Consider the following 72,089-nt stretch of genomic DNA (forward strand, 5'->3'; position numbering starts at 1 on the left):
CAGATGATGATGATGATCAGATCCCATTTTCTGACCAATTTGTGCAGAAATCCATATCATTCCAAAGGGTTCACATACTTTTTCTTGCAGCTGTAGATAGATAGATAGATAGATAGATAGATAGATAGATAGATAGATAGATAGATAGATAGATAGATAGATAGATAGATAGATAGATAGATAGATAGATAGATAGATAGATAGATAGATAGATAGATAGATAGATAGATAGATAGATAGATAGATAGATAGATAGATAGATAGATAGATAGATAGATAGATAGATAGATAGATAGATAGATAGATAGATAGATAGATAGATAGATACTCACTATCAAGGAAACACCCAACAACAGCCATTTTAAAGGATCAGTTCACGTTTTGAACATGTTCCATGTTACACCTGTATTTAGGGTGTAATGTTCCAGCAGATCCCCTCACCTCCTGAACCACTGTCACATTTAAAATCAACACAGCTTTGTGGGCAGATCTGCAAATTAATGAACTACAAGTCCTGTCTGCCACCACACCAACTGGCTTGTAGTTCTCAATAGAATATGAGTGCATTTATCAGATTGCTCGTAGTCCTTTCACACTTTCTCCAGCTTTCTAAATGAAGGCAGAAAGAGAATGTGCAGTAGCCTGACATTGTACCCACAATGCATTTGCTCCAGAGCTTAGTAAATGAGGTAAAGCTTCACTTTACAACCAACCACATGCAAGGAAAATAAAAAAAGCAATTTTGCTTGCACATGATTGGATTAAGGAAGTCTGCGGAGCTCTCCCTCATAAGCTCTGTAACAACTGTACTTGCAGAGTGCAAATTAACTTTCAAAAGGGAAGACGAGCAGGCTGTGTGTGCAGGTGTGCACTGCCCTTATAATCAAGTTTCTAGCAGTGATTCAGGGTACCCCCCTGGAGACAGGAGGTCCCCAGCCCAAAGGCCAGGGTGTGGGCCAGAGCAGCAGGGAGCTGCAAAAGAGAGACAAGGGAGCTGAGAGAGTTAAGAAAGAGGTGCAGAATATCACAGTAGTGTTGAGAGACGGTCTGAGGGACCAGACCAAAGGACTAGGCTTGAGCCCTTAGCAGCAGAATTGGGAGAGGAGGCCAGGACGCTTCTTGTAATTTTGTAATTTTTAGTTGTGTTTGCCCTGTAAGGGCAACCATTTTTCTGGAACTTTTTTTTTTTTCTTTAAATACGCTTATTTAACATTTTGCATTAAATTTACAAAACAGTTGCCATCCTAAACAAGGGTAAAGTTGGCTATGCAGAGCCTAAATAAACTACCCACAACTTGGGAAGGCGTTTATCACCAAATGACCAAGATCAGTGGCAGATTAGATATGGGCAATCCCAGCCAGCCAACAAAAAAAAGGAAAAATAACAGTAAACAACTTAAATTACTTTTTTTTTATGAAAAGTGGGCCAACAAACCCTAAAACAGTATTCCCTGGCTGGACTGAACCCACTGGAAAGCACTACACTTGAGTGAAAAATCAGAAAAATAAATAAAGACTGGTAGAGAAAAAATACTCCTCAGTGCAAGCCCTGTGCACAAGAAGTCATTCAACAGTACCTAACGACTAGTTTACAGCCGGGAACCCTCAGCAACCAAAGAGACCAATGTACAAAAAAGAAGAGGTAGAGGTGGTAAGAACCCATCTCAGAATAGGGGCTCACAATAGGTTGCCGTGCAAAGCTCAATTTTATTAGTGGTGGTGGATATACAAAATTTTTTTTTTTAAATTCCATAGAAAAAACACTACAAAATACAAAATGTTCACCTTGAAAACCCAGGTGGGTATCAAGTTGCAACAAGATGGTATTGCACACGCTACAGTCCCGCCCCCACCAAAAACCCAGACACAGCACAGAATCCCAGATGTAGGGAGTGACCAGTCACCAAGTAACTAATGGTCACTACTACCTACTCTAGGGATAGGTGCTAGGCATGCCAAAATGTGTTCACATAAGGAACAATGTAACCAAATGGTTATCCATGTTCAACAGCTATAGGCTATATAGCATAACTGTTAGGTGGCCACAGTCCATAGGTTCCTTAAAATATGCTGAGTTAATGATACAAACATAGGGCTGTGAAATAGATCACTATCCATGTAGTAATGTCTTTGTCTCATAGCACATGTCAAAATTCATCATGGTCACCCTTATGTTAGGGGGATAGAGATCAACAGTCCACTCTTGATGGAATCAAACTCATGCATACATCAAAAGGGCACAGTGAAGGTGCAGTTGTCCAATCAAGTTGTCTCATATGATCCAGACTAAAGTAATGTCCGGTATAGAGAGTGGGTGGCTGGGGAGAAAAACAAAACAGGCTTGATATAATGAATGTGCTGCAGGGCACGTAATCCAGGCTCACAAGGTGGCTGGTACATGAAGACTATCCATGTCACGGACATTCATCTTAATGGTAAGTCCATCATAGCTTATCTGCAGCTCATAAACAGTATTGAAGGCAACGTAGCTAATTGGCAGCTTATTGGTAATGAAGAAGTTTCCAAATGGAAAATATAGGAACCGTCTTACCAGTTCTCAGCGCCGCTACAAACCAGCCAGCTAGCTTCACAGACTTGTGTCCATATCCGTTTTTTGCTCAGATGAAGATGCAGATGGTATCCAACAGGGTATAGATCGTACCCACCACAATGCTTCAAACTGCCTGCTCCTAAGAGGCCCCTATTCCGCAGGGTAAGGGATCGACTCCCGATGTAAGCCACACCACATTGCCCTCCATAACCCGGAAGTAAGTCCTCACATGTAGCGTGTCTCATAGCACATGTCAAAATTCATCATGGTCACCCTTATGTTAGGGGGATAGAGATCAACAGTCCACTCTTGATGGAATCAAACTCATGCATACATCAAAAGGGCACAGTGAAGGTGCAGTTGTCCAATCAAGTTGTCTCATATGATCCAGACTAAAGTAATGTCCGGTATAGAGAGTGGGTGGCTGGGGAGAAAAACAAAACAGGCTTGATATAATGAATGTGCTGCAGGGCACGTAATCCAGGCTCACAAGGTGGCTGGTACATGAAGACTATCCATGTCACGGACATTCATCTTAATGGTAAGTCCATCATAGCTTATCTGCAGCTCATAAACAGTATTGAAGGCAACGTAGCTAATTGGCAGCTTATTGGTAATGAAGAAGTTTCCAAATGGAAAATATAGGAACCGTCTTACCAGTTCTCAGCGCCGCTACAAACCAGCCAGCTAGCTTCACAGACTTGTGTCCATATCCGTTTTTTGCTCAGATGAAGATGCAGATGGTATCCAACAGGGTATAGATCGTACCCACCACAATGCTTCAAACTGCCTGCTCCTAAGAGGCCCCTATTCCGCAGGGTAAGGGATCGACTCCCGATGTAAGCCACACCACATTGCCCTCCATAACCCGGAAGTAAGTCCTCACATGTAGCGTATAGACATCAGCTGCATCAGCTGCAGTGCTTGGCTGTGACCACGGTGCCGTGATAGGGCAAAGGTAGAAGGGTGTGATGTCAGACGCGTGACGTCAACGCGTTTCACGTGAGTGACGCGCGCTTCCTCAGGACGGGCAATTGGAGGGCAATGTGGTGTGGCTTACATCGGGAGTCGATCCCTATGTAAGCATATTTTAAGGAACCTATGGACTGTGGCCACCTTGCAGTTATGCTATATAGCCTATAGCTGTTGAACATGGATAACCGTTTGGTTACATTGTTCCTTATGTGAACACATTTTGGCATGCCTAGCACCTATCCCTAGAGTAGGTAGTAGTGACCATTAGTCACTTGGTGACTGGTCACTCCCTACATCTGGGATTCTGTGCTGTGTCTGGGTGTTTGGTGGGGGCGGGACTGTAGCGTGTGCAATACCATCTTTTTGCAACTTGATACCCACCTGGGTTTTCAAGGTCAACATTTTGTATCCTAGTGTTTTTTCTATGGAATTTTAAAATTTTTGTATATCCACCACCACTAATAAAATTGAGCTTTGCACAGTATTCTATTGTGACTGCCTATGTATGCAGCCTTTCTGAGGTGGGTTCTTACCACCTCTACCTCTTCTTTTTTGTACATTACACTTGAGTGAAACCCCACGAATATCACAATATTTCTGTAATGTATGCAAGCAGTTTCCTGTTCTTGTATGTAAATATTGGAAACAGATTATCGTTTGGTTATTTCTGCTGGCTAGTTTTTTATTGATAATTGCAAAAGGATTGTTATTAACTGTAAAAAAAAAGTTTCAGTTTATATTAAAAAAAAAAAAACTTTGCTCCAGTTGTTCAATTATTGACCCTTGAACAAAATGAGCACTGTACATGGTTTCAAATCTTCGTCTAGGATTTAAGAAAACAAAATACCAGGTTTGGAAAATGGGAGCTGCAAATCTTGACTTTACTTTAAAGGTGCAGGTTCAGAGCTGGCAATCTTATCCTTTCCTTACTGGGTGATTAAACGACTATGAGCAAGCATTTGTATCAAGTGACTCACAATTTGCCATGTACATGAGATTATTATTATTATTATTTCAGGTACTTATATAGCACTGTCAATTTAAGTAGCGCATTACATATACATTGTGCATTCACATCAGTCCCTGCCCTCAAGGAGCTTACAATCTATGGTCCCTAACTCACATACACAGTAGGGCCAATTTTTTTTATACAGGATCCAATTAACCTACCAGCATGTCTTTGGAGTGTGGGAGGAAACCGGAGTACCCGGAGGAAACCCACGCAGGCACAGGGAGAACATGCAAACTGCAGGCAGGTAGTGTCGTGGTTGGGATTCGAACCAGTGACCCTCTTGCTGCTAGGTGAAAGTGCTAACCACTACACCACTGTACCATACAGTATATGCAAAGTATGAGTATGATTGCAAACCATGTCACTGGTACAACTCTCTGTTTATGCATGAAAGTGCATAATCCTCCTAAGAGGTGCTGTGACCAGATTTACTAAGCAGCAATTTGCTTTCTCAAATGGTTGTCAAAAATGTGTAAAGCTGAAGTTGGGCATGGGCTTTAGAGAATGCTAATGGCCCGATAATAGTTTACTATTCTGGAATAAGAATACAGCTCAGGATTTCAGACTTTTCCCTGACTTTAATTTGCTGCATACTTGCTCCAGGCTTGTGACTGTGGTACTGAACTTAGCCAAAGTCAGGCAAGTAGAAACTTGTAACGAAACGCATCGAGGAAGTGACGTCAGACACTGGACTGGAATCAGAAGTGAGGTATCCACCATATTTGTTGTTACCAATCTCACATGCTATTAAGACTGTCGCACCTTATCTTCATGTAAGCAGATTTCATATTAATAGACTGATTTTAGGGCTTCTAAAATATGGGCTTGGCATCCTGGTTTTCCCTATAATATCTCTTGAAGGGATTCAGGGAACTGATGGAGACTTAAGGCCCGTACACACGTACCGATCGTCAGCGAACGATCGGCCGTCTTTTGTCCCTGGGCTGTCGGTGTCTGTTGAAAAGTGCAAAGACAGCACAAGAATTTTGTCCGCCGACTACAGCCGACTGCAGAAGTGATGTCATGTAATGGTTAACTTTCCCTGTGTTTTTTCTTTTCTGAGCATGCCCAGTCTTGCAAATCTGCGGTCTGTCGTCCGAATTCTGTACTGACTGGCGAACAATCGGCCGCTCTGGTGTCGGCATACAAAAATTTTAATGCTTGCAAGACAGACTCTTGTCGGCAGAATGTGCGCTGACGGCTGTCGGAGGCACCATACTAACAAGCGTACAATCGGCAGATCTTTCGTCCGCCGACGTTTGTATGACGACGATCGGTACGTGTGTACGGGCCTTTAGAGAGCGGAGCAGATGGGAGGACGACAGAGACACCTGGTGGCCATGTTTTCATTGTATCGTGACTTATATGACCCATGGGTATCTGAGGGCTTCATTATCTGGGAAGAGTTCACTTTATATGTAGGTTCCTGCATAGTGGTGAATCACACTGGTTGTTAAGTTTGATGTATTTTAGATTTATGTAATCATAAATTTATTATTTGGTTGTAATACCTACTACAACTATAGCCACTGTCTTTTGGTTTTTCCTTTAATATTTGGCATAATACAGGACTTAGATAGATGCCTGAGACCTGAGAAAAGGAGAGAGACAACCAGAGGCTAATTTTTCATATATTACCAATTACATCTCTCAAATCACTATGAACAGGTAAAAACTCCCAACATAGCTAGGTACATTTTCTTAACTTTGATAGTCCAGGTTTATCTGTTATGATGGCTTGTGTCCAAACAAGGGAGACCGCTCTAGGTGAGGCTGGGATCAGGTGCTGGTCGGATCCGCAATCCAAGGTAGCTTCAAACAAAAAGAATGACCGCACTTCCGATAACTTCAAAGAAAAGGAGTGTCTTTATTCCACATCAATCGAGTTGGCAAATACAAATACACACTGTGAGTGCAGGACAATCGGTGGACGCGTTTCACGACTGGATATGTCGCTTATTCATCACCAAATTCACTCTGGATGTGCATCGGCCATATATACACCCCATACATACAGCTGGCAACAATTGGAGTCATCAAGCTAGTTGTTCCTCCCTTTGGTCAGCTGTTGGGAATCTACGGCTAGATTGCACAGACAGAGTGACCCCAACAAAATCCAAACTTAAAAACACTTGTGAAAAAACATTTTACATATATATAGATATCAATCAAATGAATATCCTTAGTGGTAAGTGCTAAAGTGAAAAAATAATCAAGAATAAAAACATATATTCAGTGTATATAATACATTAATTATATATATAAGAAAAATATATGCATGTATAAAATATAAATAAAAAGAATATGTGTTGAAAAAACCTTTGTGAGTGACTTGAAAATGATATTGATATACTATAAAATATTGATTGGTCATGTGCCATGTCACAAAAAATTCTTGATGTCTAAAAGAGCCGTTTAACCGGCCGCAAAACCGATGTATTGTATTCAGAAAAGGAGCAGTTTAAATATCCAATATGCAAAAATGTGGAAAAAGTAAAAAGCTCTAATCTGTGAATTTCTGCCCAACAATCATGTGCAAAATAATGCGGTGGTATATTTTTGAAAAAATAAGAAGAAAAAGTGAAAAAATAAAAAAATGAAAAATGAATAAAAAATTCACAGTGTATATGAATTACCGCATCGATGTCTCAAGGATATGTTTCCATGAAACATTTACAGATGGTGAAACACTAGTAAAATTATATAAGAGATAGTCACTAGGGTTGAGCGAACACCTAGATGTCCGTGTTCGACGGGTTCGGCCGAACTTTAAAAAAAAGTCCGGGTCCGTGTCCCGGACTTTTACCGAACTTTTCCCGGACACCGAACCCCATTGAAGTCAATGGGGACCCGAACTTTAAGGCACTAAAATGGCTCTAAAACACCAAAGGAAAGGGCTAGAGTGCTGCAAATGGCAGCAAAACGTAATTAAGAGCATGGCAAGTGCTCTGCAAACAAATGTGGATAGGGAAATAACTTAAAACAACAAAAAAAAACAGAAAAATAAAACAATGTTCTTCTTCATCTCTGAAGGACGAGGCCCATATGGAGTAGGAGGGAGGTTGAGGTGGTGGTGGATGTGGCGGTGACTAGACATATGCCGGTTTTCGGTAATTCGATATATCGCGGTATTGCATAGCCACGGTATTGTTATTGTGGCATTTTTAAAATACCGAGTTTCTCTGTCAAGTCTGCCTGACTTGTGAATTGATACATTTCAGTGAGCTGGATGACTCATTCACTCACTCAGCTAACACCTTTCAGCATTAAGTCTCCTAACTATAAACAAAAATGATTACATTTGTATCTTTTCCTTCCCTCTGCCAGGGAGAAAGGAAGTTTAACCTCTTAAAGACTGGATCTTTTTCTGACACTTGCTGTTTGCAAGTTAAAATCAGTTTTTTTTTTGCTAGAAAAGTACTTAGAACCCCCAAACATTTTATATATTTTTTTAGCAGAGACCCTACAGAATAAAATGGCGATTGTTGTAATATTTTATGTCACACTGTATTTGCGCAGCAGTCTTTCAAACGCAATGATTAGACTTTAATGAATAAAAAAAAAAAAAAAAACGTAACAGTAAAGTTATCCCAATTTTTTTTTTTTTTGTTACACAGAGAATCGTGAGAGAATCGTGATCTTTATTCCAAGCTAAAAAATCGTGATTCTCATTTTGGCCAGAATCGTGCAGCTCTAATAAATATATATATACACACACACACGCCTAGCAGCCCACATTACATTATTATATAGCCATCAAGCAGTGTCTGGCCTACCTGGTGATGACTGGTCCTGGCGCTCTGATCCGATGGCCTGGTCTTTAAAGGGGCAAATCCTTGCGATCCAGAAGTGGTTAAACCTGCAGGAGGACCGGTGTTTTTATCTATTAATGACTTTACTATTGCTTTAGGCCTGGTTCACATGTATGCGGGTTGGTGGTTCACATGTATGCGGGTTGGCGGTTCACATGTATGCGGGTTGGCGGCCCACATTTGCACAGGCATAGCAGCCCATTGATTTGAACGGGCTGCTATGCCCTCATTTTCCGCAGAAAAAAGGTGCATGCAGCATTTTTTTTAAATTCAGTGGCCTTGAAATCCATCCTGCTTTTGCACCATGCGACTAACCTGCAGTTCCTGCTCTGGCAAGCTTTCTGCATTTTTTGTATACGTGGGCACGGCATTTAAAAATAAACAGTTTGCGTGTGCAGCAACGGCAGGTAAGTCGCATGGTGCAAAAGAAGGATGGATTTCATGGCCACTGCATTTTTTTAAATTCTGCATGCACCTTTTTTCAGCTGAAAACGCAGGCATAGCAGCTCAAGCCCATTCACATCAATGGGCTGCTATGCCTGTGCAAATGTGGGCCCCCAACCCGCATACATGTGAACCAGGCCTAAAGCAATAGTAAAGTCATTAATAGATAAAAACACCGGTCCTCCTGCAGGTTTAACCAATTAATGACTTTACTATTGCTTTAGGCCTGGTTCACATGTATGCGGGTTGGGGGCCCACATTTGCACAGGCATAGCAGCCCATTGATGTGAATGGGCTTGAGCTGCTATGCCTGCGTTTTCAGCTGAAAAAAGGTGCATGCAGAATTTAAAAAAATGCAGTGGCCATGAAATCCATCCTTCTTTTGCACCATGCGACTTACCTGCCGTTGCTGCACACGCAAACTGTTTATTTTTAAATGCCGTGCCCACGTATACAAAAAATGCAGAAAGCTTGCCAGAGCAGGAACTGCAGGTTAGTCGCATGGTGCAAAAGCAGGATGGATTTCAAGGCCACTGAATTTTAAAAAAATGCTGCATGCACCTTTTTTCTGCGGAAAATGAGGGCATAGCAGCCCATTCAAATCAATGGGCTGCTATGCCTGTGCAAATGTGAACCACCAACCCGCATACATGTGAACCAGGCCTAAAGCAATAGTAAAGTAATTTATAAACAACACCTCCTTCAGGTTTAACCACTTCTTGACCACAAGGATTTGCCCTCTTAATGACCAGGCCATCGGATCGGAGCCGAGCGCCAGAACCAGTTATCACCAGTTAGGCCAGACACTGCTTGATGACCTATTTTAGGCCTGGTTCACAGAGTCTGTACTGACTGACTATATAATAATGTGCATAAGTGAACCAAAGCCCCTAAATTCAGCAATGAAATTGAAGTGAGGTGGAAATTTAATAATTTAAATTTAATAATAGAATACCGTGATAATACCGTATACCGTGGCAAAACCTTAATCAATTAATCGCAGCATGAAAATCTGATACCGTCACAAGCCTAGCGGTGACATAGGCGTGCGCACAGGGTGTGCTGGGTGTGCCTGGGCACACCCTAATCACCTAGGGCACATAGCATTGCCAGTGAGGAGATGGGAAAGATCTCCCTGGGACCTGCTCTGCTCTATTTCTCCTTGCCTACAGGTACATGGCCCCGATACATTACTCTCCCTGCTGGCAAACACATGCATGTGTATTTCAACTTTGGGGTGCACACCTTAATGCAATAGGCTGCGCACACCTATGGGCGGTGTAGGTGGAAGCGGCGGTGGAGGAGGACCAGGGCCGGATTAACAGCATCATGGGCTTGGTGCTGAGGATTTTGAAGGGCCTTAAGGGCCGTGCCTTGCCATGCACCCAGAGGAGGAAGGGTGCAGCCATGCATGCCTAATTCAACATGGGATGCTGTCTCTGAAGCCCATAAACACATCCATGCATCGCCAACTGTCCCTCCTTGTCCGGCCTTCACGCTGTGTGGGGAGGTTCTGAGGGTGCTGCCTGGGGAAGCGAGCATAGAAGCCAGACTTCTGTGTTTACAAGTGACAGAAGAGCGGTAACAGTGAATATGGCCAACCCGGGGCCTATATAAAAGGTAGGGGCCTGGAGCTGCAGCTCCAATAGCCCCTACATTAATCTGGCCCTGAGGAGGAGGACGAGGTAGCCAACACTGCTTCTTTTCAAAAATTTTAAATGAGGGTACACCCCAAAAGAGTGAGAAAGAGCAAAAATGGAACAATGGGTGGGTAAGGTCGGTATCCATTGCTATTCTGCATAAGGTACGGAAAAGTCCCGTGGGATCCATGCCTGGTTCATTTTAATGAACGTGAGCTTGTCCACATTGTCTCTGGACAGGCGGCTGCGCTTGTCTGTTATAACGCCCCCAGCCGTGCTAAATACCCGTTCAGATAATACACTGGCTGCAGGGCACGCCAGCACCTCCAAGGCGTAAAGGGCAAGCTCAAGCCATGTGCCCAATTTGGAGACCCAGAAGTTGAAGGGGGCAGACCCGTCATTCACTACATGTAGGCGTGTGCACACATACTGCTCCACCATGTTGGTAAAATGCTGCCTCCTGCTAAGACGTTCCATCTGAGCTGCTGGTGCTGCTGTTTGTTGTGGCGTGCTGACAAAGCTTTTCCACATTTCGGCCATGCTAACCCTGCCTTCTGAGGTGCTGGCGGTGCCCTGGTTGCGTTGGCGACCTCCTCCTCCTCCTCCTCTGCCTTGTGCTTCCACTGTGGCCCCGCTGTCAGATGGGAATGCCAGCAGCATGGCGTCTACCAGCGTGCGCTTGTACTCGCGCATCTTGCGATCGCGCTCCAGTGAGTGAATTAAGGACGGTACGTTGTCCTTGTAACGGGGATCCAGCAGCGTGGCCACCCAGTAATCAGCACAAGTTAGAATGTGGGCAACTCGGCGGTCGTTGTGGAGACACTGCAGCATGTAATCGCTCATGTGTGCCAGGCTGCCCAGAGGCAACGAAAGGCTGTCCTCTGTGGGAGGTGTATCGTCCGTGTCCTCTGTATCCCCCCAGCCACGCACCAGTGATGGCCATGAGCTGGCCTGGGTGCCACCCTGCTGTGAACATGGTTCCATCTCCTCCTCCAGCTCCTCCTCCTCCTCATCCTCCTCATCCTCCAGAACTGTGCCCCTGCTGGACAATTGCGTCCCTGGCGTTTGCGTGTGCAGGAACCCACCCTCGGAGCCCCTTGCGAATGACTGCCCTGAAAGCCTTGGAAATGTTACCTCTTCATCCTCCTCCTCCTCCTCATCCTGTGCCACATCCTCTTCCATCATCGCCCGAATTGTTTTTTCAAGGAGGCATGGAAGTGGGATAGTTAAGCTGAGAACGGCGTCATTGCCACTGGCCATGTTGGTGGAGTACTCAAAACAGCGCAACAAGGCACACAGGTCTCGCATGGAGGCCCAGTTAAATTAAATAGCGGAATAGAAAATATGATCCAAAAAAAGTGTATGTATATCACACGTACACAACCACACTGGGCCCCAATTACTATTGTTTGTACCCCTAAAAGGCTAGATGAGGAGTAGGGGGAGTATGGAACAGGCAGCACCCTCAAACCTTCAGAAGTATGAGATGAACCCCAACAACTTGGAAAGGTGGATCTCTCTCACACGTACCGACACAGACTATCCCGCAATTCAATTGATCCTCAAAGGTTTTTATTGAATAGCGGAATAGGAAATATGATCAAAAAAAGTGTATGTATCTCGCACGTACACAACCACACTAGGCCCCAATTACTATTGTTTGTACCCCTAAAAGGCTAGATGAGGAGTAGGGGGGGTATGGAACAGGCAGCACCCTCAAACCTTCAGAAGTATGAGATGAACCCCAACAACTTGGAAAGGTGGATCTCTCTCACACGTACCGACACAGACTATCCCCCAATTTAACTGATCCCCAAAGGTTTTTGATTAAATAGCGGAATAGAAAATATGATCCCAAAAAAGTGTATGTATATCACACGTACACAACCACACTGGGCCCCAATTACTATTGTTTGTACCCCTAAAAGGCTAGATGAGGAGTAGGGGGAGTATGGAACAGGCAGCACCCTCAAACCTTAAGAAGTATGAGATGAACCCCAACAACTTGGAAAGGTGGATCTCTCTCACACGTACCGACACAGACTATCCCGCAATTCAATTGATCCTCAAAGGTTTTTATTGAATAGCGGAGTAGGAAATATGATCAAAAAAAGTGTATGTATCTCGCACGTACACAACCACACTAGGCCCCAATTACTATTGTTTGTACCCCTAAAAGGCTAGATGAGGAGTAGGGGGGGTATGGAACAGGCAGCACCCTCAAACCTTCAGAAGTATGAGATGAACCCCAACAACTTGGAAAGGTGGATCTCTCTCACACGTACCGACACAGACTATCCCCCAATTTAACTGATCCCCAAAGGTTTTTGATTAAATAGCGGAATAGAAAATATGATCCCAAAAAAGTGTATGTATATCACACGTACACAACCACACTGGGCCCCAATTACTATTGTTTGTACCCCTAAAAGGCTAGATGAGGAGTAGGGGGAGTATGGAACAGGCAGCACCCTCAAACCTTCAGAAGTATGAGATGAACCCCAACAACTTGGAAAGGTGGATCTCTCTCACACGTACCAACACAGACTATCCCCCAATTTAACTGATCCCCAAAGGTTTTTGATTAAATAGCGGAATAGAAAATATGATCCCAAAAAAGTGTATGTATATCACACGTACACAACCACACTAGGCCCCAATTACTATTGTTTGTACCCCTAAAAGGCTAGGAGTAGGGGGAGTATGGAACAGGCAGCACCCTCAAACCTTCAGAAGTATGAGATGAACCCCAACAACTTGGAAAGGTGGATCTCTCTCACACGTACCAACACAGACTATCCCCCAATTTAACTGATCCCCAGAGGTTTTTGATTAAATAGAGGAATAGAAAATATGATCCCAAAAAAGTGTATGTATATCACACGTACACAACCACACTAGGCCCCAATTACTATTGTTTGTACCCCTAAAAGGCTAGGAGTAGGGGGAGTATGGAACAGGCAGCACCCTCAAACCTTCAGAAGTATGAGATGAACCTCAACAACTTGGAAAGGTGGATCTCTCTCACACGTACCAACACAGACTATCCCCCAATTTAACTGATCCCCAAAGGTTTTTGATTAAATAGCGGAATAGAAAATATGATCCCAAAAAAGTGTATGTATATCACACGTACACAACCACACTAGGCCCCAATTACTATTGTTTGTACCCCTAAAAGGCTAGGAGTAGGGGGAGTATGGAACAGGCAGCACCCTCAAACCTTCAGAAGTATGAGATGAACCCCAACAACTTGGAAAGGTGGATCTCTCTCACACGTACCAACACAGACTATCCCCCAATTTAACTGATCCCCAAAGGTTTTTGATTAAATAGCGGAATAGAAAATATGATCCCAAAAAAGTGTATGTATATCACACGTACACAACCACACTAGGCCCCAATTACTATTGTTTGTACCCCTAAAAGGCTAGATGAGGAGTAGGGGGGGTATGGAACAGGCAGCACCCTCAAACCTTCAGAAGTATGAGATGAACCCCAACAACTTGGAAAGGTGGATCTCTCTCACACGTACCGACACAGACTATCCCCCAATTTAACTGATCCCCAAAGGTTTTTGATTAAATAGCGGAGTAGGAAATATGATCAAAAAAAGTGTATGTATCTCGCACGTACACAACCACACTAGGCCCCAATTACTATTGTTTGTACCCCTAAAAGGCTAGATGAGGAGTAGGGGGGGTATGGAACAGGCAGCACCCTCAAACCTTCAGAAGTATGAGATGAACCCCAACAACTTGGAAAGGTGGATCTCTCTCACACGTACCGACACAGACTATCCCCCAATTTAACTGATCCCCAAAGGTTTTTGATTAAATAGCGGAATAGAAAATATGATCCCAAAAAAGTGTATGTATATCACACGTACACAACCACACTAGGCCCCAATTACTATTGTTTGTACCCCTAAAAGGCTAGGAGTAGGGGGAGTATGGAACAGGCAGCACCCTCAAACCTTCAGAAGTATGAGATGAACCTCAACAACTTGGAAAGGTGGATCTCTCTCACACGTACCAACACAGACTATCCCCCAATTTAACTGATCCCCAAAGGTTTTTGATTAAATAGCGGAATAGAAAATATGATCCCAAAAAAGTGTATGTATATCACACGTACACAACCACACTAGGCCCCAATTACTATTGTTTGTACCCCTAAAAGGCTAGGAGTAGGGGGAGTATGGAACAGGCAGCACCCTCAAACCTTCAGAAGTATGAGATGAACCCCAACAACTTGGAAAGGTGGATCTCTCTCACACGTACCAACACAGACTATCCCCCAATTTAACTGATCCCCAAAGGTTTTTGATTAAATAGCGGAATAGAAAATATGATCCCAAAAAAGTGTATGTATATCACACGTACACAACCACACTAGGCCCCAATTACTATTGTTTGTACCCCTAAAAGGCTAGATGAGGAGTAGGGGGAGTATGGAACAGGCAGCACCCTCAAACCTTCAGTATGAGATTGTGTTCACTGTACCCCACAAAGATTGAGTTCACTGCACCCCACAATGATTGTGTTCACTGCACCCCACAAAGATTGTGTTCACTGCACCTCACAAAGATTGTGTTCACTGTACCCCCCAAAGATTGTGTTCACTGCACCCCACAAAGATTCTGTTCACTGTACCCCACAAAGATTGTGTTCACTGCACCCCAAAAAGATTGTGTTCACTGCACCCCAAAAAGGATGTTGTTCACTGCACCCCAAAAAGGATGTTGTTCACTCCACCCCAAAAAGATTGTGTTCACTGCACCCCACAAAGATTGTGTTCACTGCACCCCAAAAAGATTGTGTTCACTGCACCCCAAAAATGATTTTGTTCACTGCACCCCAAAAAGGATTTTGTTCACTGCACCCCAAAAAGGATGTTGTTCACTCCACCCCAAAAAGATTGTGTTCACTGCACCCCAAAAAGATTGTGTTCACTGCACCCCACAAAGGATTTTGTTCACTGCACCCCAAAAAGATTGTGTTCACTGCACCCCAAAAAGGATGTTGTTCACTGCACCCCAAAAAGGATTTTGTTCACTGCACCCCAAAAAGATTGTGTTCACTGCACCCCACAAAGGATTTTGTTCACTGCACCCCACAAAGATTGTGTTCACTGCACACCAAAAAGGATTGTGTTCACTGCACCCCAAAAAGATTTTGTTCACTGCACCCCAAAAAGATTGTGTTCACTGCAGCCCAAAAAGATTGTGTTCACTGCAGCCCAAAAAGATTGTGTTCACTGCAGCCCAAAAAGATTGTGTTCACTGCAGCCCAAAAAGATTGTGTTCACTGCAGCCCAAAAAGATTGTGTTCACTGCAGCTCACACACAGAAAAATGGATGTGGATCACTGACACCTGCCTATCTCCAATCCCACACCACACAGCAATATCGATTGTAGTTTGTAGAACACAGTTTCCCTAAAATTCAGCAGACTCTGTCCCTAACAGGATTGAGAAGAGATCGTAGATCAGGATTGAGTGCAGACCCCACCCCCCACACAGCAATATCGATTGTAGTTTGTAGAAGACACTGACCCTATATAATTCAGCAGACTCTATCCCTAAAATGCCTACAACTCGCCCTGCCTAAACACTCCGACCTGTCCCTCAATTCTATCCGGACACAAATGGTTTTTTCCTGCCTATCTTTCCCTAATCAGCAGCCAGCACGTTGATGTGTGCTCTGTCCCTGAATCTAAGCAGCATAATGACGCCGCTGCGGCTGCCTCGAACTTATAAAGACTTGGTCACATGCTTCAGACGGCCAATCACAGCTACTGAGACATTTGCAGGCATGGCTGGGATGGCTTAAGGCACACCAGTTAAACGATTGTTGATTGGCTGTTGAAAGCCCGCCATGAAAAGAGCGCCAAAGCATGCAAAACCCGGAAATAAAACGACCGAACACGGATTTTTACCCGAACATACAGTAAAGTGTCCGTGTCCGTGTTCGGGTACAAAAAATCCAATTATTCGGTACGAACACGAATAATACAGTCCGTGTTCGCTCAACACTAATAGTCACATGTGTGTGAATCGTATGTATAAAAAAATTATTATTATTATTATCTCCATATATTAATGGATATACCCGATTCAACATAATCAAATGTGACTAATCCAAAAATGCAATGCACAGTGACATAGTTTATATTTATCTTATTTTTCTTAGGTTGTATAAACAGCGATGGGTGCTAATCAATGTGGACACATTGTAGCAACCCATTGCTATATTGAAACATGTTACTAATGTCAGTGTGCAACTCCTTTTTCATGGCTGAATTTCTCATATAGTGTTAAAACCACAAAACCTCTTTTTAGAAGAAAAGCCTTACAAAGAAAAGGCCGTCCAAAAAGAGGGGGAGAGGGGATTGTTTGGGAAGAAAAAGAATTACAAAAACAAGGAAGAATCGGGTACAGATCACTATATATTAATAGGGTAAATTTGGCCAAAATTAGCTCACGATTTAAATTAGTTAAACATGCTAATAGGGTACCCGATGTGTTAAAATCGGCCAGTCTATGGGTATACATGGAAGTTTATCTTATCTAAATCAATCTAAACAATCTAAGATTTGATTATTGTATTGTTTTATTTTATTATAATCTATTTTATCACTATGAATACTGACATCTTCCATGAATCCCAGAGGCAGGGGAGAAAAAATTGGGAATGAACCTCCAATATGTTGTTATAATTATGTATTTTAATATTGAAAATCTATGGTACTACAGATGACTCCAGGACTCTAACTAGAATGCATCCAATATTTTATCACATATATATGTACATCCTATACGAGCATGTGGAGTCCGGAGTCATCTCTATGATTCTCACAGATCTTGAGAAAAACTTAATAGGTGCCATTAAAGTGCTTATATATATACATTCTAGCTAGGATAAAATGGTCTCTGATATTCCTATATGAAAAATTATCACTGGATATCTTGTATGAATTTTATCAAAGCAGGGGAATGTTGGTAATGATCATTATTCTGGACAGATGTTGAACTGGTATGAATACTAGTGTAACTAGTGGACGTTAGGTATAAAAATGTGTCACGTCCCACTCAAAATTCATACCTTCAGGTATTCTTGTACGGAGTTTGAATATCCAGAAAACTTCACGTTTGCAAAGTATCTGAAAAATATCTCCTCCTCTTTTAGGTTTTGAGATTTTTTCAATGACCTGAACCATGACCAGGGAAATATCACCTTCATGTAGGCCGTTGAAATGACGAGCGACATTAGTTGATTTGAAACAACGAATGTCGCTTAAGTGTTCTCTAAATCTATCCTTGAGTCTCCTCGTTGTTCTGCCCACATATTGGGTTGAACACTTTTTGCAGGTGATCAAATATACGATATAATCAGAGTTGCAGTTAAAAAACTTGTCTATTTTGTAGGTCCTGCCACTAATAGTGGATTGAAAATGAGGACTTTTTAAAATATGGGGACAAGTGACACAGTTTTGTGCCCCACATCTGTAGTTTCCTCTACAGTGTAGCCATGTTAACGATGGGGGAACCTTCTTAGTTTGATACATACTAGGGGACAATACATTTCCCAAAGTAACCGCCCTTTTTGCCACAATATTTAGTCCCTTTCCCAGAATTTCATTACATGCATGGTCTAGATATAAAATAGGTAGATGTTTATTTATTATAGATTTTATATGGTTAAATTCTAGACTATATGGTAATGCCAACGTGACCGAAGGTGTCGATTTATCTTTTTTAAATTTTCTTTTTTTTCTACTTATATTCTTGTCACTGGAGGGACCCTTTGTCCTTTGTATAACATTGGGGTCAAATTCCTGGTTTGTGGATGCAGTTTGATTGGATGCAGTGAGTTGCAGAAGATCAGTGCGATTTCTCTCAAGGGCTAATCGATAGGCTCTGTCCAACATCCACTTGGGATAGCCTCTCTGGAGAAAGCGTTGGTATAGGGAATATGATTCCTCTTTAAAAGTATCACTGTTACTGCAAATCCTTCTGAGCCTCAAAAACTGCCCCACAGGGATCCCTTTTATTGTGTGGAGAGGGTGTCCGGTTAAACGGCTCTTTTAGACATCAAGAATTTTTTGTGACATGGCACATGACCAATCAATATTTTATAGTATATCAATATCATTTTCAAGTCACTCACAAAGGTTTTTTCAACACATATTCTTTTTATTTATATTTTATACATGCATATATTTTTCTTATATATATATATAATTAATGTATTATATACACTGAATATATGTTTTTATTCTTGATTATTTTTTCACTTTAGCACTTACCACTAAGGATATTCATTTGATTGATATCTATATATATGTAAAATGTTTTTTCACAAGTGTTTTTAAGTTTGGATTTTGTTGGGGTCACTCTGTCTGTGCAATCTAGCCGTAGATTCCCAACAGCTGACCAAAGGGAGGAACAACTAGCTTGATGACTCCAATTGTTGCCAGCTGTATGTATGGGGTGTATATATGGCCGATGCACATCCAGAGTGAATTTGGTGATGAATAAGCGACATATCCAGTCGTGAAACGCGTCCACCGATTGTCCTGCACTCACAGTGTGTATTTGTATTTGCCAACTCGATTGATGTGGAATAAAGACACTCCTTTTCTTTGAAGTTATCGGAAGTGCGGTCATTCTTTTTGTTTGATGATGGCTTGTGCCCCATAAACATCAAGAAGCTTGAACTAAAATACTATAATTGTATTTTCTCAGGGAACAAATACCTTATGTCTATTTCCATGCTACTGTCACATACCTGGTTGAGGCCGAGCTGAAGAGAGAGAGCTTCCCAATACACCTCCTGTCCTGTTTCTCCCTTAGGTGATGAAATGATTTAACAGGGCATGGAGTGGCACAGGTTTCTTGCAGGAGATCCTGGCCCAAAGAACCTTGCAGCAGGTGCTGAGCAGTAGGTGGATTGATGAGCTGGCTGAAGCGGAGAAACAGCAGCAGTTGCAGAACATCAGGCAGCAAGCAGGTTTGCAAGCAGGTGGATGCAGGATCTCGGGTGGTCAGGCAGGCAAGAGTAGGTATCAGCCATGCAGCAGAGGTGCAGAATGAGGAACCAAAGAAGAGTCAGGGCCAGGCCAGGGTCAATATCGAGCGAACAGAGAAGGTACCAAAACAGTAGGCAGAAATCAGGGTCAGGTAACAAGCCAGAATCAGCAACAGGGTATAAGGAACAATCAGGGTTAAGATAAGCTGGGGAGTACAGGATCAGGTCACAAACAGAAGAAGCTGACAACCACTCAGCAATCCTCTGGTCTCTGGAGCCACTTTAAATAGGGAAGGGAGCTCCAAGTAATCAGGCACACTCACGCTAACACACGTGCGAGTTAGGGCACGTCTAATTGTCACTCATGAATTATTATGCGCATGGGTATGAGTTGGGGAATGTCTGGTTGTCACTCAAGAATTGTTATTAGCATATGCACATCTTCATTCACATCTTCATGCATGTCTTCATGTATGAATGTGCATACAATTTCCCTGAATGCTACATTACAAATACAAAATTACAGCTGAATACTACTTCCAGGAACTAAATACAGAAAACTAGATGTTCGCCAATGGTCAGACATGATGACTGCCATTGCTAAAATCTCCTTCAAAACCTAGTTGCCTGGCAGTTAAGCTGATCCAATGGCTTAGAAACATAGAATGTGTCGGCAGATAAGAACCATTTGGCCCATCTAGTCTGCCCAATATATCTGAATCCTATGAATAGTCCCTGGCCCTATCTTATATGAAGGATAGCCTTATGCCTATCCCATGCATGCTTAAACTCCTTCACTGTATTTGCAGCTACCACTTCTGCAGGAAGGTTATTCCATGCATCTACTACTCTCTCAGTAAAGTAATACTTCCTCATATTACTTTTAAACCTTTGCCCCTCTAATTTAAAACTGTGTCCTCTTGTGGTAGTTTTTCTTCTTTTAAATATGCTCTCCTCCTTTACCGAGTTGATTCCCTTTATGTATTTAAAAGTTTCTATCATATCCCCTCTGTCTCTTCTTTCTTCCAAGCTATACATGTTAAGGTCCTTTAACCTTTCCTGGTAAGTTTTTTACTGCAATCCATGCACTAGTTTAGTAGCTCTTCTCTGAACTCTCTCTAGAGTATCTATATCCTTCTGGAGATATGGCCTCCAGTACTGCGCACAATACTCCAAGTGAGGTCTCACCAGTGTTCTGTACAGCGGCATAAGCACTTCTCTCTTTCTACTGCTTATACCTCTCCCTATACATCCAAGCATTCTGCTGGCATTTCGTGCTGCTCTATTACATTGTCTTCCCACCTTTAAGTCTTCTGAAATAATTATTCCTGAATCCCTTTCCTCAGATACTGAGGTCAGGACTGTGTCCAATATTCTATATTCTGCCCTTGGGTTTTTACGCCCCAGGTGCATTATCTTGCACTTATCCACATTAAATTTCAGTTGCCAGAGTTCTGACCATTCTTCTAGTTTTCCTAAATCCTTTTCCATTTGGCGTTTCCCTCCAGGAACATCAACCCTGTTACATATCTTTGTGTCATCAGCAAAAAGACAAACCTTACCATCGAGGCCTTTTGCAATATCACTTATGAAGATATTAAACAAAATTGGGCTTCATTACTTTGAGTCACTGACTTGGACAAGTACACTTTTATGTGATCTGCATATTTGTCTTAAGCCAGTGACTCAGCTGAGGAGGTAACTCAGAGGGTCAACATAACTGCCAGTCAACTAGAATTTCCAGAAATAGGTCAACAATGGCAGCCTCCATATCTTCGTCATAACTGGTTTCCTTTAAGTTCAACAAAGTCAGCACATCCGAAAACATACATTTCAAATCTTAGTCAAGTAAAGATAACCTTGTCACACAACTCTCCTTTCTTTGAGAGTTTGTTGCTGCCTTAATGGACATCACTAACAGGAAGTGTAACACAATTCAAACAAGAAGGGGACCATCTAAACCTTTCAGGTTTTACCTTGAATACTGAAGACCCTGGAGGGTAATAATTTGTGCTCTACAGGTACCAAGTATATGACAAGGGCTTGCTAACTTTTCAATTTGCATGTGAGTTGACTCAAATGATGTACCTGCGAATAAGAAAAGAAACAATGTCCCTTTATGCAATGCAGGTCCTGTATTGTTCCCCAAATAGCCTGTTGATGAACGTGAGATGGCAAAGCCATCTTCATTAGGCGGAATTTAATAGCAAATCAAAGTTCTTGTGGAGAATAGACTGATCTAAACTTTAGCCTCCCCTGGGTTCTGCTGAAAGATTAGAGGGAGAAAGAGCATTGCTTGGGTAAGTTGAATGTATCGTATTATTTTTCACTAATAGGTATTTTTGTTATAACCTCTGAGAATGATTTAACCCTATGTAACACTGTGAAGCGTGGCAGAGAGTTGTCTTTTGTGTCCATGTTTTTTTCTTTTCTTTTACAAGCATCCGGTGACAAAACATTACTTTTCACGGGCCCTAAAGTAAACAAGAGACATACAGACAGATATGAATGACCATATTTTCTTTCTGCCATTCATACAAAAGGGAGGACAGATCTTAGTATAGTGTTACTTTTTGTTATCGGGCGGATAAGGGTCTATCAGTAATAATAAGACAAAATAAATAATATTAATATTTTACTACTTGAAACTCACTTTTTAAATATTTATTTTTATATTGAAGCAAAAATCTTATATGAATAAATTCCTTTTTTTTTATTAACCTGCAATTCCCAACTAATTATTCATTTAGCTGTAGTTCCCTCCTGTCCCTCATTTGGAATGATTTTGAAGCATTTAAAAAAAAAAAAAATTACAAATGCATAGAGATAAATCTAGACAAATATGAATGACCATATTTTCTATCTGCTTCCCATGCAAAAGGAAGGATAGATTTCAGTATTGTGTTACAATTTATTTTTGCTATCTGGAGATAAACGTCTATCAGCAATAATAATAAAGGGATTGTAAAAGCAGAAGAGTTTTTTTTATCTTAATGTATTCTATGCATTAAGATAAAAAAAAAACTTCTATGTGCAGCAGCCCCCCCCCCCCCCAATATTTACCTGAGCCCCATCTCTATCCAACAATGTTGCAGGAGTGTCTCAGCTGCCCTGCACTCCCCTCTTCATTGACTGAGACAGCAGCACGGTGCAATTGGCTCCCACTGCTGTCAACCAAAGTCAGTCAGCCAATCAGGAAAGAGAGTCTGAATGATGGACACAGGGAGCTGTGACTCGGCTCAGTTGCCCCCATAGCAAGCTGCTTGCTCTGGGGGCCCTTAACAGGAGGGAGGGGCCAGGAGAGCAGAAGAGGGACCTAAGAAGAGGAGTATCCGGGCCACTCTGTGCAAAACCAACTGCACAGAGCAGGTAAGTATGACATCTTTGTTTTTTTTTGTTTTGTTTTTAATTGAGACGTTACAATCACTTTAGTGTAAAATAAATAATAATAATATTAATATTTTACTACTTGAACCGCACTACTTTTTAGGCTCCATTCACACTAACGCGACTTGTCAGGCGACTTGTCAGCCTGACAAGTCGCGGTCCCTCGCGGTCCATGCAGTGCTACAGGACCCATTCTAATAGGAGCGACACAAGTCGCTCCGACTTAGAAAAAGGGTCCTGTACTACTTTGGGGCGACCTGGAGGCGACTTGCATTGACTTCCATTATGTGAAGTCCGTGCAAGTTGCGCCAAAGTCGCGGTGCACGGGACTTCACAGGTCGCCCCCGAAGTCGTGCAGAAGTCGTGCCGCTGCAGTGTGAATGCGGTCTTAAATATGTGTTTTTATAAGAAAGCCCTAATCTTATATGAATATATATATATATATATATATATATATATATTTTTTTTTTAAAACCTGGAATTGCAGACTAACTAAAAATGCAGTCTTAGCTTCCACCTGTCCCTCATTCGGAAGGATTGCTCCTTTTTTGGAAAAAAAATCTCTCTGTCTCTTTCCTGTTTTGGTGTCCCCTTTTCTGTCTGATGCATAGATCTCTATTAAAAAAGGACAATTTAATCACCAAAGTTGTTATAAAAAACGAAACCTTGCATACAGCCTCTAAATGATTGCATTTTCTAGTTTGGAACTCCAGTATAAAGTAAGAGTACTGTTAAAAAAGCAGTTGCAGTTATGAATTTATTTTGCATTTACATTATTCGTGGTCCACATAAGGTATCCTTTGCCTACTTACTTTGTGCTTAAATTTGTCCCTCTTTGTCATCTCAGAAAGTTGGGAGTTATGATATAGCTACTAGTGGTCACCACTAGGGATGAGCTTGAGCTCACTGACCTATTATGTAACCAGAACAAGAGGTGAGGGTAAATCCTTTATTGTGGACACCTGTTTCGATGATAACTGTCTAATAGGGGCATTCATTAACTTTCAAAATTGGGGAGGGGTTGGCAGGAAAGACCATGCACTGTATGCAAGCTGCAGATCAGTGGTGTCCAACTAGAGCAATGAGGCCTCCCTTCTATAAGCCAACGCCTGCTCCGACTTTTGCTATCACACCCCTACACCCTCACCCCAATCACCCACAGCTGGCAGATAAACACACAAAGCAAATGCATCAATCCACACCCAGCTGCTAGAAAGCAAGCAAATGGCCATACATGCACAGTGCACCTTCCATGTCAACTATAGACAGCTGGAGCACAGGGGAGAGAAGGCGCACCACACGATACATCATGCAATGTAGCAGTGGCAGAAGGGTGTGCAGTTCAGCATCCTTGCCCTGGGCAAGCCTGTCCCAGCACTGCCAGTGGAACACAAACAGACAAAAACAACAAGGGTTTTAACCCTTTTCTACTCTATCCATAAAAAGTTGTAGCTTTACGCAGGGCCATCTTACCGAATGGGCATGCTGGGCAGTTGCCCGGGGGCCCCACTGTCCAAGGGGGCCCAACCTGCCCAGCGACCCAGCCCCAGCCAAGCATTAGTTCAGATTCCTGTGTGCATACTGCCACCGAACTTAGCAAGCGCCTGTTGGTCCTGCGCTGCTGTCAGGCCACTCGGGTCATGGAGGGGGAGCCCACAACTGCAGGAATGCCTGTCCGCCTCCAAGGGAACAGGCACACGCAGGACAGTTGAGACTGACTCCCGTTCGTGTGTGTGTCCACGGGACCCAGTCGCCGAACTTAGAAGCTGTCATTAGCCTGGCACTGTTCTGCCAATAAATATCGCCTTATCAATAATTTGTATTTTTATTAACGTGGGTGATTGTGTAGGTAGGGCCCAGTGCATTGCATTGCCCAGGGCCCTTTAATGCTCTTAAGATGACACTGGCTTTACGTACACTTACACATTGTGGAAAATTCTCAAAATTGGCAATTCAGTCTATTGGGTCCACTGCAGGTGTAAAATGTCACCTGGGCAATGTACAAAAAAATTTCAGTAGTCATCTAATCTTTAATAGACCTACTGGATAGGATTTTTCAGATCTAATCTCACCTATGCTAGTGTTTGGGCTTGATGTAGAAGGTAAACATATACCTATTAGCTGGATAAATAACAGCCACACACACATTATTTACAATCACACGTGCCTGCCTATTCTTATTCACATACTGACACAGTAACTATTCTTCCATATGCAGGTGGTAAAAGCAACTGTGCAAACAAGGTGTAAGTGGTACTATATCAAATATTTGAGCACCGTAGTGATAGACATAGAATGCTTAGTGCTAACTATTATATCCGATTAATGATTTATAGCTGTGATAGAATTTGTGGCGGTCAGGGATTGGATACCCATAATAAGAGAAGGGAGGGGTAAGGTGTACGCCATAGTACACAGCAGCACCTGTCTACAGGGATCAAACAAACAAAGAAAGGGAAAGGAAAGAAATGTGTTAACTGATCTTCCATGCCTATAGAAGGTCCCAGTAGTGCCAATAGGCATCCGCTACATGCTTTTTTATTTCGACTTCCTTTTGAAACAATTCATCAAGTTAAAAGAAAACCTATTATGGCCGAGTACATCAAAGCGAGGGCGGCTGCATTATTGTTAACAGCACACTTGCTCTTTTATTGCTAGCTCGCAATGTTATATGATAGCAAGAGGAAACCCCAATGTCATAAATAAGAGAAACTGTATTCAATTCTTATTATGCTTTATTCAATTGTTTCCTTTTTCATTCAAAGGGATATTCCACATTTGCGTTGTTGATAGGTAAGAGCTGTCACTAGAGTCAAGAAATTCCTAAATTTGTGGTTAAATGTTTTTTTTTTTTAAGTCAGTGGCAGTTTAAAAGGAACTTGTCAGAGTAGTAATATGGAAGTTGCATTGCTACTGTCAAAAACTAGCCAACAATGGCAGCTTCAATAGACTCTGGACAGGTAGCCCTAAAGTAAATGTAAACTCTTGTTTTTTTTTTAACATGTTATACGTACCTGCCCTGTGCAGTTGGTTTTGCACAGAGCAGCCTGGATCCTTCTCTTCTTGGGTCCCTCTTTTTTGATCCTGGCCCCTCCCTCCTGTCAAGTGCCCCCACAGCAAGCAGCTTACTATGGGGGCACCCAAGCTGAGCTGCAGCTGCGGTTCGGCCCCAGCACCCTCTCTCTTCCTATTGGCTAACTGACTGTGATTGACAGCCGTGGGAGCCAATAGCATCACAGCTATGTCTCAGCCAATCAGGAGGGAGAGTCCCAGAGGGACTCGTGGACATCGCTGGATAGAGATGGAGGGCTCAGGTAAGTATTAGGGAGTGCTGCGGCGGCTGCTACACACACAAGGCTTTTTATCTTAATGCATATAATGCATTAAGATAAAAACCTTCTGCCTTTACAACTTCTTTAATAGAAGAATTCCAGCCAAATCCCTTTTACTATATTTTGGAGTGTGAACGCATTAGTATTCCTGTTTCTATTACTGCCTGGACCGATGTAACCTGCACAAAAAGTGGTTCTTTGTGCCCCCCCACTGTGCCTTTCCATAGTGCATTACCGCACACAAATTAATATGCAATATTTTGTGTGTTAGCATGCAGGGCCGATCCTGGGCGGGTGCACAGGGTGAACCGCACCCAGGCGCCGCCAGCTGAGGTGGAGGAGGGGCGCCGAAGCTCCAGTGGCAGAGTCCTCCCCTCCTCCAGTGGCAGTGGCGTACCAGCGGGCGGGGGGGGTGTAAGGCCGGTATGAAGGAGAAGGCAGCTCCTTCAGTCCACGCTGCTCGTGGGGCGGGGGCGGAGCCGTGGGGGCGGACCCGCAGCAGGAAGAAGGTGAGTGCCCGACTCGAGTGTGTGTGCTGTATAGGAGGGGGCTGGGGCAGCTGCATATGGAGGAATTCATCTTTTCCTCTTCTTCCTGCAGCTGCAGAATGTCTGATTCTCCTCCTCTCAGCGGCTGCAGGAAGAATAGGGAAAGGTCAATTCATCTATATGCAGCTGTCCCATCCCCCTCCTATACAACTTCTTTTGCTGGCCCCCCAGTGCCCTTAACCCCCCTTCAGTGCTCCTACCCCCCCCCCCTCAGTACTGTTAACCCCCCCCCTCAGTGCTCTTAACCCCCCCCCCCAGTGCCCTTAACCCCCCTTCAGTGCTCCTACCCCCCCATTGCTCTTAACTGCCCCCCTCAGTGCTCTTAACTCCCCCCCTCAGTGCTCCTAACTCCCTCTCAGTGGTCTTAGCCCCCCCCTCAGTGCTCTTAGCCCCCTCTCAGGGCTCTAAGCCCCCCCAGTGCTCTTTAGCCCCCCGATGCTCTTCAGCTCCCCACAGTGCTTTTCATCTCCCCCATCCATGCTCTCTGGCTCCCCCAGTGCTCTCCACCCCCCTGTGCTCCCTTGCCCCCCCCCCCCTCAGTGATTTCCAGTTCCCCTCAGTTTTCTCCAGTTCCCACCCTCCCCCCGTGCTCTCCATCCTGCTGGTTTTCCCTGCCCCCCCGCCCCCAGTGCTCCCTGTCCCCCCCCCCCCCACCAGTGCTCTCCACCCCCTGCGCCTTCCAACCCCCTGCAATGCTTTCCAAACCCCCCCTTAATTCTTTCCAGTCCCCCCATTCCTGCCCTTCAGCTCCCCAGTGCTCTCTGCTTCCCCTGTGCTCTCCGGCCCCCGTAGTGCTTTTCTATCTTCTATCACGTCCGCAGTCTCTGACCATCTCTTGTATCATGTCCTCAGTCTCTAACCATCTCTTGTATCATGTCCTCAGGTCCGTAGTCTCTGACTATCTCTTGTATCATGTCTGCAGTCTCTGACCATCTCCTGTACCATGTCCTCAGTCTCTGACCATCTCCTGTATCATGTCCTCAGTCTCTGACCATCTCCTGTATCATGTGCTCAGTCTCTGACCATCTCCTGTATCATGTCCTCAGTCTCTGACCATCTCCTGTATCATGTCCTCAGTCTCTGACCATCTCTTGTATCATGTCTGCAGTCTCTGACCATCTCCTGTACCATGTCCTCAGTCTCTGACCATCTCTTGTATCATGTCCTCAGTGACCATCTCTTGTATCATGTCCTCAGTCTCTGACCATCTCCTGTATCAGGTCCGTAGTCTCTGACCATCTCTCGTATCATGTCCTCAGTCTCTAACCATCTCTTGTATCATGTCCTCAGTCTCTGACTATCTCCTGTACCATGTCCGCAGTCTCTGACCATCTCCTTTAGCAAGTCTCCAATCTCTTACTCAAACTTAAACACATTTCTAATAATATTAGCTATCTGTTTATGCCAAAGGTAGGACTGTGCAGGGGAGGCAGAGAGTACAAAAGGGGGAACTGTGATTAGAGAGAGGGGGGGGGGCAGACTGCAAGGGGCACTGTGATGGGGGGTGTGAAATGTGTGCCATAAATATTCTTGAAAACATTACAAATTTTTGTGGGTGTTTTTACATTTTAAAGTTGGGGGGTTGGTGTCAAATATAGGATCTGCCCCGGGTGCCAAATGCTCTAGGTTCGCCACTGCATAGTGGGCATCTCCCTTTGTGACACGGAGCTTGAGTGTAAAAAGCCGGGCGGCCACTGTAACAAAGTCCCGCCCCCTTGACCGAGCTCCTGTGATAGGCGGCACACTGATCCAATGCCGGTAAATTAAATCAGTATGACGTGTATTATAGGAGCCGGTCTAGGAGGCGGGACTTTGTTACAGTGGCTGCCCGGGAAATTCAAAAGCTCTGTGACACAGCGGGAGAACACAGCTCTGTAATCTAGGCACCGGTAAGCTACATTTGGTGGGCACTGGTAAATTGCATTTAGAGGGCACTGGTAGGCTGCATTTGGTGGGCACTGGTAAGCTGCATTTGGAGCGCACTGGTAGGCTGCATTTGGTGGGCACTGTTAAGGCTCCATTTGGTGGGCACTCGTAAGCTGCATTTGGTGGGCTCTGGTAAGCTGAATTTGGTAGGCACTGGTAATCTGCATTTGGTGGGCTCTGGTAGGCTGCATTTGGTGGGGACTGGTGAGATGCATTTGGTGGGCACTGGTAGGCTGCATTTGGTGGGCATTGGTAAGCTGCATTTGGTGGGCATTGGTAAGTTGCATTTTGTGGGCACTGGTAAGCTGCATTTGGTGGGCATTGGTAAGCTGCATTTAGTGGGCATTGGTAAGTTGCATTTGCTGGGCACTGGTAGGCTGCATTTGGTGGGCACTGGTAGGCTGAATTTGGTGAGCACTGGTAAGCTGCATTTGGTGGGCACTGGCATTTGTTGGGCACTGGTAGGCTTGCACTTGGTGGACACTGGTAGGCTGCATTTGGTGGGCACTGGTAGGCTGCATTTGGTGGGCTCTGGTAAGCTGCATTTGGTGGGCATTGGTAAGCTGCATTTTGTGGGCACTGGTAAGCTGCATTTGGCGGGCATTGGTAAGCTGCATTTGGTGGGCATTGGTAAGTTGCATTTGGTGGGCACTGGTAGGCTGCATTTGGTGGGCACTGGTAGGCTGAATTTGGTGGGCACTGGTAAGCTGCATTTGGTGGGCACTGGCATTTGGTGGGCACTGGTAGGCTTGCACTTGGTGGACACTGGTAGGCTGCACTTGGTGGGCACTGGTAGGCTGCATTTGGTGGGCACTGGTAGGCTGCATTTGGTGGGCTCTGGTAAGCTGCATTGGTGGGCTCTGGTAAGCTGCATTTGGTGGGCACTAGTAGGCTGCATTTGGTGGGCACTGGTAGGCTGCATTTGGTGGGCATTAGTAGGCTGCATTTGGTGGGCACTGGTAAGCTGCATTTGGTGGACACTTGTAGGCTGCATTTGGTGGGCACTGGTAACCTGCATTTGGTGGGCACTGGTAGGCTACATTTGGTGGGCTCTGGTAAGCTGCATTTGGTGGGCACTGGTAGGCTGCATTTGGTGGGCACTGATAAGGCTGCATTTGGTGGGCACTGGTAGGCTGCATTTGGTGGGCACTGGTAATCTGCATTTGGTGGGCACTGGTAGGCTGCATTTGTTGGGCACTGGTAGGCTGCATTTGGTGGGCTCTGGTAGGCTGCATTTGGTGGGCACTGATAAGGCTGCATTTGGTGGGCACTGATGAGGCTGCATCAATGCATTGATCTCTTGTATCATATCCACAGTCTCTGACCATCTCTTGTATCAAGTCTGCAGTCTCTGTCTAACAGACTCTCTAACAGATGCCCTCTCTGTGTCCATTAGAGAGACCCCCCTCCAGTTCCCATTAGAGTACTCTGCTTCTCTTACTGTAATTTGTTTATTGTGAAGAGATCGTGGGAGGGTCCCAGGGCAAGGAAGACTTCTTAGGGGAGCATCTCTGTGTTTGAGCCATTGCCATAGAAACATTTGTAAAGGGGAGGGGATAGTAACATGACCACGCCCATGTGGGGCGCCAGAAAAATTTCTGCACCCAGGCGCCTGTGACCCTAGGATCGGCCCTGTTAGCATGTATTGTGTTAAAGTCTAAATGTAACCAAAATAAAAAATTCGTACAATAGACATATCTAACAGTGAGTAGGATGTGTCCCTTCTGTTAGGTGAAATCCTCCTCTGTCCATGCCACCCACTCCTTCTGCCGTAATGTTCTGGGGTGATGGGGGTTATTAGAACAAAGGGGTTGTCACAGGATCTAAGCAAGAGTACCTGACTATGCCCACCCTTTCCAGCCAGTACCGCCATTCATAGAAACCATCCTGCAGCTTTGATGAATGAAATGTGATTAATGAATGGGGGAACAGATGGATGACTGAAAGGTCTGCCCCTCAATTTATAGATGTGCTGGGCATATCCCAGGAAGCTTCGGAGCAGAAGGGACGTCATTCTCACCAAGGCGGGAATGGTGGCTGGGGGAAAGGTGGACCAAAAATGGAAAGGAAGAAGTTAAATCATGAAAATAAATTGGCATTTTACATTGCAGGTGGGGGGGGGGGGGATTAGAACAGTGATGCCCAGTGCATCCATAGCCGACGATAAGATCAAAAACAAAAGTACTAATTTCTGAATGTTGACAGATTAAAGCGGTATGAAACCCCTTCATGCCTTAGCCTTTTTCTGACATTTGTTGCTTGCGAGTTAAAAATTTTTATACATTTTTTTAATTTTTTGCTAGAAAATTACTTAGAACCCCCAAACATTTTATATATATATATATATATATATATATATATATATATATATATATTAGCAGAGACCCTAGGGAATAAAATGGCGATCATTGCAATATTTTATGTCACAAGGTATTTGCGCACCAGTCTTTCAAATGCAATTTTTGTGAAAGAAATACATATGTATAATGTAAAAGATGTTACGTCAAGTAAATACATACATAACATGTCATGCTTTAAAATTGCGCACACTCGTGGAATGTTGACAAACTAGGGTACCTAAAAATCTCCATAGGCGACGGGTTAAAAAATTTTAACGGTTACCTGTTTAGAGTTACAGAGGAGGTCTAGTGCTAGAATTATTACTCTTGTTCTAATGATTGCAGCGATACCTCACATGTGTAGTTTGAACACTGTTTACAAATGCAGGCGCAACTTACATATGCGTTCAATTTTGCACCCTTTAAGCCCCTCCTATTGTTACCATAATTTTGCCACACACACAATTTGCTTCAGTGTGCTAAGCACACCAACTATTTTCTCTACCACTAATGCCCAGGGCGTTTTCTCAAGATACCTTAAATGACTGCCTCTTTTCACAAAATCTGTGACCAGTTGTTTCAGAAAGTGTAAAAACCGGCAATGTGATTTTGTGGGTGTAAATACAAACGGTTTGTGGGTATAGTTAAACGTGGGCATGGTCAGTGGAGTGTACCAAGATTTAATTTTGAAAATCTGGAAACCTTATCCTAAACCAGTCAGGCATCATAATTACTCTTTGCACTGCCCTACTGAAATAGTTCAATTATACCTAACTATATACAGTACATAGTTCTTTTTAATTGGCGTGCCAAATTCTGGCAATGACCTAAAGGAGAAGTACAGCCAAAGCTCGTTTGGCTGTACTTCTCCTGTGGATTACAGGAGTGCAGTTCTTTCTGCTCTCCTGTGACCTGTTTACAGCTTCAGACGCTGTTGGCAGATGTCACAGAGCCGGTCCAGGCTCAGGAAAGATTGCAACCATATGCTCAGGATCCGCCCACATGCCTGGAGCTGCACCAGCCTGAGCCAGCCATTCCTGCCCCCTCCACAGCTCAGCACTCCAGTGAGCGGGGGGGAGGAGGGGTTGCAGAGCAGAAAGCTGCTGATAGCTGCTGATGGGCAGTTAACTTCTCTTGGACCCAGACTGACACCACACGGCTATTAACCAGCCTGTTCCACATCCACTGCCTCTGGCGCTCTCCTTGGATCAAGTTAACTGCAGCAAAATCACAGTCAGCTGCCTGCCTACACTGCCTCCTGCTGCAACTCCTGAAGTGTTCCCTGCCAGTCTTTGGAATCAGTATACAGCTATACCATGATGAAAGTTAGTACACAATTTGTTTTGGTTGTTTTTTACAAAATGTATCCACTATAATCTTATTTTCAGTTTTTCTCCTTCTCCTTCTTTGTCCAGTTAGCTTCTCCTGGACTCACACTAACACCAAACTGCTATTGGTGTTTGACGAGCCTATTCCTCTTCCACTACCTTCGGTGCCCTCCTTGGATCAAGTTAACTGCATCAAGTCTGGAAGCGTTGTCCATTTTGAAAGCCTGATATTTTTTGTATGTGTCAACTTTGTTTATATGTGCGGGAGTCAGACTAATCTGATTAAATTTTGTTTCAGGCCTATAAAACAGTCAATGCATTAAGAAGCCAGCTGTATGGCTCAACAGCCATCACCACCACCAGATTAGACAACATGATCTACTAAACAGTAAGGCTTCATTCACACTATGGGGTTCCGAATCACTGCGATTCTCGCCGTGATTCTGAATCACCACAAAAAGCGGGATGCCCTTGCGATCCCCATTATTTTCAAAGGCACTCAAATCACAGTATGATTTTGCAGTGACTGTTGCACATTCTAGAACTTCTTTTGGGTGACAAGCGTCCCGCTATTCTGTTTGCCCGTTTTTATCACGACTCATCAGGCGAAAATCACTATAAAATCATGTCCACAATTTGAGTGCCATTGAAAATAATGGGGATTGCACGGGCGTCCCACGATTTGTGGCGATTCGGCAGAATGCCATAATTTGAAAGGAGCCTGAATGTTTATATTTTATAATACAAAACATACATGGTCTTTGAAGCCCACTGTATAAGCCAAGTAGGCAACACAGACAACATTCATTTTTTCTTCTTCTTTTTTTTGGACACCCTCCTCCAAGAGTCTAAATCAAACTTCACATGTCTTTTTAAAAATGTTTCCGTAAGTTCAAAAAGATCAGTTTTCATTAGCAACTATTGGTTTTCTGACTTTCTTCAGACAGGCATCTGCAGCACACAAAGCAATATATATGTGCTAGCTCAAAGCACATTTCTAAATATGTATATCCTCATATTGTTAGCTTTGTCTGTAACACAAAGGTGGAACTGCAGTGGTTATCTACTTTCTTGCTTTGTATGTGTCAAATACTGTATTAAGCCCTAACAATATAGCAAGCCTGGAAAATTTTGTAAACTAACACGGAATATTCTCTGCATTTTTTAACTATTGTCTAGACCAGGGGACTCCAAACTTTCTAAAAAAAAAAAGGGGCAGTTTACTGTCCTACAGAGTTTATGAGGGTCGGACTGTGGCTATTGGGAGGAGAAAAGGCCCTGACATCATTGGGAAAAGATAATGCCCCCTTTTTATTTTTAATGGGAGTAATTGCATCCCATCACTGATGTCACTGGGAGGAACTGTGCCCCATCACTGATGTCATCAGGCCCAATTGTTGGTGTCTTTTGGAGAAATCGTGCCCCATCGTTGGTGTCATTGGGAGGAATCGTGCCCCATCATTGGTGTCATAATAATGCTGGTACTACAACAGTATGGGAAAATACAAAATCTGGTGTGGCTCGGCATAGAAACCAATCAGCCTCCAGGTTTTTTTGTCAAAGCTTATTTGAACAAGCAGAAGTTAGAAGCTGATTGGTTATCATGCACAGCTGTACCAGGAAGGGTGGCTGACTGGCAGGGTCATGGAACAAGCGGCAATTAAGAAGGCTATGCAGTAGTCACTGAGACCAGTGAATAGTAAAGCATACAATAGTGTCCCTAATTTCTCCCTTTTTATACAGGAACCTTTCCCTAAGGCTAATTCATTGACCCTGACAGGCGGGGTTCCTCTCCCTACTCTAGCCACTTGTTAATGCGCACCAAATCCAGTAGGGCATGGATATTTATTAACACTGCCCATACTAAAGATGGTACAGCCACAGCCACAGCACACAGCGCCATATACAGAACAGAGGGCAAACTGCTCCTGCCTACAAGCAGAAAAATCAGTTTCCTGTCTGTCTCCATGGCAGCCTACGTGTGGGTTAACCCCGCCTCCACTCCAAGGGTATAGGACCCCCCTCCCATAAATTTCAGCTCTCAGGTACAGCAGGTGTTCATTTTTTGTCCTCCTCCAAGGACCTACACTTCTGATGTCTTACTACGTCCAGCTTACCTTAGGATACTTTGGATGGTGTCTGCATGTCCAGAGCCCAGCCACGGGCGGGTGAGTGACATTTAAAATCCCCTGCTCTCTGCGGTTGACTGAAGCTTGATTGGCATTCTCTGACATGGGTCTGAAGATTCGCATTGCTTCCCTTCATGGCAGCGGTATTTGTTATTTATGTACACTTTGTTTGTCTCTTTTCCTATCACTGTACAATTTGTTTGTTTGGCCCAATGGCGCTGGAACGCTTCCTGCGTTCCAGCAAACCCTTCCTGCGTTCCAACAAACCCTTCCTCTTCCTCCTCTGCTTCTAGCGTCCAATCGGTAGACGCTTCGTGGTCCCGCGCATGCGCAGTGCGCCACGAGCGAAGTCGAGGCTTGGTTCGCACATGCGCATTAGCGATCGCGGCCGCATCACCGCTGACGTCATTCCGGCGGGAGATTTAAACAGCGGACGATTCCCCTGTACTTTGGGAATGTACTGTGGGCGTTGCGGCAGCTTCCCAGTGTCTCTGGATTCCTTGCTACAGGTATGTGCAATGCAGACTTGACTGCAGAGGGGGGGGGGGGGGCGGAGGGTTGTCACCTCACAATGTATCACTGACATGGTGTCTGATATGTATTACCTTTCTTTATCAGTCTGGTTGTTTGGCCTGAAGTATGGATCCTGCGTCACCGCCCTCCTGTGGCCAGCCCTCTCACAACAGGTGGGTGCTGGCATTTTTCAGAGGGGGGGGCGGGGAGGGCTTGCTGGTCCCTAGGTCATGGCTAAATCCAGTGTCTCCCCGATTTTCTCTTTTTTCCATCAGCTCTCCCAGGCCTGATTTACCACAAGAAAGAGACCCTGTCAGACCTCGTGGGAGTTCATCCTCCAGATCTAAACGCTGTGAATCTCCATCAGGGAGTAGGCAGCAAGGGAGACGCTCTAATTCCTCCCCCAGACACCATACACGATACCAGAGTCACCGCACACACCAGAGAGCCTGTTGGGGTTGTGGGGCGCATGTCCCGGAGGACAAGTCCCTATGTGAGCCATGTTTTGCTCATGCAGCCGGTGAGAGGGGGCAAAAGGATCAAGGATTGGAATCTCTAGTGAAGAGAATAGTACAACAGTCCCTGAAAGAATGGGGTACAGTCCCACCACTTGGTCCCACCACATCCAGTTCTCCAGGGGAAGTGCAGGAAGATCAAGGCCCCTCTCAACCGAGTATTACTTCTGCAAAGTCATCTGACAGTGATTCGGAAGAAGAAGGGGCTGTAGGCGGCTTTGAGTTCGCCCTAGTTTCACCCCTGATCAGAGCCATTAAAGAAGCTCTCAGATGGGAGGATCCTGTGTCTCCTCAGAAAAAGCAGCGGAAGTTCTTCAAGCACCTTGGTAAGGAGCGTATCAACTTCCCTTCCCTCTCTGAATTACAAGAGGTGATTACTGAAGAATGGAGTAAAGGGGATAGTAAGTCTTCCTTATCCTCCAAACTTGGGAAATTATATCCCTTTAAACCTGAAGATGTCGCCCGTCTGGAATCTGCTCCTCTTGTGGATGCGGCAGTTACAAGATTAGCAAAGCATGTCACTTTGCCACTAGATGACGCGGTCTCTTTCAAAGACCCTTTGGATAGGAAGATAGATCTGGACCTATAGAGGATCTTTGTGACGGCCGGCGCGGCCTGCAAACCTGTGATGGCATTAGCAACAATGTCTAAAGCCATGGAAGTCTGGGTTTCCGATATAGAATCCAAACTTGGAAGTCTCTCGGAAGAAGCCGTAGAAAGTTCCCCTATTCACGAACTCAAGCTGGCTTCAGTGTTTTTAGGAGAAGCATCTATTGATGTTCTGCGTCTTCTGTCCAGATCGATGCTATTCTCAGTAACAGCAAAGAGGGCCTTGTGGCTTCGCCCGTGGATTGCAGATCCAGCTTCTAAACAGGCATGGTGTAAGATCCCTTTTGAGGGTACTTCCCTTTTTGGAAACAAACTAGACAGCGCCATTGCCAAGGCTACTGGTGGAAAGTCAGGTTTCCTCCCGCAAGACAGACGACTATTTGGTCAGAAGAAGCCTCAACCTAGGAGGCAATACACGGAGAGATCAAGAGATGCACGCTCTTACAAGCCTAATAGAGATTTCCGAAGAAACTGGAGAGGTGGTCAATCCTCTACTCGGAGGTCATCAAAAAATCCAGCGCCTGCTGGACAAGATTCCACTAAATCTTTTTGAGATTTGGCCCGTCCAGGCATGTCAGGTGGGGGCACGTCTTCTCCATTTTCAGCATGTCTGGGCGGCCTCAATCACGGACTTTTGGACCGTCAGGACGGTCTCTACAGGCCACAGATGGTCATTTCTGGCAGATCCAGTTCCAAGATTCATCTCAACTCATTTACCCTGTCTAGAAGAGAGAAGAGAAGTCTTGCTCGCCTATGTAGACGCTTTGGTGGCTCAAGGAGCGGTAGCTCCGGTTCCGGAACAAGAAAAATTTCAAGGGGTTTACTCACCCCTCTTCTTAGTCCAGAAGAAGAACGGGGCCTGGAGACCTGTTATAGATCTCACATACCTGAACAAGTTCATAAAGAACGAAAAATTCAAGATGGAAACACTCTCAACTATTCAAAGGGCAGTACTGCCGGGAGATTGGCTCGCCTCAATAGATTTAAAGGATGCGTATTTTCATGTACCTGTGGCAACCGACTTCCACAAATATCTTCGCTTCTGTGTTCGGAATCAGCATCTGCAATTCATTTGCCTACCCTTCGGCCTGTCTACTTCACCCAGAGTATTCACCAAAGTTCTTCTAGCAGTGGTAGCCTTCATAAGATTGAAAGGTATACGTCTACATCATTACTTAGACGATCTTCTGTTTCTGTCTCAAGAAAAGGATCAGTTATTGGCACACAGAGATCAGGTCATATCGACCCTCAAAGAGTTTGGCTGGCTGCTAAACCTACAAAAGAGTCAGCTGGAGCCCACTCAGCGCCTAGTCTATCTTGGGGCGCAATTCGACACCGTCGAGAATTCAATCTCTCTCCCATTAGAGAAGATACCGGTAGTGAGGGAGAGAATCCTTCCGGCTCTTTCCTCTCCTCGGCTGAAAGCCTCTCAGTGCCTCAAAATCATTGGCACCATGGTGTCCACGGCTCCAATGGTCAAATGGGCTCTCTGGCATATGAGGCCCTTCCAAAAAGGGTTCCTACAACAATGGAACACAGAAGAGAAAGATCAGTACATTCATATCTCCTCCAGCATGAGATACAGTCTTCTTTGGTGGCTGCAATGCAGGAATCTGCTCAACTGTCATTCTCTGGTTCCAGTCTCATGGACTATAATCACAACAGACGCCAGCAACTCAGGTTGGGGGGCTCATTGTCTGACAGAGATGACACAGGGGAGATGGTCTTTTCAGAGACACACTCCAGTCTCCAATATACTGGAACTCCGAGCAGCCTACCAGGGTCTTCGATCTTTCCAACACCTGCTAGAGGGGAAATCTGTAATGATTCGGATGGACAACACCACGGCAGTGTCTTATGTGAAGAGACAAGGTGGGACACGGAGTCTCTCTCTGCTACGAGAATTAGACCCGATCATGTCCTGGGCCCAGACTCACCTAGTAAACATCTCGGCAGTTTACATCCCAGGTTCACAGAATGTTCAAGCGGATTTTCTGTCCAGGGTCCAGTTGAACCACAACGAATGGTCGCTCCATGTGGAGTCGTTCAGATGGATTCTGTCGTTGGGAGTATCTCCCGAAGTTGATCTGTTCGCCTCCCCTTGCAACCACAAGTTGGAGAAGTATGTCACGAGAGGCAAGTGTCCTCAAGCTTACGGGACAGATGCACTAACCGACAGGTGGGAGTTCAGCAGGGCTTACGCCTTTTCCTCCAGTACCCATCATTCTCAAATTCCTGCAAAGACTTCAAGCGGAAGATGTGGAGATAGTGATGGTGGCGCCTTTCTGGCCGAACAGGCCATGGTTTCCGCTACTCCTACAACTGAGTTACCGGGACCCGGTCCCTCTTCCCCTCAGACCAGACTTGCTTCTTCAGGGAACATCAGTGCACCCCTGTCCTGCAATTCTCCGGTTGACGGTCTGGTTCTTGAGAGGGAAAGGTTGGAATCGCTCGGCTGCCCATCTACAGCCATTTCCACCTTGATGAATGCTAGACGACCAAGTACTAATAAAGTATACTGTAGAATCTGGGCAAGATTCATGGAGTCTGCATATCCTGAAGGTATGTCTTCCTCAGTCCCTGGGATTCAAGAAATACTAAGTTTTCTTCAGGCTGGTCTGGATATGCCCCTTTCAGTGGCAAGTCTTAGAGTTCAAGTTTCGGCCTTATCGGCCTTCTCCGGGGTCATGTGGGCCCAACACCCACTAATTCAACAATTTTTCAAAGGAGCAATCAGGCTCAATCCTCAGAGAAGACCTAGGTTCCCGAAATGGGATCTACCTCTTTTCCTAAATGCCCTCTCCAAATCGGGCATAGATTCCTCTTCTTCTATCAAGGACCTGACCATCCGAACTGTCTTCCTGGTAGCCATTACTTCGGCTAAAAGGGTCTCTGAATTAAGTTCTCTCGGATGTAAAGAACCATTCTTGACTTTTTTTTCCGGATCGGGTAGTACTGATACCCAGGCTGAATTCAAATCCGAAAGTCACCTCAGTGTTTCACCAGAATCAGGAGATTGTCCTGCCTACTTTCCGTTCATCTAATGAGTCCAATCCTCATCCGTTGGATGTAGGAGAATCCTTAAAAGCCTATCTTCAAGCAACTGCACCATTCAGGCAGTCTGACAACCTCTTTGTCCTGTTCTGGGGAAAGAACAGAGGTAAACCTGCTTCATCTAGGACTATCGCTTCATGGATAGTGGCAGCTATCCAACAGGCCTATAGAGCTGAGGGGCTGGCTCCTCTGGAGGCGGTGACGGCGCACTCTACAAGGAGTATCTCTACTTCCTGGGCGGCTTCGCGGCACGTGGCTCCAGATGTGATTTGCAGAGCGGCTTCGTGGTCATCAGTCAATACTTTTATGACCCACTATTGTGTAGAGCCTGCTTCTCTGTCCTCAGTTAATTTTGGTTTGACTGTTTTGTCTGCAAATAGCATGAATTAAAATTTTCTTTGCTAAAGCATTCCCACCCGTGTGGAGTGAGCTAGTTATTTCCCACACGTAGGCTGCCATGGAGACAGACAGGAAAACGGAAAATTCCTATCATACTTACCGTAATTTTCCTTTCCTGATAGTCTCCATGGCAGCCGGAGTACCCACCCTCTCGTCTTGGATTCGGCTAAGATATGGAACACCTGCTGTACCTGAGAGCTGAAATTTATGGGAGGGGGGTCCTATACCCTTGGAGTGGAGGCGGGGTTAACCCACACGTAGGCTGCCATGGAGACTATCAGGAAAGGAAAATTACGGTAAGTATGATAGGAATTTTCCGTTTTTTTGTTTTATTAGCCAAATTCCTCAATTTTTTATGTAGCACGCTCCTAGGTAGGTGCTAGAGAGAGAGTATAGTTTTTGAATCCTGTCTGCCTACCAGAGGGATTGCAGGTAAATCTATATTGTTCTCTGCCTACCAGAGAGCAGGATCTGCTAGTGAGGTCTGCACAATGTGCTGAGGTGCAACTTAGTCTGTCTGCGAAGTGTTTCACACTGGTCCAATAGGGAGGCTTATTGGACAGTGGGAAAAAAACTGACAAATGAGTGAACAGGTGTTTGATACAGCCCTGGTGATTGGCAGAGGAGAATGCACATGTGCCAGGCGCACATGTGCTCAGGGTCTTTTTCAGCTGGAGAGCAGGGTCCCGGAGAGAGGGGGCGGCTGCCTCCTGCTCTGTAGATGTACCATGCAGCCTCAGGTGGTTGACCTAAGGGCCTAAAGTGCTAGAGAGGAACTGAACCCGGAGGTAAAGCTGACTGGAAGGGGAAACACTGGAAGGGTCTGATTCTGCATACAGTGAGTACAGATCTGTGTCAAAGGGCCTGACCTGAGGGGGGCCATCCCTGTAACTAAAAGAGTCAGTGGACGGGTGTCAGTAAAGGGGATGCTAGAGAGTATCCTGAAGATAATGTAGATCACCACGTCTATTGCTTTAGAAAGAGCAAGGAGACTTAAACCTTTCCATACATGTGGCAGTATGGTTTAACCACTACGTCGCTAGCCTGTGAGGGTCTAGGGAGCGAACGCGCACCCCCGGAGGCGCGCTCCCGCTCCCGAGTGGTCACGGACCCCCCCGCGCGTGTGACCAGGGGACGGGTCCGCCGGTCACTCGCGATCGTCGGGTGGAGAGGGAGAAAGGCAGGCGGCTAATGTAAACAAGCCGCCTGTCATTCTCCCCGGTGTATGAATGATGATCGTACGGTTCTACTATGTAGAACCGTTGATCACTGTTAATACATCTCAAGCCACAGCCAATCACAGTTAGAATCACGCCCCTAGGGACACACATAGCCCCTCCCTCTCAAAAAATGTTAACCCCTTCACTGCCAGTGTAATTTTACAGTAACAGTGCATATGTATAGCACTAATTACTGTAGAAATGTCACTGGTAACCCCAAAAGTGTCAAAAATGTCAATCAAGGGTCCGATCTGTCCGCCACAATGTCGCAGTACCGCAAAAAAAATCGCAGATCGCCGCCATTACGCGTTAAAAAAAAAAACAACAAAAATCTTCCCCTTTGTTAGTAAACGCGATAACTTTTGCGCAAACCAATCAAAATACGCTTTTTGCGATTTTTTTTTACCAAACATATGTAGCATAAAACAAATTGGCCGAAAATATTAAAAAATTTAGATTTTTAAATTTTTTTGGGGGGGGAATTTCATATAAAAAATGTGAAAAATATTGTTATTTTTGCAAAATTTACGCTTTTTTTTTGTTTATAGCGCATGATCAAAAAATCGCACAGGTGATAAAATACCACCAAAAGAAAGCTCTGTTTGTGGGAAAAAAAAGGACGTCAAATTAGTTTAGGTACAGCATCGCAGGACCGCGCAATTGTTCGTTAAAGTCACGCAGTGCCGAATCGCAAAATAGGCCCTGGTCAGGAAGGGGGTAAAATCTTCCGGGGCTTAAGTGGTTAAGCAGTGTGACTGCTTCCACAAGCAACCTGGTAAGGTCAAGTGAGAGTTGTCCTTATCAAATGTACATAGTTCCAGTTGGAGTATCCCACTATTCCCTTCCCCCATCTTAGTTCCACAATAAATACTAAAAACCAATACCCCTGGACTGTTTATTGAGCAACGAGCTATTGGGAGTAAGAATGATGTGTGAACTGTACCTTGAGTGACTGTGCGCTGGTAATCAGAGGAGATCCAACAAGTCATCATACAGCAAGCCCTAGGGGAAAGTGCTACATTTACAGAGTATGAATTACTGGGTAATATTTGGGATGAGCTTAATGTTCAGTCTGTTGAGGGCGTTTGGCGTTGATAAACGTGACAGTAGTGGCTGCTTGCATCCAATGCATCCTTACCAACCACTGACATCACCCGGCCCAGTAATTTACACGTACGCAAAGGGGCAGGAAACTGAATCTTATATCATTGCCCAAAAATGGTCATAGCCATATTTGGGCAATGATGCCACAACTATCCCCACCCCTTCCTTTAGATTGCTGATGACAGCTGGAAAAACTGTCATTCAGCTAATGTTGGGAACTTTTCAGTGAGTCGGTGGCGGCGGATATCCTTATTGTTGATGGATTTACAACAAAAAACATTTTTTTTTAAAAAGGACATACCAAAGGTTTAGGTGTCTTTATTTCTAGGTTAAATATTTTTTTGGTAAATGAGTAGGGGTACCCTACCAAATAGTATTGAAAACATATGATAAAATTGGTGCCAATAATTCAAATAAATAAATACATAAAAAATACTAGTACAGTTGCCCCTTTAAGTATAACAAACACTTCTAAAAAACAAAAACATGAAAAAGAGGTATGGTATGGCATTACTCTTTAGAAAGGGAAAAAAGTATTGTTATTAATACAAACAAAAACTCATGTATACACCATTAAAAAACAAATAAAACAATAAATCCACCAATAGTCCTCCAATCTCTATTCATTGTAGTAAAAAGTGACTTCTCCTTCCATTTAAGTGCTCCACCACAGTGTGAGAGAAATGCACACTCACCGACCAGAAATGACCACTAGGCCTCAATCACTTTTTACAATGCGCAAATCAAGTTTAGGCCACTCCTCAGATGGCTCCAGGGCAAAGGAATAATGGATCCACAGCACTCTAACTAAATATCTCTCAACTGATTTAATAATCCACATACCCAAGGAAGATGATATAAAACAGTGTAGTATTTTATTCAAACCGGGGAATACAGATATGAAAGTTTTGCACTTACATAGCAAGGTGCTTCAGTGACCACCAACATTACTGACGGCACTTCCGGTTGGATACTCTGCGTCACTTTTGGGTGTTTGGAACACACGCCGGTTCCATATGAGTGACAGTGCCAGTACACTTTAAGGTTGTCTGTGTTGGTGCTCACTGAAGCAACTTGCTATGTAATGCATTACTTTTATACTTGTATTCTCCGATTTGAATAAAATTCTACTTTAGTTGGAATGTCTGAGTGCTGTGAATCCATTATTCCTTTGCCCTGGGCCCATCAAAGGAGCGACTTAAAGATCTTCATTTGAGTATTGTGAAGAGGGATTGAGGCCTTTAGTGGTCATTTCCGATCGGTGAGTGTGCATTTCCCTCACACTGTGGTGGAGCACTTAAATGGAAGGATAAACCCCTTTTTACTACAAGGCATGGTGATTGGAGGACTATTGGATGATTTATTGTTTTATTTGTTTTTCTAATGGTGTATACATGGGTTTTTGTTTGTATTAATACCACTACCAAAAACTCATTCATGTAGGGGGGTCAGTATCTGGGGGCCCCTTTACTATTAACCATTTGCAGACTGCCCCATGCACATATACAGCGATGGAGTGGCTGTTCTCCTCCCGATCACGCACATTTACATGATTCAGCATTTCTAGGTAGGGGGCGCATGTGCCCACTGCCCGATCTGTGCTGTGATTCGGGAACAGCACAAGTCAGTCAGCAGGTCATGGCCAGTGATTTATGGTCAGGACCTGCTGATTGGCTTAACGAGTCACTGTACAGAGCCCTGTGTTTACTAACAACACAGGGCTCTATAACTGCCCATAACAGCCCATAACAGGGCTCTATAACAGCCCATAACTCTATTCTGCTGATTGGCTTAACGAGTCACTGTACAGAGCCCTGTGTTTACTAACAACACAGGGCTATATAACTGCCCATAACAGGGCTCTATAACAGCCCATAACTCTATTCTGCTGATTGGCTTAACGAGTAATTGTACAGAGCCCTGTGTTTACTAACAACACAGGGCTCTATAACAGCCCATAACAGCCCATAACAGGGCTCTATAACAGCTCATAACTCTATTCTGCTGATTGGCTTAACGAGTCACTGTACAGAGCCCTGTGTTTACTAACAACACAGGGCTCTATAACAGCCCATAACAGCCCATAACAGGGCTCTATAACAGCCCATAACTCAATTCTGCTGATTGGCTTAACGAGTAACTGTACAGAGCCCTGTGTTTACTAACAACACAGGGCTCTATAACAGCCCATAACAGGGCTCTATAACAGCCCATAACTCAATTCTGATGATTGGCTTAACGAGTAACTGTACAGAGCCCTGTGTTTACTAACAACACAGGGCTCTATAACAGCCCATAACAGCCCATAACAGGGCTCTATAACAGCCCATAACTCAATTCTGCTGATTGGCTTAACGAGTAACTGTACAGAGCCCTGTGTTTACTAACAACACAGGGCTCTATAACAGCCCATAACAGCCCATAACAGGGCTCTATAACAGCCCATAACTCTATTCTGCTGATTGGCTTAACGAGTCACTGTACAGAGCCCTGTGTTTACTAACAACACAGGGCTCTATAACAGCCCATAACAGCCCATAACAGGGCTCTATAACAGCCCATAACTCAATTCTGCTGATTGGCTTAACTGAAACAGAGCAGTGATGTGGCTGTTTTTTTCTCCCTGCAAAGCATCAGCCACATTGATTAGTAAAAGTAGCACATAATGCACACATTACACATTATTAGACACACTGTTACTCTTTTGAATGCCCCTAGATGTTAACCCCTTCCCAGACAGCGTCATTAGTACATTGAGAGTGTATAGTATTAGCACTGATCACTGTATTAGTGTCACTGGTGATGTCAGTGTCAGTTATTCAGTTCTTACCCTGTGTCAGTTAGTGTCAGTTTTCCCACCGCACAGTTGCTATATAAGTCGCTGATCACTGCTTTGCTAGTATAACATAGATAAATAAATAAAAATTATAGTATAAATACCTTAATTTGTAGACGCTATAATTTTCACTCAAACCAATCAATATACACTTATTGGGTTTTTTTTTTTTTTTTTTTACTAAAGAATGTAGCAGAATACATCGTGGCCTAAATTTATGAAGAAATTTGATTTTTTTTACATTTGTTTTATTGGATATGTTTTATAGCAGAAAGTAATATATATTGTTTTTTTCCCAACAATTTTCATTAAAAATAATAAAAAATAAAACACGCAGTGGTGATCAAATACCACAAAAAGAAAGTTCTATTTGTGTGAAAAAATACATAAATTTCATTTGTGTACAGTGTGGCATGACTGGGAAATTACCAGTTAAAGTAGCGCAGTGCTGAATAGCAAAAAATGCACTGATCGTGAACGGGGTAAAATCTTCCAGAGGTAAAGTGGTTAAAGGGGGATTTGGATTCTAAAAAGCTCCCATCCTGCAGACCCCCACTAAGACCAAACAAGAGTTATGGGAATGAGGCCCTTGTTCTCATCAACATGGAGACAAGGTGCTATGTCAGGGGGGTCCCCATGTTTTAGTCATGTGGCCTAGTATGTTTCAGGGGCGGAAGCTCATTTTCCCCCCCTTTCCTGGCCAGCCAGGCTGCATACTCAGATTAAGGGTGTGGTATGGATTTTTATGGGGGCCTCGCATATTTTTTTGTTTGTTTTCATGGAGTCCCCCTTAAAATCTGTACCAAGCCCTTAAGTGTCTAGTATCCCCTTAAAATCCATACCAGACTTAAAGGGTCTGGTACAGAGGGTAATGGATCTAGTATGCATTTTGGGGGGGGGGGGGGGTTCTATTCAAACTTTTTTTTGTTGCATTCTTGCTCTAGAAAGGGCTACAAGATAAAACAATGACAGCTTAAAATGCCATTAAAGAAAACGTCATTGCTGGCATAGTTTAACAAAAAAAAAAAACAGCTCACAGACCTCTTAAAAGTTCCCCCACAATACATAACAGACCCTTAGTGGTCTGCTATGTTAGGAAGTAGATGGCTTTTCCCAGCAATGTAAAACTTTTTTAGTAAATGTCAGTACTAGAAAATCACTGCTCCTGGCTGCATTAAATTTTTTTAATTATTTTTCTGCATTGGTACATGTTCCCCAGCGTAGTGCACACCCCCTTACCTAGCCCAGAAAATAGGAATTTTTAATCTGACAGATTTGGCTCTCATTGATTTCAGCTGGATTCAGGTTTGGTATCCAAACTTCTTTGAAGTTTGGCAATCCCCTGCTGAGCCAAACCCAGGGCAATTTGGCTCGTCACTAGTTACAGTAGTTTACTCTTTGTCTAGATAAATAAGCTAATGGTGTCTAAATGTTTACTTGTAGAGCCAATAGAGCTTCTATGATCATATATTAGAATTAGTTGGGCAGAATATTTATTAGAACAGTACAAACATATGCACAACATTACCTAGATCCATAGAGCCACATCACTAAAAGTATAACCCTAACAGAATGGGTAATCAGGTAAATGATCAGACATAGAGAAACTGTTACTTGTCACTCTAAAATCACCAATACAATTTTTCAATGCTTTTCAAATGTCCATATACTTGCAAACTCTCTTATTGGTAGAAATGTCAATTATTTTACTGAAAGTCATGTTGTCCTATTGTACAATTTTTTTGCTCGTCAAAGCTGAATCATGTTTGGCTTTTAAACTTACACTCATAAGTAATCACTATATTGCTTGTTTGTAAAATGCAATTTTCATGTTACGGTCAACAAGCTAAAATGTGCAGAATTCTATACAATTATTATAGTAGAAGTTTGGATTAAAGTGATTCCATTTATTGGACTATAACTAAAAAGTTTGTAGTGCAAGCTTCTTTTTTAGGCAATAAGTGATGTCTGAAGAAGAGAGTAGCGTGCATCCAAAGCTTGCACTACAAACATTTTAATCATTCTGAGAATTGTAATACTCTAATTGTAAACTTTTACTGATGGCTACCATAATACAACACCCTGCTGCTGCTGCTGCTATTGCAATATTATACATATAGCAAAAGTTTTACAACAAAAAGTTATAACCCTGTGTTTTTAATCTAAATTATGCAGGTTATCCATCTATCTGTCTGTCTGTCTGTCTGTCTGTCTGTCTGTCTATCTATCTATCTATCTATCTATCCGTCTGTCTATCTATCTATCTATCTATCCGTCTGTCTGTCTGTCTGTCTGTCTATCTATCTATCTATCTATCTGTCTGTCTGTCTGTCTGTCTGTCTGTCTGTCTGTCTGTCTGTCTGTCTGTCTGTCTGTCTGTCTGTCTGTCTGTCTGTCTGTCTATCTATCTATCTATCTATCTATCTATCTATCTATCTATCTATCTATCTATCTATCTATCTATCTATCTATCTATCTATCTATCTATCTATCTGTCTATCTCTCTTCAAACCTTTTCTATCTATCTATCTATCTATCTATCTATCTATCTATCTATCTATCTATCTATCTATCTATCTATCTATCTATCTATCTATCTATCTATCTATCTATCTATCTATCTATCTATCTATCTATCTATCTATCTATCTATCTATCTATCTATCTATCTATCGTGATGTGGTACCTTTGAGAAAACAATAGCAATATTATACATATAGCAAATGTTTTACGGCAAAAAGTTATAACCCTGTTTTTTTTAATCTAAATTATGCAGGTTATCTATCTGTCTGTCTGTCTGTCTGTCTGTCTGTCTGTCTGTCTGTCTGTCTGTCTATCTATCTATCTATCTATCTATCTATCTATCTATCTATCTATCTACTGTGACGTGGTACCTTAGAGGAAACAAAGTTAAAACTTTTCCTAAAGAAAAACTAACAGTCTTGGATTGAAAAATCCATGCACATCTTATACAACTGAAAGTCTTTCACTGCATTGCTGATAACAGAATTCTACATAAAAAAATCACAAGAAATAAACAATAAGGAAATAAAGGTTGTTGCATTCAATAAGAGGTCTGAAGACCAATTAGGTTACATTCCAACAGTTGTTTTAATGTAGTAACAAAAAAAAAACAAAAAAAAACCTCAGATTTCTTAATAAAAAATAAACCACATGAAATTGTTTCCTACATATTACAAAGTCATATTTAATCTACATTTTTTTTGTTGATTTCTGCTGTATGTTTAAATGTTGGGTGCATTTGTTTAAATGGACATTAGTAAATATATTTATAGGTGTGCAATAACTCAATAACCCATCTCAGCTAATACTGACTGATGCAGTTCATAATAAAATGTTTAAAAAAAAACGAACGAGCAGAAAAAGGTACCAAGATCATATTCTGATGAGGGGTTGGGGAGGGGAGACAGATCAGACAAAAGACCTTTAACCTGAGCACAGTCAAAGAGCACTCACCTGAGAGAACAGAGCAAGCCAAACCTATCTGGAAAGTTACAAAAAGGAAAAAAAAAATCAGACCCAAGCAAAAACTGATAAGAACAATTAGGAAGTACTAAGTCAGAAAGCATGCAAGGAACCGCAGCAGCCACCCGAATCAGAAAGATAGAGAGTTTCAGATTAAGATTCTTCAGTCTTGTTTGCCATTTACAGTTTGAGAGGTGAACTCCAGGGAGTTTTACTAATCCTGTAGGTAACACTCACTGACCTAAGAGGATTGGCCTTTCACACTCTCTGACTCGGGGCCAGGAACACAAAGTGTAATAATGTACTCAAGCTAATTAAACTGCTTTTCTTAACATTTCTATGGAAACCTGACCTAGCCAGAGGCAGCAAGAATGGAAAAGGGCACATTTCAATGACAAAAAAACTCTTCATTGGCTTACCTTACTCACTGTTACTCACTGTTTCTTTACCAGGCTCAAAGAATTAAAAAAAAGGGAAAAAAATAAAGAGAAAGTTACTTAACTAAATTTAACCAGGGTTTATATCAGTTTGTTCTTGGTTTGACTCTCTTTGTCTTAAGTACGAGGTTAGATCTATTGTTAATATGAATAACAGATGGGATAATTGCCTATTCCTTGGTCTTGATAGAATACAACTTCTTTTAATTTTGCAGTATAAACAATGCACAATAAATGAATTGCTTTCCCAAATGATTTTGTGTTGACAAATTTGTGCAATCAACTTCCAAATGATAGCTCCAATCAAAGCAAATGACTCATATATAATAATGTTCATATTTCTTTTGCACTGCTTTACAAATAATTGCTTGAACATAAAGTCTAATGCTGCTACAAGTCTTAAATCATTGTGCCAGCTAACGTAAGAGCAAAATAACGCATCAGTGCTTTTAGGGTTTCACATTTACAAACATAGAAAGTGTATAAGTAACTCACTGAAGTACGAAAATCGGAAGGAACATTTCGTCCGACGAACGATCTGCCGATTTTCGGATTGTTAGTATGGTGCTTTCGACAGCCGATTACGAATTTTCGGACGACAAAATCCGGATATCCAAAATCCGGATATGCATAAAATTTTTATCATACTTCAACACAATGTCCGATTTTCGTTTAATTAGTACAGTTTTCGTCCAAAAAAAATTGTAAGAGCAAGACTAGGCATGCTCGGAAAGGAAAGAACACATACAAAACAATTCAACACATGATATCACTTCTGAAATTGAATTCTGTCGTACAGGAAAATTCATGTGAAAGTAACCTCTTCACTTTCCATATGAGACTAGCGTGCAACAAAAATCAGACACAAGATCGTTTGATAATCTGATCGAGTGTACGAGGCTTACGTTTCTTGTAAAGATTGAAGGATTTGAGAGATGCATAGCAAGAAGGCTTATTATCTGTCTTTTTTTTTATTCCAGCCTCCATAAGAATCTGCATTATATAACTCAACAGCATATGTGCATTTGTGATAAATAACACAAAAAAGTGAACTCTTGTCATGAATTAAATTGTTTGCAAAGGATACCTGTTGCTATAGGTCTCAATGAAGTAGGAGTTTGTACGAAACCTTTTTTTTTTAGCTTTTGATTAAGTGTAAAAGGATTAGAACACCTGGCAGTTTTCTTTTGCGGTCTGTGCCTTTGTAAGGCCCCTTACACACGATCGGGCCGATCGGGTCTGCCTGTCAGTTTTTCAGGCAGACCCGATCAGACCACCTATTGTTCTCTATAGGGCAGTGGATGCCAGTGCACATGTGTCCACTAACAACCGCCAGGGATCTTATCCAATAAAATCCACTAAAAACAGACGTATACCATTCAGCAGATCAGATTGGATGGAAACAGACATGCAGTCTGTTTCGATCCAACCACCCCATAAAGGGGAACGGCTGTGTCCGTGTCTACTCTGCATAGTGGAGTGGACACGAACCTGCCATCCACCTGCTCAGTAGGGATCAGCTGAGAGATCCCCCGCTGAGCAGGTGGATCTGCTTTGACAGATCCGCTATATCTGAAAGGGGTCTTAGGGTGATTCACCCCCTCTATTTATCCTGTTTACTGTTATCGTCAAAAGTTAAAGAAAATCCCAAATTCTGAGTTGTCTCCAGAGCTGAAATGGAGGGGAAATCTTCCAATGGGGACACTAGCTCTGGTGACCCTGCTGAAAGACCGGGATTTCCTGACTTTAGAGCGATTTCCTCCCATTTCCTGTTTTGGTTTTGGGACAGGAAGCAAAGGGAAATCTGGCCAATGGGGCACAGATGGCAAAAAACTGACAGGGGTTATAACCCTCCTAACAGCTCACAAATCAAACCCAGGCCTGTTCAATCATTATCACTACTGGCAAGGAACATGCTAATCAGAAGAGCAATGAGATGACCCCATCAGTCTACTTTTTCTCTATCACTGTCCAGTCAGCAAGGTTGAAACAGAAAGAGGAAGGTATTCCTTGTACAGTCTATAACTCAGAAAACTGGCCCATTCCCATGGCTGTGCTGTGTGACATAACTGTGTAAATTTCAGAACTGGAAAGACAGGAAAACAAAAACTTTGTCAGGTAAAACAACTGGCATCCCAGTCTTAGTCCTTAGGGTTCACTTATGTTGGACGAGAAGGCCTAGCTCACAGTCTCCGCTCTAATTCATCCCATAGGTGTTCTATCAGGTTGAGGTCAAGACTTTGTGCAGACCAGTCAAGTTCCTCCACCCCAAATTCGCTCATCCATATCTTTACAGACCTTGCTTTGTGCAATGGTCCAAATCATTTTGTGGAGGGGGGATTATGGTGTAGGGTTGTTTTTCATGGGTTACACCTGGCCCCTTAGTTGTAGTGAAGGGAACACTTAAGGCGTCAGCATACCAAGATATTTTGAACAATTTCATGCTCCAAACTTTGTGGGAACAGTTTGGGGTTGGCTCTTCCTGTTCCAACATGACTGCACACCAGTGCACAAAGCAAGGTCCATAAAGACATGGATGAGTGAGTTTGGGGTGGAGGAACTTGACTGGCTTGCACTGAGTCCTGACCTCAACCCATTAGAACACCTTTGGTATAAATAAGAGCGCAGAATGTGAGCAAGGCCTTCACACCCACATCAGTGCCTTACCTCCTAAATGTGCTTCTGGAAGAAATCAAGTTCTCATAGACACGCTCCTAAACCTTCTGGACAGCCTTCCTAGAAGAGTTGGGCCAACTCAATATTGAACCCAGCGGACTAAGTCTTGGGATGCCATTAAAGTTCATGTGCATGTAAAGGCAGACATTCCAATACTTTTGGTAATATATAAATATATATAATGTATATACTGTATACAGTATACATATAGTTAGTCTGTGTATTTGACTGTTTGCGAGGTGAAAAGCTTTAAGTGCAATATTCAAAGAAGCACTAGGTAGTCTACTGTGCCTAATATTAAGCAGTCTCAAGGCATTGCATGAAGTCCTTCTGAAGGTGACTTGGAAGTGCCAAGCCAGCAGCTGAGAAGGCCTATGCTTGTAATCACATTGGAAGAAATCATTTTAAAGGTCCAGTTCACTTCAAGTCCATTCATGTTGTGTTCAATCAAGCCCTGATAAAGGGGGCATTTTCGGACCCATGAAACGCGTTGGATACTCTTTAGACTGTCTCCTTCACTTTTTTTGGAATACAATTGTATCTGGACATCTTAGAAGCAGTGTGGTACTTCAGTTTTCTATTTTTGTTACATTACATTGCAAGCCAAGGAAATTGTGATGATTCCCTGGGCTAAAGAAACCAGCTGGAACCAGATTATTTAGATCAACATCAATACTTTAAGAGGAGCAAGAGGGGGTTTGGGACTTTGTGTAAGATGCGTGGCCAAAGATGAATATATAGCATATAAGCATATAGTAATTATGCAAAAAAGATAAATATAAAATAAAATTAAAATATATTTTATTTGTATGCAGCAATAGGTAGCAATGTTGTAACATGATCAAATCAATTCATGAAATGATAACATACATGGATAATGCAATATATCCAACATCAATACTTTAAGATAGCAAAACCAAAAGATAAAATTATAGGTCCAGTGCTTATAGGTCCAGCTCTTCAAGGCTCCTTCTCAGATCTGAGGTTTTACAGGGAACAGCTGAAGGAAAGAACTGTATATTGTCATGATTGCCCATTTGTTGTCCACATTTTGTCATGTTTGACCATTTCTTGCTGTTCTTTGCCTGTGTATTGTTTTCCATTGCCAATGTGTGGCTAATGTATTGCCAAGATTAACATTTTTTTACAGACCTATCAAAAAGTCACCATATTACTTTTATTTAAGCCTCGTACACACGCAACGAATTTCCGCCGACCGGTCGTCCGTCTTTTGTCCAGAGTGGTGTCTGTTGGTTGGAATGTGCTCTAGACTGCACACGAATTTTCCCGCACTACAGAATTCTACTTCAGAAGTGATGTCATGTGTTGGATTGCTTTCTTTGTGTTCTTTCATCTCTGAGCATGCCTAGTCTTGCTCATAAGATTTTTCCCCATCGAAATCTGTACTAATGAGAGGAAAATCGGTCGTGTTTTGACGGTCGACAAAAATTATATAGCCTGCACACCAGGATTTTTTTGGCCGAAAAGTCGGAGTCAGTTGTCGGAAGCACCATACTAACATGCCAAAAATCGGCAGATCGGTCGTCGGACGAGATTTCCCGGCCGAATTTCTACTCGTGTGTATGGGGCTTAAGCCTTCTGTAGGCCTGTCACTATCAAAACACACCCTTGTGTTCCCCATATTTTGCCACTGTGCCCAATGTGCCCTGCTATGAAATCCTTACATTTTTTTTTTTTATTCTGTTTCTCTGCCTATTATTAGCAAATGTTTAAAAAATAATCTGCTGTGGGTGTCAAATATAATAGATAGGAAACTGAACAGAAGGGCTAAAATATTTATCTGGAGAAAGATTGTTTCAAGTCTTGGGAATGTTTTTGCAGACCTAGGTATTTTGTCACTTGATCTATTTTGAAGAGCTCAGACTGCTCAGCACCATGATCCCTACAATAATGTTATTTGATTAATGATTAACTATCATTTGAAAAATAATATGTGTAAAATTAGCAAAAATACATTTTCTAACAATATGTTGATTTGTCAACTTATAACAAAAAAATGAGAAGGAATGTTTATTAAAATCAAATAAAAGCCCTATGTATTCTTTTGTAAAAAAAAATGAAATAAAATAAAATTTAGGTACACGATTATTCATAGTTATTGTCAAGTTAACCAAAGCATACTGACATCTTTACATTTGGTCTAGGCATGAATGTTTTTTTCAGAACTCACATGACCAAGTGCCTAGGCCTTCTAAAATCTGGTTACCACCCTTTGTTAAGTATTCCAGTCCATCTGGTATTCTTCTTTCATTTATCCTTTTAAGGTAATATTTGAGCATAGGCTGACTTTTACATTGATTACAATTATTTTTTCTATAATGAAAACCTGTTTAATAGATCAATAATATGTGATGGTATTGTAGCTAGCCCTTTGTAATACATGATCGTGCTAAACCATGATGTATTCCCGCTATGGAGGAATGGGGACTTACACCTGTGACTTTTTTCACAAATACCAATATATATAAAATGCTAAAGGGTACGAAACATCATCAGGATGTATACAAACAGAGAACACTAGCAAGCCATGCAGATAATTACACACAAGAATATTACCTTATCTAATTCGTAACCTGGGAAGATTAATCCTGTCATTTGAGTTAGCCTTCAGCAAGCTTAGCAGGGTTGTCCTCTCATTCCAGACAATTCTATCAATGTGACAACTTTCTCCTCTGACCTTCTGAATATTGTGTACATTTTCCAGTAAAGTATTCACAGCAATTCAAAGGTGAACCCTCTTGTGCAGCTTAACAAAATGCAAGCTCAAATTCAGGTTTATGACTTTAATAAAGAGTGTTTAATTGCATTTTCTTTTTTAATTATGAAGGTTTTGTATTAGAGAAGGTAATATTTAAAGGGTACCTCCAAAAACATGTTGGTAGGTTAACCACTTGCCATCTGGGCTAACCCTGACACTTCGCTCCTACATGTAAAAATCGAAATTTTTTTTTTGCTAGAACCCCCAAACATTACATTTTTTTAGCAAAGGGCCCACAAAATAAAATTGTGCGTGTTGCAATTTTTTACGTCACATGGTATTTGCACAGCGGTTTTTCAAACGCAATTGTTTGAAAAAAAATGAAGTAAAAAAAAAACAAAAACAGAAAAGTTAGCAAAATTTTTTGTTTAATGTGAAAGATGATGTTATGCTGAGTAAATAGATACCTAACATGTCACGCTTTAAAATTGCGTCTGCCTGTGAAATGGCGGCAAACTACAGTGCTTAAAATTCTCCATAGGTGACGCTTTAAACGTCTTTACAGGTTACCAGTTTAGAGTTTCACAGTAGGTCTGGTGTTCTCGCTCTGACATTCGCGGCAATACCTCACATGTGTGGTGCGATCACTGTTTACATAAAGGTGTGGGAGTAACATATGCATTCAATTTTGCGGGTAAGCACGGTGGGACGGGAGTTATTTACTTTTTTTTTTTGTTATGCAAAAAAAGTTTTTTACATTTTCTTTTTTAATAACTTTATTACTATTACAAGAGTTGAACAACATCCCTTGGGACAGCCCCAAATCTCTCCCCTAGCCTCCCATGAGGCTGATCAGACACAGATCTGTCTGATCAGCTGCTTCCCTGGCTGCTGGTGACCAGATAAACAAAGAGGTGGAACCGGAAGTGACGACATAGCTCGTCGCTCCTGGTTTCCCAGGTTACAGAGAAAGGGGAACAACATCAGATCCTCTCTCTCTGTTCAGGCAGAGCCCGAGAGAGGCCATGGCGGGAGGATGGTGGGACCCCCTTCCGCCACCTGCAGAAGTGATCAAGTGTCTTATTAGCCACTCGGATCACTTCTGCATGTTAGGGAATCGCCGGCTCAAAACATACATACTGGAATGAAGCCTGTAGGTGCAGGCATGATTCTGGTATAACTACTAAAACCGGAGGACGTTCATGGACATCCTCCTGGCGCGAAGTGATTAATTGGCTCCTGTGTCAATTATGTGTAGTATGTGTATGTAGGAGTGTGAGCTTGGGACCTTAGACTGTAAGCTCCTTGAGGACAGGGACTAGTGTGAATATATAATATATACAGTATATAAAACACTGCATAAATTGTTGGTGCTATTTAAAGACCAATATTAAAGAAATGAATAAAAAGACTTTTCAATCCATATCCCAGTCCCATAGAAGTCTATGGTGTTCTACTGTGCATATGCAGGCAGCAGGAAGAAGAGGGATGGCCAGATGGAGATAAATATTATGGCCAGACATGAGTGCAAAGGATACCAGAACTAGATAAGTATGCAGCAGAGTAAAGAGATGGTGGGTTAAGTCAACTCACCGGGAAGGGTCAAAAAGGATTGGAAGACTTTCAGAGGACTGTTTTAGAAAGGTTCCGTTACCTTTAAAGCTGATCATAGATGATTTGTTTTCTTTGTTTTTTTTTTTGTTTTTTTTTGATCAGCCAAAATGAACAGATTCCCGCATCTGCACAATCAAGGTGGGTGGAGGAATCCTACCCACTGTGCCATTTTATTCTAACAGGGTGGACTAGACGTATCAGCTTTGAAGTTGACTGGCTGCAGCTGCTGATCAAATGAAAGTTTTCCAACAGTCTTGTTTAGCTGAAGTAAATATATTTGTTTTTAATACTATCTGTGCTTTCCTTTCCCAGTCTCTCCCAATCCTTTTTTCTTGTCCCAATGTCACATATGATGTCTATGGGAGACAAAGTGAAGGAAAATCTCCCCACTGGAGTCACAGCCAACAATAGAAACCCGCCAGACATTCTAAATCTTCCCACTCTGTCTAAAACCAATAAAAAAAATGTTTTGAATGCAGTTGTGCTTTAAATCACTGTAGCAGTGCTAGTTGATTAGGCTGTGGTAGAGGTACAGCATGCTTGGTTACTACTGTCATTCTGAGAAGCTGAACAGAGGCACAACTGAACTGCACTGAGAAAATTGAAGGGGGGGGGGGCAATAGCTAGGAATTATATGACACGTCTCCCGTCAGTTTAAAGGGAATGTAGAGTGTTTTTATGTATGTGATTTCATTGCTTATTATGTTCAGACAAAAAAAAAAACATACAAAAACACCTGTAATTTTTTTATCCTTATCCAGCCCGAAGTTAGAGATCTAGTCTCCTTTTCACATGTTTATCTACCTATTCTTAGGAGTATTTCTAAAGAAAAAAAAAAAAAAGGCCTTACAGAACTTAATAGCTCAAGCTCAAACATGACACATCCAACTGCATGAGTTAAAGAAGTCACTCATCCTCTTCCTCTTTTCGCCTTCTGTGGTCATAGGTGCTATATGAAGTCTGAAATAGATAGATAGTCTAAAAGAAAGCAACTTCTGCTTCACTCTCTCTTTAGAACACTCATATTTCACTGTGACACCAGAGTCATTGATGCATAAAAATAGAAAATGTTATATTTGAGTGCAGTATTTTACGTGCATACACCTGTATATGTATCTACAGTATACGCATGTATATGTGCATATACAGTATAGCAATACTGGAAGAGGATGATTTTTACACATGTATACGCATATGCCTTTACGTGTGTTTACTCAAGGTCTTTACAGGACATTTTACTCTAGATATTCCTGTCAACAAGATTCTGAGTATAAACATTAGAAATTTATTATGTCCATGTGCAACTGGCCTAAGTTTCATGAAACAGGTTTTATACCAATAGGAAAGTGTTCTTTTTTCTCACTCAACCATGGTCCTGGCAGCAGTGTGGGAAGCCTCACATGATCTACAAAACCTGAGTGCAGATTGCCTAAGGCCGGCCATACATGGATTGAAATTCGGCAGGTTCAGCAGGGACCAGCCAAGGTTAAATCCATGTATTGACAGGCTGATTATACCCAGGTTGATCCATCAATGGACTTTGGTACAACCAGCCTGTTGGATTTTTAAAATATGATTACTGCTGGTGTAATGACTGTGTTGATTGGGGAATCAAGAGATTTTCTTTCCTTCCACCCATGGTGGAAGGAAAATCAAATCATCTATGGGCTGCTTAAAGGACCTTACACACGTCCTGAATATTGGGCGACATCGGCCAGTTTAATAGAAACCGGCCAACATTTGCCCTGTGTGTACGGCAGCCGGTCATGGCTGAAAAAGGTCTTCCGATCGGCACCCGATTCTGGCATGTGCTCTGACAAGCAGCCCCCTGTCAGAACACAATAGCTCAGCAAGGAGATCGCTGTACTAACATCGGATAGTTAGTACAGGGACTCCTCCCGAACTCTTCAGTTTTTTTCGTACAGCCTGCCGGGTTGAACAAAAAAAAACTACTAGTGTATACCAGGCATTAGGCTTCCTTGGACTTCGTCTGACATGAGGATAAGGAAAGGGATGTGACTATGACAGGCTCTGAAGAAGTGTCAAATTGCGTCAGCCTAAGGGGTCTCCTCCAGGACCCCTTACTCCCAAGTTCGGTGATTCGAGCAACTGATGAGAGATAGACACACATGTAGCCTGACAAGCGTGTTTTTAAATTATGTTTGTGAGTAGACATCTTTATGATTTTATTCATATCTTTTAATAAATCTGTTGGATAATGCACTAGGCCAGTGCGCCCTTTTTTCTTTTTCTATATGGCTAAGGCAGTCTAGCATGCATAGCCTCCCACATTACGGAATGTATGCTGTGATTTCTAGACAATGAGGGCGCGAAATAGGAAATAAAGGCAAACCAACCTATTGGTATGTGAGTACATTTACTTGCTATGTTTAATCTGATATGCGTGAGATGGTGGCAGGGTCATTTAAAACATTTAGCCGTCTCTTTGCAGAAATAAAGATTCTATATGCATAGTAAAAAGATATAAATCAATGGTGATAGTGGTGCACACTGTGCTAGAAAAGGATACATACTGAACATAAACATCAATTAAACAAGAAGGTAGAAATCAACCTATGATGTCTTGAAAAAATTATTACTTCGCCCTGTGGATGTTTGTTTAAAACATGTGCCAACTCCCATCAATCATGTGACATGTCTTTAGACAGTAGGTTATGCAACTGTATTTTAAATAAACATTCTTATGCATACCTTTGACAAGCTTAGCGTAGCACCCTTCATGGTAAAAAGCTTCACACAGAAGCTCTAGGGCAATGCAGCTTCTAAAGAGTAGAGCATCCCTATGAGATGCTGATCCAGTGTGACATCACCCACTGGCAGCATGGCATCTTACTTCCTCTTCAAATATTTACCCTATTAAAAGTGAAGGGAATGGCATAGTGAGGAAAAGGACCACTTATGGATTTCTGCATTTGCTCAATCAAAACCCTCATGTGTCACAAACAACAGGTAGCTGGGATGATACAGCAGAAGCACTGAATATGTGTAGGACTGCTGGAGTGGAAAGTGTCCCTACTGGATTCCTTTGCAGAAGCGTGAAATCTACTCTACCCCCAGCTGGCTCAGAAAGTCAAAGCACAGGTTGCCTTATAAACCCCATGTAGCCTTATGTAAACCCCAAAGCTAAAGGACATTTAGTTTGTTAAAACCCTCTGCATCATGAACATTTGTCTTTTTTTTTCCAGATAAGGTATTTGTTTTCACCTTTTTTGATCATTTGGTGGATTTCAGTGTTGTTGATATCCGTCAGCTTCTTTGCAGCCACTTCCTGCCTACATGTACACACTCTAGCGATAGCTCCAAGGCATTTATCAGGATGGGTTTTAATAATATTGACAACAGCAAACCATGCATGTGTAATGTGTGGTAATGTGTGTTAAAAGATTAAACTGTAGTGTTCATCAGAAATGTACGTAACCGTGTGACAATACAGGAGTATAATTGGAAGACACGGACACAGCATTGTCATAGTGTAGCACTTACCCTTGTGTAAGTGCAGAGATCATACGGTCCTGCTATGTGGGATCGTATATCTCTGTAGTTACACAAACAGCCACATCCCTTCACAGTTAGAAGCACGCCCCTAGGGACACACTTAACCCCTCCTTCTCCAATAAAGTTAACCCCTTCCCTGCCAGTGTCATTTTTACAGTAACAGTGCATATGTATAGCACTGATTACTGTATTAATGTCACTGGTACCCCCAAAAGTGTCAAAAATGTCAGTCAGGGGTCCGATCTGTCCGCCGCAATGTCGCAGTCCCGCAAAAAAATCGCAGATCGCCGCCATTACTCGTTAAAAAAAAAAAACAAAGAAATGACAAAAATCTTTACCTTAGTTAGTAAACGCAATAAAGTTTGCGCAAACCAATCAAAATACGCTTATTGCAATTTTATTTACCAAACATATGTAGCAGAAAACAAATTGGCCTAAAATGTTAAAAAATTTAGATTTTTACATTTTTTTTGGGGGGGGGGAATTTCATATAAAAATATTTGAAAAATATTGTTATTTTTGCAAAATTGTCACTCTTTTTTTGTTTATAGCGCATGATCAAAAAATCGCACAGGTGATCAAATACCACCAAAAGAAAGCTATGTTTGTGGTAAAAAAAGGATGTCAAATTCGTTTAGGTATAGCGTCGCATGACCGCGCAATTATCCATTAAAGTCACGCACTGCCGAATCGCAAAATAGGACCTGGTCAGGAAGGGGGTAAAATCTTCCGGGGCTTAAGTGGTTAAGAATCTATGATATTATGAATCATAAATTATATGATTTTCTGCAAACTGGACAAATATGAAGTTTATATTCAGGAGAACTCTAAACTTTGACAAGATTTTAAACTAATTAGTTCACACTGCTATTTTATGTTGTCTCATAATAATTTTATTTTTTTTCTGCAATTAGGTTCCTCTTCAAAGATCTGCATTTTTGCTTTAAAATATTATTTATTATACAACTACGAAATTGCACGACTCCAACAAAAGTTCTTTTAGCCTACACTACAGAACTGTATGGAAAAAAACTCCACATAAAGAAGAGTCGTAGCAATATAAAAGTGTAAAAATGAAAATTCTCCCTGTTTTCCGCAAGATCTAGAAAGTTATAAAGAACCTTCTTGGCAATATTAGGTTTGAGAAAGCACAATCACATCACAAAAGATTTACTTTCACAGAGTAAACTCAATAGAGGGCAATAACAGTCTATTACAAGCAGAACAATACAACGTCAAAGGAATATTTAAAAGAACAAGACAGAACCTTTAAATCAAACAAATACAGTTATAGCAACCCTAAGGAAAAGTGCCGCAGAGAATACAGAACCATGTTTACAAGACGTGTGACTAATTTGAGTTATTGCAGAGATTGTAAAAATAACATTTTTCAACCAGAAACTTTGATAAAAATATATTAGGCAATAAATGATTACAAAAAATGAAGATTTATAATTTTAAAAGTATTTATTATGTTCAAGCCCTTTTTTTGAAAATAAACAATCAAGGTGCTTTTTTAAATACTTGGGTTATTTTTGTGTGGTTACCATAACATTACCGTTTGATGATGGTCATCTAAAGCACTAATATGACAAAAATGTAAATTGTGTTAATGCAATCACACAGTTATTTAAGGCTGTACAAAATGTATACAGCACCAATGGCATGAATGGCACAGGGATTTTAGTGGCATATAACTGGTATGAATGAAAAAAATACAAAATCTTCTGGTGCATGCATCCTCTTTCTTCAATAAGTAAATAAATATTTTCTTTAATTATATCATCTTAAGAAGTTTGATAAATAGCAACATAAAACAATCAAATGAAGAAATATATATAATAAATTATATGACTTTTTAAGATAACAAAAATAGCAATAAAAATAATTTGCCTGTAAGCACACGTGGATCCCTGCAACCTTCATTTGTTTAAATTGCCTTTGAGGACTCCTTTCAGACAAACTGTGGTGCTTACAGAACCCCATCATATCTTTTTTTTTTTTTTTTTCATCATATCTTAATACAGTATGCAAGTCAGAACAGGAGGGGACAGTCCCTAGCCATTGCTATATTGAAAAGTCTCAAGAAAGGCTTTATGTGTGGTTCAAAGCTTAAAAATTTACAAAGGAACATTAGTATGTTACACCAGACGTTTGAAGGTGCCTGTGCTCCAGCCTCTCTACTTTATGCCCAGGGCCCTCTGGAATGGAAATCTCAACCAGCATCTGTGGTTGGCTCCCCACACTCCAATTTACTCATGACTACATACAAAATGCAATTTGCATGGCTATTTCATATCCTAACTGTAGTTTATGTGTTAGAAATGAAAGGTGTACATGTTCTTATATGTGGTATGGGATGAGAGATGCCAAGGCCTACCAAGTGTCCTCTAATACAACACATTCGCTTATCAAAAGAAAGCTTTTCACATACTTTTATTTTATTAGAAGGCTTTCAGTCCCAGTCTGGAGCAATGTGAGGCTCCTTAAGAATAATCATATATGAAGGAAGTCAATGATTCTCTAAAATGGGCACATGGCCCTACCACCCACCCCAGAGGTAGCAAGTCTGTCTATGCTTCCAGGCTCGATGGCATCACAAAAACAAAGCTTGTTACGCTTTTTCCCTTCTGCAGCAAGACAGTTAATCCCTCTGTTCTGGAAAACAGATACATCTCCTTCCTTATCCTTGTTGGATTCTACCGTCAACGACATCATGTGGATGGAGGAAATGCTAGCGCTGGATAACGACTCATTTGAGAAGTTTAAAATCCTATGGTACTTGGTACATGACTTGATTTCTCTGCCTCTGATGCCCTTAAAGATATGTTATCAAGAAGAGAGAGAGAGAGAGAGCCCAGCGCCGATCTGAGTGTAGCACAGCAGTACTTTAATGACACACAAATTACAATGCTACTCACAAGAGGTGGATAAAAGCAGGCATCTTAAAATCAATGGGGGGAAGTCTCTGTAGTCACATCCACGGTGTTATGTTATGTTATAACTACTCATTATTCTATGTTTTCACCGTTGAAATATTTTTTCATTTTTGTGTGTTTTCACCTGGTCACAGGGGGTGCTCTAGATGTCTTTCCTTCTTCTTCTCTAGGCCTCTTGGGACCTACCGCTCTTTCTTCACTCTGCTTCCCTTCTATTCTATATTTCTCTCTAACTCCAAGTATTTCTATGCCTTTATGATTGCTATTCATGCACTATGGTATCATACCTATAACTGGGATGTCTACCTATTCCATGATAATCAATGTACAGTAAAACCTTGGTTTGAGAGTAACTTGGTTTGAGAGCGCTTTGCAAGACAAGCAAATTTTTTTAATAAATTTTGACTTGATATACAAGCGATGTCTTCATATACAAGTAGCGTCATGTATAAAAAAGAAGAGAGGAGCCTCTAAAGTGTAGCAATATGGTTACATTTAATGAAGGGTCAATATTTAGCAACTCACATGGATGGTGATTAAAACAAGCACATCTAAGTACGCAGGCATCTGGTGTAAAGCTGTCCACATAGACCATCCTCTGCACAGCCATCTTCATCATCCCTTCCCCGCTGCACTCCACGAGTGATTCAAAGCCTCACTTTCAGATCACTCTACTGCAGGCTATTCTTCCCGGTCACGATTGCAGACTGACAATGGTGAGAGCCGGTGGTTCAGAAGATGGTCTATGTGGACAGCTTTACCCCAGATGCCTGCATACTAGGTGTACCTATTTTAATCATCAACCATGTGAGTTGCTAAATGTTGAACCTTCATTAAATGTAACCATATTGCTACAATTAGAGGCGCCTCTCATCTCTCTTATATTCTGTAGCTCTCTCTTATATTCTGTAGCTCTGCTAGATTTTGCTTCTAATCCCCTTGGGAAGGCTACATATTGTGGATGGACATTTTATGGTTACACAACCTATCACATTGCTATAATCTTTGTATATAGACTATAAACTGAAGGACTTGTGTAACGAGTCATCTAAGTTTCCATTATTTCTTATGGGGAAATTTGCTTTGATATAAGAGTGCTTTGGATTACAAGCATGTTTCCAGAACGAAATATGCTCGCAATCCAAGGTTTTACTGTACTATTGTTATATGCCTGCTCAGGCCCTGTTATCATTGTCAAAAAGCTTTGTTCTCTGGGTATGTCCCTACTGTTGTTCTACTTTATTTTTATGTAAAACAATAAAGATATATTTGCCTCTAAAATGGGCACATGAAAGTACAGTATGCATAACCTATGCACATGGGCCTGGGAGAGGCTGCAACCACAATAACTACCACAGTGTATAATGATTTTTTTAAAGTTTTTGTTGGTTGCATAATATTCCAGTGAAAAACCTTACATGCATAGGTACATTTATACTGTTTCTATTGATACAAAGTTCTAAACAAAAATATCCAAACACTAAAACTCCACTCAGTTCATGTGTCACAACTCCTCATAATGATATGCATAGGATACTCCTTGGTAATTTACAGATATTCTCAATGTGGGTTTTTGTTTAGGGTTTTAGGGTTGAAATTTGAATAATTAAAAAAAAAACATAGAGCATTATTGAGATCCATGTTGAGATCCCGTAAAGAATTCCATCCTTATTTCTGATTTATATTAATTTAGAAAGCATTTAGATAAAAAAATTGTGGGGGAAAAGTGCATTTCTAATAACATCAGGGTAACTCACTTTTCAATATTTACACAATAGGGTTTTCGGCTTATAAATAATTAAACATGCATAAATTGAATTATTTTTTTTAAACAGCATTACCAATTTTCTGTTCTAAAGGAAACTGATGTCTGCCTTACCATATTATTTTTTTTTTCATACTGTACACTAAAATGTGAGGCTTTGCCTTCATTATCACCAGCTAAAAATCTTGATGTTTTAAAAAAAAGGGCCATCTTGTGTGTGTGGTGCTGTATAGAAAACATTTGAGAAAATCTCAAAAACTAAAGAAATAATCAGCACAGTCAAAACAAATTTGTAAAAAACTATAATAAAATATAAATAATAATACACTGTATTGCTCCTGACACTCAAGAAGTGATTTTACCCCACTTTAGCAATTAAGCATAAATGTCATAGATAGTGTAGCACAATACTCACTAACAGCTATCACAATATATGGTTCAATGTAAAATAAAAAAAATACATAAATCAGTGTTCAGTCACATATAACAGTGTCCATATGAGTGAATAAGTCCACAAGTATATGAATCCACAAATGATATCCACAAACAATATCGGTGCTCCTCCACCACGTGAGATACGCAATGAATAGTGTGCCACACCAACATTTATTGCACTCTAGCCTCTCACCTGCCTGTTATGACCCCTGTTTTACTAGCAGGTCACAACACACTGTGCTTCTCTTTAAGGGAACTGGGGATGTAGATCTAATGTAACAGCTTCAATATCTCCAACATCGCCATACCAGCCTCCACTCTGGTAGGTAAAATATGTATAGGAACAGAACACATAATCTAGTGCACTCTGTATAAAATATATTTATTATAAAACAAATGATTGCACTTACATCGGTGACACTTCAGTAGTGCTAGCTACCATCACATTTGACACTTGCATCTGATTGCAAACATTCAAGGAGAGATGGCCGGGGTTGATGTCATGTTGCAGGCTCCGCCCCATATGTGTTACGTCCAGGGGTGTGGACTGCGTCATTTGTGAACTGCTGGTAAAACAGGGGTCATAACAGGAAGGTAAGTGGCTAGAGTTCAATAAATGTTGGTGTGGCACACTATTTTGTGGCAAATCACACGTAGTGGAGGAGCACAGATATTATTTGTGGATGCCGTTTGTGGATGCGTATACTTGTAGACTTATTCACTCATATGGACACTGATATATGTGATTGAACACTGATTAATGTATTTTTGTATTTCATATTGAACCATACATTGTGATAACTGTTAGTGGGTATTGCGCTAAACTATTAATGACATTTATTTGAGAACATCTGGTCTCCTTGGATTAAGTCTTACCTCCCACGATACTTTGAAAATTCCTTGTTACATTTATGATTTAATTACTTACTCGTATTGATGTCCACTCTCTTGGTCCTCGTTCCTGACTTCCTCTCTGGCCCTTTCCTTCTTCCTTTTTACTTATCCCTTGACCTTCATATCCACACCACAATGGTAGAATGGCAGCTATAGCTTAAAAATGACTCTATATTTCTCTATATTATTATTGATAATAAAAAAAATTGTATCATTCATTTTTTTCCATATGTTTCATAAAAATAACCATTTAGTTTTTTATGTGATTCTTTATTTTCCATGATAAATGTACAGATATTTTTTGAATTTTCCATATTCACATATATTACCTTATACTTCTGTATACTGTGACACATCTCGCTTATCATATGTAACTGCAACAGTTGTTATTTTCTTTTTTTTGTCAATAATTATTAAAAATGTATAGAAAAAAATAAAAGAAAACATATAATTTAAAAGTTTAATTTCTGCTGTAAGAGAAGCTTCTAAATGGATCTCCAGTTCTGCTCTTCTGTTCTGGTAAAGCATTGATTTAATCGTAAAAAGAGAAAAAAAAGAAAAAAAAAAGAAAAAAAAGTTCTTTCAGTCGTTCTGTACAGAAATGGTGCACAGAATATGCCACTAGTTTTCCATATTGCAATAAAGCAAAAAATTTTAGACAGTTTAGATAAATATAATTGGCTGCAAATGAAAAGAGAAAAATATTTTTAGCAACATTAAATTAGAAAATGGCTTGCGTAGCAATTTTCATCAAAAATGTAGCTTTAAACACAGAAGGTGATGATGAACGGGAACAAGAAGTATTGAGACTAATAGTGAAGGTTTTAAGGAGCATTGTAGCACTGAGATGTGTTAGGCTTTATATGCCAGAAACTGGTGAGCATGTGAAACTGCAACTAAAATAACCCCAGACTGAAAATAAAATGGTTACTTTCTAGACCCAGCCGGGAAAAGTGAAAATCCGCGAAATAGAAAAACCCTATTAAAATGCATTGTAGGCATGTTTTTTTTACTGTCACTGTACGTGTAAAAGCATTTTAAGGTCTTTAAACACACTTTTAAACCAATAGAAACTCATTTAAACACATAAAAGATACTGAGAGACATAGCAAGAGCTATGGAAAACACAAAAATATTTCATTTTTAATGATTTATATAGTAAAATAACATTACAAAAAAAAAAAACGTAATATACCGGGACCGCAAAAACTGAACCGTGATGGAGCGGGGGTTTACTGTAGTTTGTTCTGTTCCTGTACGAGAAACATTTTGGAGCTTGTCCCTTCGGAAATTTTCATTCAGAAGGTCAAAATTGGCTGTAGAGAGTTGTGTACACACTATACAAAAATCGTACGAAAGTTCTATGGATGAAAATTCTCGCCCGATTTTTTTATATTATGTACGAGTCTTTAGAAGGGATAAACTGAGCAATTTTGGCAAAAAATGGAAACTCTCAAAGTGACACTAGACTCCGGTTTAAAAAGAAATTCTATTCAGATATGCATTCATAACTCAGAAAGTAGCTTGTATTGCTCTCAGCCTCCTCCAAGTCACCAGGTTTCTTTGTTTTGTTGCTGTGATGCAACCTCATGTTAGAGGCTATATTTGTTTTCCATGGTCCTACTGTATGTAGGAGCTTAGCCACTTTCTCTTGCTCACTCCTGAGATGATCGATGAACTATGGTCGATGGGATTTGTAGTGTGCATAGAACAGTGCACATGACTGCACTGCTTGTTGAAAGAAATGGAAGTGAGGGGTAAATGAGGAGGTTCAAGAGCTCACAGGAACTTTTATAAAGAGGAAACAGGGCTATGAAGTAGTGGTTGTTTATAAATTATTTTTGGAGACTAAGGATATCGTTTAGTGCCACTTTATTTAGAGGGTGTTGTTTTTTTGGGGGTTATAATTAGGGCAGTTTAGTTTATTGAGTGCACATTGCATTTTAGTTTTCCTTGCCTTCTCTGGATAAATGTTTACTGTCACTCCACATTGTTTTTCCTTTTTCTATCGCTCATTTTTACTGTGAAATAATCATACATGATAAGACTAATGAGGGGATGTTGTTTAGCGCAAACATGTTCCGGATAGTTGAAAATAACTTCAATAACTATTCAGAAGTGATTTAAAGTCAATTGCACCATAAAAACCACCAGAAGCCATCCTAATTTCACCTTCTCTTAATTTCAATGCATTTTAACAAAATAGTAAAATTTCACCGTAAGGCCCCTTTCACACGGGCTTTCCGCCCGGCGGACTGTGTTTTGCTCAGTGGAGATCGATCCGCCAATTCCCGCTGAGCAGGTGGATGACAGGTCCATTTCCACTTACTTTGCAGAAACAAACCTGTCAGATCCCTGCTCTCCTCTATTGGAGATCAGATTAAAACGGACTGCCTGTCCGTTTTCATTCGATCCTATCCGATCCGATCCTCCAGACGGATGGAAAATAGGGTTTCCATCCGTATGGATTTCACGGACTGGATCGGAATCGGATAGAAACGGGTGTCAGCGGACATGTCACCGCTGACATCTGCTGCTCCATAGGGGTGCATGGAGCATCCGATCAGGTGATCCGATGAAAGTTTTTCAGGCGGACCTGATCGGAAAGCCTGTGTGAAAGGGGCCTAAAGAAAACAAAAACTCCCAATTTTGCACATCTCTAGCTGAAAGGTACAAGGCAGATATCAAGGACAGTATGAGGAAGTCAGCCAAACATAGTTAGAACATAAATATCATAAACATTTGGCACAAATTGCCAAAAGTCCATTAAAATAATTTCAATAAGCAAATTGACCTGTCATATGTCACATTTCAAACTCTGTGAATCATTTAATGGGCCATACACACTATAAGATTTTCTGAAGACTTTTCATTTAGACTTACCAAAACCATGTAATATGAGGGCAAACCTAAACACTTTCAATTTGTATGCAATCTGGCAGGCCCTTGCACTACATAGAAAAGGTCAATCTGAAGGAAAAAGTCTTCAGAAAATCTTATAGTGTGTATGGCCCTAAACTCTATCAAATGGCAGAGCATCTAATGGTTAAATTAATTTAGTTTTAAAATAGGGAAATACGTGAGTAAGGAATTACTTTACTATTGCATTCAAGGTAAACTTGATTCCTCTAAATGGAATTTGAAGGGATGGTAGTTAACTAAACTTCCTTCACATAAAAGACAATGAGGTACAGGTCAGAAGATTGGGTTAACTGCAAAAAGCCTTTTGCCCAGTCCCCAGGTGATACCTGAAACAAGGAAGCACTCACTTTGCAGGCTTAAGCACAGGAGAGGCTGAATGTCACACAGTGACTGCTTTGCATTTGACCCATCAGCCAAGCTGAAAAGTAAAAAAATCAGCCTGTGCTGCTAAGCAAGAGAAGGACTTGAATGTCAGGGAAGCATTGTTAGACATCTATCTTTATGCATAAGGACTATCATGTGTATAGTAGTGAATAGGAACCCTTGAATAAAGACAGTATCCCATTTTTTCCTTTAACAGATGCATTTAGAGAAGTTATTGAGCCAGTGGCATTGGGATATTATGTTCGAGAAGATGCCATCAAAATAAACGTATGCACATGAGGCCAAATAAAAGCATGTGCAGCTAATGGCTGTTTTTTTTACTGGATAAGCCAGGAAAGTGATACATGACCATTACGTACAAGTGGAATGTTGGAAGCACTATCTATCTATGTATCTATCTATCCATGTATTATCTATCTATCTATCTATCTATCTATCTATCTATCTATCTATCTATCTATCTATCTATCTATCTATCTATCATCTATCTATCTATCTATCTATCTATCTATCTATCTATCTATCTATCTATTTATTATATAGGATGCCAGGATGTTTTCCTTGCAAAGGCAATGTGGCGCCAGGCTGAACAGCACAGCGAAGATCACAGGAGCAGAAAGGTAGGTGGGTGTTTTACCAGGCAGGCTGCACTTAGGGCATTGGGGAAGGGGGGGGTTTACTTATAAATAAGGTTGTCATTTATTATCTATTTCAAGGAAAACCTGTAAAAAAATATATACAGTAGCTGCTATTGCTAACATCTCCCTCTGAAAATGCTAGTTGCCTTGTGATCACGAGGTTGCTTTGTCTTCATTACCCTTGAACATGTAGAGATTTAGGGTTTATGGCTTTCCTCTGAAACTTTTTGCTGAATCATTGCTCAGAGGTCAGCTAATTACGGAGAAGGGTTAGCAATGGCAACCTCCATATTTCCACAGTGAGAGATAAAACGGAGGCTGCAATTGTTGACTTTCTTGGGAAAAGAAAATGTGTTTAGTTGTTATGCTGTTATAATGGCTTCAATACTTTCTCCCCCTGATGATGTCTACTACAATGAAACTCATTTGGCGGGGCTAACAGATGTGACGTCATCATGCATATTTTACTGGAAGTCAGATTGGACTTGTCGATCAGATGTATGTAATGTGATACAGCCTTGCTGGGCTATTGCTGTCTGTGAGTGTGTTGAGCTTGGAAATTTTCTTGGTTTTGTTTTATGTGAGTGTGCACTTATACATTTAAAATAAAGTTGGGGTTTTACCTTAATTACCCTACGCGAGTGGTCTTTTCCTGTCTATGCTATTATTGCGGGGGAATGCATGAGCATCTTCCAGGATCTGTATATGCTGGTGCAGCAGAGACCGGGGCCATTTAACCCTTTAAGTGCAATTTGACCATGCATTATATGATTGGCACATCTGTCTATTATACATCGAGGGGAGTGCTGGTTGGTGGGTGCCTCTTTTCACAGAACGTTACTCACAAGAAGTGGATCAAATCTTTCTGCATAAAGAAACTTCCAACTGGCACGATGGAGATAGACAGAACGATAAAGCTCTTTTTGAGCAAATGTGCCAGCCTGTGTAAAAAGGCATGGAGCAGAGCTTCCTTTTAGCCATGTCCCAGTAACCTATCCTCAGCAGGTTGCTTTTAAATCATTCCTATCATCTATGCAGAAAATCAACTTTTTCTTGTTGCACTGGAGCTGGAATCATGGAAGTGCATGGTAATTGGGTGTAGTTACATGTGTGAATCCAAATCTCTTCCGTTGCTTACAATAGGTCTCAGGCACTACAAGCAGTGATGTGAGCTGAAAGAGCCAATAATTATATTGTTATGATTTTTACAATATTAGGAAGAAGCCCTCATTCACACTAAGTAGTGTGTAACGTGTATGTGCAAATTCCATGCATTGTTGTGTTTTGTACATAGGGCAACCCGTTTATATCAATCTGCTTCAAAACTCCAAGAAACAATGGCTCTAAACTAGGAAGTGATATAATACACGTTGCTTTCTGGTTCCTTCACTGAAGCGATGGATGTTCGATGAGCCCCCTTTGCTTTGACCAACAATAACTTCCGAGCTGGTCCTGGACCTGCAAGTAGGGCAGCAGAGCCCAGGATACATGACAGGGGGTTATGAAAGTAATTTGGGTGGCTTTACAGCTGCCCAAACCACTTCCACCACAAAGCCAAAGGGTGTGTCCATTACAAACTGATTATCTTTCTATTAGAAGCAATTTAGGTATGTATAAGTTGCTATGAGTGTAAAAGCCACTGCTGTCACCAACATAAGACGTATATCAGTGGCAGCAAATGAGTTGAGACACAAACTTTGCCTTTGCACCAATTTTTCCCAATTGTTTCTTTATAGAGATGGGAAGACCTTGATAAATTGTTTGCTCCCTTTAAGCACCTACTGATTTTGTATCTATTTTTTTTTTCAAGAAATAGTATATCCTCTTTCTGGATTTAGCCATGTCTTGCATTAACAAGATGATTATCATACCATTGCATGATGCACCTGCCTTTAAGGACCCAACCAATAAGTGATTGTAAGCTCATTCCAGAGTTCTGTTCTTGCTAGCAGGTCCTGCCCTACATCCATTTCTGGCTGTGTATTTCCTTCGTCAATCCATCTCTAATTTGTCAAAATCCTTTAAAAAGGATCTAAAGGGATCTTGTTGAATAAATGAAACAGGTGGCTGTAGTGTGAAATTGTATCTGCAATGGTTTGTTAGAAGCCTCTCATCTTATTTCTTGCAATTGTCTCTTACCGATGCATATGCTCAGTGCCCTTTGGCTACAGTACTGACTTGTGGGGCAACAGCTCTTGATAATATCATTACAGGTGCTACAGGTGGCAAGAACACACATCTTCCCCAATGGAAGAAGCCTAAGGAGCAGGGGGCAAAGTAATTTCCCTTGTTACTCATCAAGAAGCGGCCTATTTTACCATTCCCTTGACTTTAGCATCAAGGCCCTCCAAGCTTGACTCCCCATCCACCTACACAGTCTATCAATCCAAGTCTGTCAAATCCTTAAATAAGCTGTATTTCTCCACATAAAGGTGGGGGGGGGGGCATATGTTGACCTTTGTAGATGCTTGGACAGCTTGCATTCAAGGTGCTTGGGAGCAGGAGGTGGTGTCCCAGAGTTACAAATTCAAGTTTCCCTACCTGCCCCTTCCTTGATTTCTCCTTTCTAACCTTCCTGTGTCACTGCACAGAGTATCAAATCTCCACTGGGCTCTCTCACGTCTTCTAGATCAAGGTATCTATGTCTACATTCCCGTGGTGAATCCAGTTCCAGGGGTTTTACTCCAACATATTCACTGTTACGAAACAAAAAGGAAACATTTGCCCAATCTTGAATCTCAAGGCTCTGAATGTCCTCATTTGGACCCAAACATTCCAGATGGAATGCACCAGATTTATGCACATTATAGGCATTGAAAATTAACAGGCAGATTTCTAAAGCAAGCAGTGCCTGAATTCGGGAGAGTGATCCCTATACCCAAAGGTGTTCCTGGACCTGTATCACAAGTGGGAGATGCTGGATGTGAGCCTCCTAACCTCAAGTTCAACAACTTAACAGA

The sequence above is a fragment of the Pelophylax lessonae genome (genome assembly GCF_965119305.1).
Source record: "Pelophylax lessonae genome assembly, chromosome: 1".
Classification (NCBI taxonomy): domain Eukaryota; kingdom Metazoa; phylum Chordata; class Amphibia; order Anura; family Ranidae; genus Pelophylax; species Pelophylax lessonae.